The sequence below is a fragment of the Cucumis melo genome, chromosome 4, assembly GCF_025177605.1.
Source record: "Cucumis melo cultivar AY chromosome 4, USDA_Cmelo_AY_1.0, whole genome shotgun sequence".
In the NCBI taxonomy this organism is placed as follows: Eukaryota; Viridiplantae; Streptophyta; class Magnoliopsida; order Cucurbitales; family Cucurbitaceae; genus Cucumis; species Cucumis melo.
In genome coordinates this window covers 21,608,367-21,680,455 of record NC_066860.1, presented here as the reverse complement: position 1 = coordinate 21,680,455, position 72,089 = coordinate 21,608,367, and the positions used below count along the sequence as shown (strand labels likewise).

General features: G+C 33.8%; 3 protein-coding genes and 1 non-coding gene across 4 annotated transcripts; 2 read left to right on the top strand and 2 right to left on the bottom strand.

Moving 5' to 3' along the window:
• Positions 1 to 6,701: 6,701 nt before the first annotated feature.
• On the bottom strand, positions 6,702 to 7,517 carry LOC127148964 (uncharacterized). Its single transcript, XM_051083403.1, has one exon. It carries the CDS (start codon positions 7,515 to 7,517, stop codon positions 6,702 to 6,704), a length of 816 nt encoding a protein of 271 aa, XP_050939360.1.
• A 24,629-nt stretch (positions 7,518 to 32,146) lies between these two features.
• On the top strand, positions 32,147 to 36,640 carry LOC103502796 (phosphoribulokinase, chloroplastic-like). Its single transcript, XM_008466886.3, has 5 exons — positions 32,147 to 33,371; positions 33,814 to 33,898; positions 34,476 to 34,560; positions 34,646 to 34,890; positions 36,160 to 36,640. Exons 1-5 carry the CDS (start codon positions 32,782 to 32,784, stop codon positions 36,409 to 36,411), a joined length of 1,257 nt encoding a protein of 418 aa, XP_008465108.1. The 5' UTR covers positions 32,147 to 32,781; the 3' UTR covers positions 36,412 to 36,640.
• Positions 36,641 to 54,292: 17,652 nt separating this feature from the next.
• Positions 54,293 to 54,365, top strand: TRNAA-AGC (transfer RNA alanine (anticodon AGC)). Its single transcript has one exon. It is a non-coding gene; the product is annotated as a tRNA-Ala (tRNA).
• A 1,053-nt stretch (positions 54,366 to 55,418) lies between these two features.
• Positions 55,419 to 59,815, bottom strand: LOC103502797 (plastidal glycolate/glycerate translocator 1, chloroplastic). Its single transcript, XM_008466887.3, has 8 exons — positions 59,318 to 59,815; positions 58,905 to 59,220; positions 58,143 to 58,404; positions 57,873 to 57,988; positions 57,170 to 57,279; positions 56,491 to 56,668; positions 56,132 to 56,261; positions 55,419 to 55,767 (listed from the first exon to the last, which is right to left on the bottom strand). The coding sequence occupies exons 1-8, from the start codon at positions 59,624 to 59,626 to the stop codon at positions 55,617 to 55,619; spliced, it is 1,572 nt and encodes a 523-aa protein (XP_008465109.1). The 5' UTR covers positions 59,627 to 59,815; the 3' UTR covers positions 55,419 to 55,616.
• Between the last annotated feature and the right edge of the window lie 12,274 nt (positions 59,816 to 72,089).

Here is a 72,089-nt window from a genome sequence, read left to right as displayed (position 1 = left end):
GGGCTCCAACACCATAACAGATCAAGGATTGAAGCGAGCAAGTCATCGACACCCTCCAGTTATGGATAGCCATATGTTTGTGGTCTTGGGATTAACCAAACCTATAGGAGAGCTATTTTTGAAGTTGATGCATCCTTGACACAGATCAATCTACCGATGTATTCTAAGAACGCGATAATTTTACTTTCTAATGTGCCTTTAAATTATGTAATTAACTATGTTGCCTATAGTGCTTGATCCTTGACCCATGATAATGGGAAACCAATTCTCGTTTGTGAGCACTACAAGAAACACCAACATACCAAGGATCAGTGTTGGAACTCCACGGTCGGCCCCCAAGAGGTAACAAATGCTCCTCCAACGAGCAACAGAACTTGGGGCGTACCAATGCTAGGGAGACTGCCAGCACCTCTCAGCCAACTGGCCCTACTGCAAGCCAAACCAGCTCTTCTACTATAAGCGTCATTGCTCAGTCAGGTATGTCGCAGCCCCTTGGCCTTATTAGTGTTGATGGAAAGAATCCTTGTATTTTGGACTCGGGGGCCACAGATCACTTGATAGGTTTCTTAGAGCACTTTGTCTCTTATACCCCATGTGCCGGTAATGACAAAATTTGGACAGTCGATGGCTCTTTAACTCCGATTGCTGGAAAAGGACAAATAGTCCTCTTTAACGGTTTCTCCCTCCAAAATGTTTTGCATGTGCCTAAGCTTTGTCCTCTTTGATGGTTTCTCCCTCCAAACGGTTTCGTCTCACTAACATAACTATTTAATTCATCTGTAAACTAGGAAACTCTGGTGATCAAGTTCCAGTTGATAAAGAACAATATCATCGCCTTGTGGGTAAATAAATTTACTTATCCCATACTCGTCCTAATATTTTCTTTGTTGTGAGTGTTGTTAGCCAATTTATGCAGGCTCCTTATGAGGAACACATGTAAGCTGTCAAAAGAATTCTGATATACTTAAAAAGACACCTAGTAAATGGTTGATGTAATGTCAAAAGAATTCTAAGGTCATTACTTACTACTAAGACACGACATCCAACATAAAAACTCAATAAAGACCCTGTTCAAAATTCATTAAAACTTCAAAATGTAATAAAATCATCTTCGGGCCCTATTTCAAATCATTTTCAAAAGTTTCAAAACCTAGTCTATGCAATTTCCAACAAAACAAACAAACAAATGTTCTAACCAAAACTTAAATTTAAAATCCTCAAAACAAAAAAAAAAAAAAAAAAACAAAGACATTGAATGGAAGCATTAAAACTAGACATTCCCATATGGCCTTCACGCATCCCTCTTGCCCCCCACTGGTCTGCCTCGTACATTACCTTTACCTGAAAAAAGTTAAATATAAAAGAGTGAGTATAAAATATACCTAGTAAGGGACTCACTACCGATCCCGTTAGGGTAATAACAATTAGCTTCCTATTAAGGGGTACCCTGCATATAACAGTCTAGTGGTCCCGTAGGACGCACACATCAATCAGTCAAGTGATTTTGAAGGATACACATATCAGTCTAGTGATCCCGAAGGATACACAATATGTGGTGATCCCATAGGACACCATGCCTGTAAGGTACACTACCATATAGACAAAGCTAACTGTTACCCCTCAGTTCGGTCTAAACAGTCTACAACAGTCACAACACAATGAACTTTGATTCCTTAAGATGTTATTTCCTTTTATGAAAACAGATTTCTGCCTAAATAGTAATAAGATTTTTGATCGATCGATCAACTCTAAACTTGAATATCCTCATGGTTTTATTATGAATATCAAAAGAACTTGTTCTTATCTTGAAGGTTCACCACTCCTTTATCAAGATCTCCAGAACTTATTCTTTAAATTTCATGTTTCAAACCACTGAATAGACTAAGTCGAGGAGAGATACCCAATCTTATTACCCTTTAAACAAAATCAGAAGACATAAAAGAAAATGATTACCTTAAGAGATCTTAGAACACCATCCTTCCTCCTCCGGATTCAGAAGGGAGGCTACTCCATAGAGAGAAAGAAGAGAGAGAAGTAAAATGAGCAACTAGGCTCTGATACCATTTAAGGTCAGATGCCAACTGCTATTTATAGTGAAAGATAAATAATTAATAATTGCTACACAGCAATTATTAACCTTCACTATTGTCTTCACAGTGGTCCAACAATAATTGATAATACATGAGTTTTTTAGAATGGCCGACAGGACATGAGTTTTTTAGAATGGCCGACAGGACAGGACCCCTATCTTGCCCTTTTCTAAGAATCTTTTTTTCTTTTTGAAAATAAAAACTAGTGGGACAGGACCCCCACTATGGATAGAAATCAAATAAAGAAAGCGATAAAGAAAGCAATAAAGATATTTCTGATATGTCTGCTGCTTGTTCTTTTCTTCAAAACGAAACTTGTTGGGGAAGATAATGACGTCACCCGATTGTCTTCTGCCTGGCATGGAATATAATTCTTGATAGATTAATTTCTCTCTTTGTAGCGCACATGCTCCCAGTTTGGTCTTACTACGGCTTCCCGCCTGGCTGCCATGGAGCGCCCGTAGGCCCTGCTACAAAAATTAAAATTAATTTCTCAAGAATTCTCCCGGAAATAATCCCATCCAGAGTTATTCCTTTACGCCACCTGCGTTGCCTGAGGTTGGTGAATCCTCTGCAGAAGTGTATCATCTCCGTCATGGAGTCTTCTTTTTCAAATGTTCTTCTTAAAGAAAGTTGAGATCAGCAGACTGTTAAAGCAAGGATAAGGTTGGAATACAATAACCTTATCTAAATAAATGCGAAGAAATTTAAACAAATTAATTTACATGAATTTACAATAATATACATAAACACTTGAAATTCACTTGAACTGCCACATAATCGGACTAATAAGGTTGAGTGTCCAAAAATGGGTCGTTGATGTCGAGGCCTTCGTATGGGTCATAGTCAAGGTCATCGACATTATTGACGGAGGCTGGTGAAACGTCCTCTGGTAAATCATCGTTATCATCTGAGAGGTTTACAACGACGTTGTTGACAACAGAATTGAATTCCTGTTGAGTGCTTGCTCCGGCAAGGGTTGACATGACTGCGTTTTTGGTGAGGAGGAAGGCTTCGTCCTCTTGCCTAGTCATATCTTGGAGATGGATATTGGCTTTAAACCAATCCTTGATCTTGTTGACTTCAAGATGGGAGTAATTGAACTTTTCCCACCATTTGATCCTGAGGGATTTACTTAGGGCTTTGAAATTTCCTGAAGGTCCTAGTTGGAAATTCCAGCAAAAGATCCAGGGAATTTGGAAATACAAAGCAAACCTAAACGTCTTTGAAAGAGGTGACGAATAGATACTTTGTTGGAAAAGGTGGTACGAACGTTGAACTTCTACCGGAAATATTTCTTCGGAGAGTCCAAAATACATCCACCAGTTTTGAAACCAGTTTGGGAAGTGCATTTTGTAAGCTTGCTTGCAAAATGTCACAAACCAAGAATGGTTGTAAGCTTGGAGCCAAAATACAATGTACCATGCCTTTGTATAGTCACGGTAATTGTATGAGGGTGGTTTGAAAGGGTGAGAGAATTTTCTTCCCACAAACATCCCCTGTTTCCAGTAAGATGGAGTGAGAACACGAAAAATTCTCAACTTTGAATAAATGATCTTGGAGGGATCATTTTTATCTGGGACATGAGTAATTTCAGCTGATTTGGAGTCAACTAAAATGTACTCGTAGAAAGTCCTGGTTTTTGAAAGATCCTCGGGCAAGAAATTGAACCCATGAGGAAATATTTGACTACAGACTTCTTGGACAGAAGGTCCATGGAATTCTAGTTCTATAGTTAAATCAACCATTGTAGTTTTGGTGAAATAACCATTAATTGGAGGTCTTGGCTGGAAAATCTTGGGCCTGACGATTTGAGAATACGAGGAGGGATTCCTCGGTATTGCAAACCTTGAGGAAGAAGCGGCCGGGGAAGCGGCACGCTTACTTGGAGTTGTTGGTCCAGAGGGACGCAACAATGCGGTTGAAGGAATAGGGGGAAGACTCGAAGAGTCTGATTGAATAGTCAATGTTCTTTGAGCAGAACCTTGACGTCGCCTGGATACTTGTTCAAATTGCAAATCCATGGCGTAGTTTTCTGCACTCATAGGTGTTGGTGCAGATGATTGAGCTGGGGATTTTTTCTTAGAAAGAGTAGTTTCTGAGGAGGAAGCTACTGATTGAGGTAGTCTCTGTGGACTACTGTTTTGACTGTTTTGCGGTGGTTGCCGCTGGTTCGGTGGCCGTTGCCGGCCCGGAGGCGGTTCCATTTGGCTGAGGATTCAATGCTGAGGAGGTGGTTTTCAAGAGATGTTCTCTTGAGAGGTAATCAGCAAGTGAATTCTCACTCCCTTTTATAGGCTCAATTTTGAAATCGAAGCAAGATAAGATTGCTTGCCATCTTGCAAAGATTTGCTTGGAGATAAGATTCTTGACATCTTTTTCAAAGATGAATTTGCTTGCCTTTGAATCAGTACGAACAAGAAATTCTTTATTGATAAGATCTCCTTGAAATTTTTGGACGGAAAGTACTATTGCCAGAACTTCCTTCTTGACGGTGGAATAGTTCTTTTGTGCACTATTCCATATTCCTGAATGATAGCGAACAACAGAGATTTTTCCGTTAAGTTCCTGTTTGAGGATGCCTCCGTAGCCGATATCGGATGCATCTGTATCAATAATGAGTTTGGCCTGTTCATCCACCAAGGATAAGCATGGGATGCTTTTGGCCAAAGATTTGATTGATTGGACTGCTCGGGTGTGCTCGTCCGTCCACGGCTTTGGATTCTTTTTTAGTCTGTCGTATAATGGCAGACAAATTGAGCGGAGATCGCGGATGAAATCACCGATGTAATTTACGCAACCAAGAAATCGCTGTAGCTGCGTTTTGTCATGTATTTCATCTGGAAATTTGTCCACAAACTCCAGAGACCGTTGGATTGGCTTGATGATTCCTTGATTAATTTCATAACCTAAGAATCTGATTTTTGTTTGAAACAATTTAATCTTCGGTTGGGAGACCACAAGACCGTTGGATTTGATTACATTGAGAAATACGCATAGATGCTTGAAATGCTGGTCTACCGTATTGGAAAATACCAAGACATCATCAATATAGACTATTGTGAACTCTTGATATTGGTTGAAGATATCGTTCATTATTTTCTGGAATTCGGATGGAGCGTTCTTCAATCCGAATGGCATGACATTCCATTGAAACTGTCCGAATGGAACATTGAAGGCCGTCTTGTACCGGTCAGATGGGTGGATCTGGATTTGCCAAAATCCAGATTTCATGTCGAACTTTGAGAAGACCTTTGCTAAAGTAATTCTCTTTAGCAAGTCTTGGCGATTAGGAATTGGGTACCTAATCCATTTGAGAACCTTGTTGAGAGGCTTGTAATTGATGACAAGCCTTGGGACGCCACGTTCCTTTTCGGCCTGGTTGTTGACGTAAAAGGCCGAACACGACCATGGGCTTTTTGATGGGCTTATTAGGCCTTTATTGAGAAGATCCGTGATTTCGTCCTTACAGACTTTGACCAGATCTTTATTCATCTGAATAGGCCGGGCCTTTGTAGGGATTTGGGCCTCTTTGAATCCGTCCTCATATGGCAATGTTACCATATGCTTCTTTCGATCCCAAAAGGCATTTGGGAGAGTTGAACAAACTTCCTTTTCGAGCTGCTTTTGGAAGTTTTGGATCTTCAATTGAACGAATGGCTTCTGGATTTCAATAGCCACTTTACCTGCTTTGATGTCGTCTTGAAGGAATTCAATATGCTTTTCTTTCCTGGCGATCCTGTTGATGAATTGACGAACTTCTTCCTCAATATTTGAAATGTACTTAGGAGTTACTGGATGAGTGAACTCAAAAGTAATTTCTTTGTCAAACTTTTTTGAGACTATACCCTTATCAGTAACATGAAACGGATATAATTGGGTTAGGAATGGAGTTCCTAGGATGATTCCTTCATTAAGGTTCTTCACCAAAATGAATGTGTTGACTAGACACACATCTCCTTTGCAGATGTGTACCTTTGACAATTTGAATTGAATGTTGAGGGGATTCCCGCCAGCTCCGGATAGGGACTCCTTTGTTTTTTCGAAATACCTAGAAGGGACAAGTCCTTCTTGTATAACGTTTTGATCGGCTCCTGAATCAATGAGAGCTAGAGCTTCAAGCTGGAAGTCTTTGACTTTAAAGACTATCTTCGACATCCACTTTTGATTTTGGATTCTGCTAATACTGTTGATTGTGCCTATTTCTTCAATCAATAGTGCTTTTCCCGCGCTTTTTCTTTTAAAGTCGCTTGTTGATTCTTCTTTCAAAGCTTGAGATTCTTGAAAGGCTTGAAATGCAGTTTCAAGGTAGATGAGTCGTTGTTTGTTTTCAGCAACTTCCTTTTTGAGAATCTTTACTTCATGATGAAGATCTTCAACTTGAATAGGCACTTTAGCTTCGCCTTTTACCCGATTCAGTATGTCTTGATACGAATACATAATCGGATTTTGAATCGTCTTCTGAGGTACTTGTTCCTCTAGACTCTGTTTTAATTTGAGAAGACAGGTTCTCTTTGCTCCTTCATCTGGGATCTGCTCGATGAGATCAAAAAGAGTTTCCTGATCCTTTGTGATGACGTTGATGTGGCCAGAACACTTGCCAGCACATCGTCATGTGCAAGGTATTGCTCCTTCGTCATCGCTTGAGTTGCTTTGAGAGTAGAATTCTTCTTCAAAAGAGGATTCTTCTTCTTGTAGAATGTTGATGCAGTCTTCTTCCGATGAAGATTCCGTTTGAGAAGAGGTCTCGTCATCCGTTCTTATGGCATAAAGAAGGGATTGCTTTGTCTCTTCATCCACTGTCAGGGCATTGATTTTATCCTTTAGGGGACAACGATTTGCATAGTGACCTTTCTGATTGCACTTGAAGCATATCGTGTTGGTCTTTGAGGAGTATTTTTTCTTGCCCTTGCCCTTGTAGTAATGACGTCTTCTTCTTGGAGGAGACTCTTGGTCTTTGTTTTTCCTAAAGAATTTTCTGGAAGAGTACCTTTTCTTTTTCTTCTTCTTCTCTTCCTTTGGCCCTTGAGACAGGCCATACTGCTTGCAGAAGGTGCCTAACTCTTTTCTGTAGTCAGAATCCTTGATCACCTTCGTTGTGTGTTTATTCTCCGTGCAGAGATTAACACATATCATTTGGATGGTAGATGAGATATCTCCATAGGTGAGATTCGCCCAGTCTATCTGTTGATTGACAGAGTTTGCTGTCATGGTTTGATAGAACTTTTGAGAGATGTAGTGCGGTAGTCCTTCGACGAACTTTTGCTTCCAGATATCCGCTCCACATGTCGTCAAGGTATAGAGACGTGCCATGAACGTGTCTTTATACCACTTGTATCGGCTCATCTTGTGACACTTTAGGCCGAGGAGAGCTTCGGTTGTCAAATTCAAATGAATTTGTGTACTCCCGATGAAGTGTTTGGTCATCGTTTAGAGTAATTGATTCACCATATCCGGTTCTTCAGCTTGGATAGGGGTAGAGGTGTTCTCCGTTTTGACAACTGTCCTCGTAGCAGTCAAGATCCGTTGTCTATCCTGCTCCGTCAGCAAATTGTGCCACCAGCTCCTTAGGTTTCCGTTGAAACCTAATATGAGAATTTGAGCTGTTTCGTACGTTGATTTTTTGGTGCTGTAGGCTGTGGCGGCTAGCAGCATCTCTTGAAACGTATTCATCATTTGGGCTTCAGAATATCCGTCGATATTCCAAGTGATGAGAGATTGACCATCATAAGTTCGTTTCTCATGATGTAGGTCATCCCATCCTAGGTCAGGAGGAGATGGTTGAGGATAATGATTCTTCATGTCTATCCACTGAGCTACAGGAAGAATCTTTGAATCAGATGCTTGAGGCAAGGAATCTTTCTTGATCATGTTGATTACTTTTGATTCTTGCCCTTCCACCGCTGCTTTCGATCCTTTGTTGAGGGAAATAGCAGCAAGGCGTCTGTTGATTTCAGCAAGGTAATCTGAAACATCTTCTTTGAGGCTGCCGATATTAAAGCTGTTTGGCTGAAAGATCGGTTGATTTGGGTTGATTTGAGGAATTTCGGGATTCTTACCCTTTAAAGGAGGTCCCGAATTCTCCATCCGTTCTACTGCCTTGGAGACTGTAGAAAGGGTCTTGTTTGCGAAGTTGAGCTGATGTTGGATGTTCTTGATTTCACGAACTTCAACTTTTTGGACCTTATCCTCGTTGATCGTTTTGTAAGGAGATGAAACCATCTTGATGGCAGGAATAGTGGGATGAGAGAAATAAGCTTCTTCTTCAGGCGGATAGTTAGAAGCTACTTCTTTTCCACTGGCTGTGACCCAGACAGTCGATCCCTTGATCATGGCAACTTGGCCATCTGCTTGTAGTTTCTTGACAAGAGCTTCATTCTTTGCTCTTTCCACCTTTAACATGCCTTCAACGAAGTCAGGCATAGTTAGAAATGGCTTTCTTGTCTCAGCGGGAGCCTTGATCCACTGGTCGATATACACACTGTAATGTTCTCTGAATCGTTCCTTATCGTCAGAGATAACATTAATTTGATTGTAGACGGGTTCCGATCTCCTTTCCATGTCGGATTGGGTAGGAGAGAGAGATCCGTCTTCCTTCTCGTAATGGACATCTGGGATTGTGTGCGAGAAATCTACTGATGCCCTGATTGATTCAGATCTTCTTAAAGTTTCTCTGTAAGAAGCTTCCGATTTGATTGAAGACGTGCTTGGACGACTGCTCATTATCTCACTTATCCTGGGATAAGAGAGTCCTGAATTAAATTGAACTTCGACATTTCCATCAGGAAATTCGGTAATTGAGGCTTCTGTACTGCTTCTTGTGACAGGAGCCGTTTCTCCTTGTAGCTTCCAAATGGGATTCTTCGTTAATTCGTCTCATTTTAAGTTCCTTGGAATAGTCATAGATGACTTTTCCACGTTGACTTCCATGAGCATGGTGTATCCTTTGGGCGAGATACCCAGTGCTTTTGGGGAGAGATTTGTATGCATCAGTTTGAAGTAGATGCGGTATGAGACAGCAAAAGGTAGCGATCCATAGTTTGTGTGGATATGCTCTAAATGATTGCTTACCATAGTCAACAAGATCGTTTATCATGGTCAACACGACGTTTAGATTTGAAGTCATTTTTACATCGTTTAAAAAGAATTACACGATCGTGTGAATATGATCTAAACGACCGCTTACCATAGTTAACACAATTGTTTAACATGGTCAACACGATCGTTTCAAATTGAAGTTTTTTTCATCATTAAAAAGAATTACACAATTTTGTATCATGACCTAAACGATTGTAGGCGACCATTCGTTTACACTATAATAGACAATCGTTTAAAAGAAGATTACTCATGCGCATGTGTGGCTGATTAATTGCGTATTGACTAGGGTATTTTTGGTATTTTCCATTGTGGACTTGTGGATTTTTTCCATTATCGAAATTATTCTATAGAGTGTAAAAATTTTATCGATTTGTTATATTTTTTTAGAAAACCCCCATAATATTCTTTAAAAAACACATTCTCATTCTTTAATTTTTTTTCTATCTTTTTTTGGAGCCTCTTTTACCCATATTATTAGTGACATTGGCAAAACAAGTTATAATAATTAACCTCAAAGCTCACACATTTATTGTTTGCAAAAAATGGCAAAACAAAGTCTAGTCCACATATAAAAGATGTAAAATGTCATAAATGCCCTTGTTTACTAATATACATCTAATACACTTAATACTTCTTTATACATTTGGTACATTTGATACTTCTTGATACCCTTTGGGTCTTGATACACTTAATATACTTGGTACTCTTTGATACATTTGATACCCTTTGATACACCTCAAACACATTGATACACCTAATACTCCTTGTTACACTTGATTTTTCTTAATACACTTGATAACCCTTGGGCCTTGATACACTTGCTACTACTTGATACACCTAATACCCTTGAAATGTAACATGTGTACTTTTACTCCAAAATAATTTATTAATTAGTACATTTACTCCAAAATAATTTATTAATTAAATGCTAAATGTAATAAGTTGTAAGATATCGTTGATGCATTTGAAATGTTGATCATTGTTATATATAATTGTTGATACTTTCATATATTGTTAATGTAATTGAAATATTACTTCAAGTATTTACTAATAAATGTCTGATACATTTAAGTATTTTAAAATGTTTACATTCAAGTATATGTTAAAAGGAGGAGGAGAGGAAGAAGGTGAAGATGGAGATGAAGAAGATTGAGAAGAAGAAGAAGATAATGGAGAAGAAGAAGAAGAAGATGATGAAGAAGAAGATGCAGAGGAGATGATGAAGAAGAAGATGTAGAGGAGAAGATGAAGAAGAAGGATGGAGACAAAGATGAAGAAGATGAAGAAGATGAAAAAAAAAAGAAGATAAGAAGAAGAAGATGATGAAGAATAAGAAGATGATGAAGAAGATGAAGTATATTGTTAACATGGTGGAAAATGTAAATATATATGGCATACAACATTGTTTATGTTTTAATTTAATAATAATATTATCACTTTTTCCGTTGGTCAATTTAGCCAGAAGATTTATTAAGTTTTAAAACTTGAAGATTAAAATGTTGAAAAAAGTTGAGTTGCCAAATAAAATTAAATTTCAAACTTTATGATTACTTTTATTCTTCAAATGTAGTTTGATAAAATTTTTCATAATTGAATTTAAGATTGAAATATTAATTTATTTCAATTTCAAGTTTGTAAATTTTTTTAAATTAATTAAATTGATGAAAGTCTCACATTTTATTTCAAAACCTAATAATATTAAAATATCAAATTAATAAACAATAAATCAAATAAAATGATAATTATAGTCAAATATCTATTTTAAAATTAAAAAATGCACAAATATTCTTAGAAAATTTTTAGTTTATTTTAAATGTAACTGCATTAAAATTAGAGAAATTTTCATAAATATAACAAACCGGTAAAATATTTACGGTCTGTATAACAAAACCCGAAGTTAACTATTTTTTAAATATTATAGGTTTGTCCTCCCCTTTTATCGTTTTCCTTCTACTCTTCGTCTACGATTTGATTTTTTTTCTTTCTATCGTCTTTCTTCCTGTCCTCTTCTTTTTTTTTTCCAAACTGTTATTTGGTTAAAGATCGTGTATCAAGTATAAAAGATCTATTTTTTTTCAAACTTTTATTTAGTTGTTCAAGATCGTGTACTAAATGTAAAAGACTGGAACAAAACGTCGTTTAGATTTGGGTATCCAAATCTACCCAAATCTAAACGATTGTGTAAAAAAAAATAACTAAATCTAAATGATCGTGGACAAAGAATCCTAAAAAATAGTTTAGATTGGGGTAGCCAAATATAAACAATCGTGTACAAAAAAAATAAAAAAAAATCATTTACCAAAAGAATCTTAAAAAATCGTTTAGTCAAATTTAAATGATTGTGTACCAAATCTTGAAAAAAAATCGTGATCAAATTTAAATGATGGTGTAATTAAATATAAACGATTGTATAATTAAATATAAACGATTGCGTAACCAAATTAAACGATTGGATAACCAAATTAATTTAAAAAAATAAATCGATTTGGCTACCCAAATCTAAACAATCTTGTAGCTAAAAATCCAAAGGATTGTGTAACCAAATTAAACGATCGTGTACTAAGAATTTAAAAAATAAATTGTTTACACTTGACTATTCAAATCTAAACAATCAAATCTAAACAATCGTGTACCAAAAAATAGCCAAATCTAAACAATCGTGTATCAAATATATTACACGCTATTGACGGTGTGGTTGATGGGACATTTTTTGTATTTTCTATTGGGTGCCTTTGGGTTTTTTCTGTTTTCGAAATTGTTCTATACAGTGTAAATATTTTGCCACTTTGTTATGAAAAGTTTTTTTTAAAATTATTTAGATGAGACAAATTTAAACTAATTTAAAATCTAATCAACGATTAAATAAAAAAAATATTTCGCAAACTCTTGATTTAAAAATCTATACTAAATCCCAAATTGAATTTCCTAAGACTGCAGACTTTCTTAAATCCAGGCAACCTAAACCTACACTCCTAACACAATTTAATTTTCACATTTCCAAGCTACCTAAACCTCTGACTAATTGTTAAGCTTAACATTTCCTTTTAAACCTGCACAACATTCCTTTAAGCTTAATGCTCGTTTGGATTGACTTAAGAAGAAGAACGTTTTTAAAAAAATTCATTTTTATTTAAGTTATAATTTTTTGATGAAAAATTATTTAAAATTCACTTTAAAAGTTATTTTGAGTAGTTGTCAAACAACTTTTTCTAAAATGACTTATTTTTTTTTAAATTAGACAATTTGAAAATGTATTCCAAACCCATCTTTAGTGCGACGATGTCATAGTTCTAATTAATTTTTTTTTCTATTCACTAGTTTGAGAGTTGAATAAAGGTGTGAGTAGTTAAAAAGTTTTAAGAGAATGCATCTCTATATTGGAGTTTAGACCGAGAAAATTATTTTATGGTTTTTTTTTTCGGTGAAGTTCTTTCCATGTTTAGTTTTATTGTTTTCTTTTACTTAATCGGTTATTTTTCCATTTATTTTTCTTCAATAGAAGTGATAGATACTTTTTTTTTCCAACACTAATAACATCTATATAACTTTATAGTTCAATTAAATTAGAAAAACTAAAGGAAGTTTTAGGTTAATAGTAATTAACGTGCCCTCCTTATGAATTTAACTTTTTTTGGATATTTTAAATTGTTATTCAATTTTGGCCATAAACGACCCATTGATTTGACACATAGACATGTGGACCAAATAAATAGAGAACCTTCTCATTGAAGACTCATGCAGCTGATTGTAGATATGATGTTATTTTAATTTAATGTCATATCATAAAGAAAGAAAATAAAAATAATTAAGATTAAAATCAATAAAAAAAGGAAAATATTTAGGAGACGTTTGGGAAAAGGGTTGGGTTATGGAAGGGTTAGTGTTATGAAAACCTAGTTTTATCATAACTCTTGTTTCGGGAAAGAATTTCGAAATGTAGTTTTATGATAAAAGGTATTTGGGAAAGGGTTATGATAGTGTTATTGAATAAGATGTGTTTGGGTGAAGGATTATGGGTAGGATTATGAATAATTTTTTTAATTCACATTGTACATATATCAAATAAATTATTATTGCATATTTTTTATTACAAAAGCGTCGAATCCTCTTATTGCATTTTTTTTCTATATCTAATGTTATTAAATTAATAAATACAGTTGAGCAATTTTGAAATAATTTGTTAAGAAATTATACTAATTTTATTCTATGTCATTTTTTACAAATACAAACTAGTTATTACGTATTTGTAATTAGCGATAGTGTCGTACATTTGTTTTTAACATATTTAATTACGTGGTCTTATGCATACGTCCATATTTATATTCATTAATTAAATTACTTATTATGTAGCACTTGAACGTCATATTGTTCGAATTGTTGCTATTTTCTTTAATTTGAACGAAACATTTTAAATCGAATTGAAGGGATGTAGAAGGGATAAAAAGAAAACATATGCCTAAACAGTTTACAAATCATACAGGGATCCAAATATAGTAGATGCAAAAAAAAAAGTTTGCTAAAATAGAAATACAAAGAACCGTAAAAAACATTAGTCAAAGTGAAGTAAGAAAAAAACAAGCAAGCCAGCCAAGGAAGGACATAAACTATCTGAAGATGTCTCGTAGGAAGACTCTGCAAAAGTTCTTCCTCTCATCGTCAGTCATCTCTATGAAACTCCGCATGTCGTCCATACGAGACATCAACTCCCTTTGGCACAATGCCCTATCCAAATTGCTTAGGTCGGGAATCTCACGCAATAAGCCTATGAATTCCTGGTGAACATGAGTGTCATTGGCAAGGGGCATGCAGGCCACTCGGCAATCGTTCTGAGTTGGTTATTCGTACACTCGAGGATCATATGTATGACTTCAAGCTCACCCTCCCGCTGGCTTTCCCTTTTTCTCTTCGATCCGGTCCTACTATCTGATGCGTGAGTAGGTCGTGATGTGCGTACATCCTTCTAGGACATGTCAATCCCCTAGCTGTACATGGATAGGAACTCCTCGTTCCCATCCAGCATGTTAAACCCCCATACTTGGTAGGCTCGTTAAACCTGACGTCGACAAATATCTCAGCGAAGCGACCCGTCGTCCTATCGCGCTCGAACACATATGCATGTTCGTCGTAATAAGGAAAGGGTTTGTTAAGGAGCCCCTTTGCTGTAGGATGCGACTACATAAAAAATAGAACCACTTAGAACTATTGATACGAAGATTGTTAACTAAATGTATAATGCCCAAGTGGTGTGACGTTTAGATTATTTTTCTTATCCTAACCCAGTTATTGAAGACTTCCTTCTCTGCAATTATGCATTTTGCGTCATTGTTCCAGCCGAACCCACTGTACGCTGGCCCCCGCATTTTTGCGATAGCCTGGAAGGTCCACTTAAGTGTCTTTATTATGCAGTCGATTACAATAGTTACGCGGACATGACATCCATGCAATTTTTCGACCATCATGCATACTAGTTGGACCAGGTAACTTGACTGAAATGTCACATTGTGGGACTTCCATCCCCCGGTGGACACCAACTCAACTAAACACTCTACAAGAGTGTCCTCCTTTTCCTTCGTCCATACATATTTGAGGGCACGGGACAAGGTTGCCATACTGAAAATCACAAATAACAAGAAATACATGAAAGGCGTTAGCAATTTCATATTTTCACATTTACGAGGCAAAAACGACTGGCAAACAATATTATGACATATAATTTATAATTCCTAGTTGATGTAAATCATGCACGTATACATTAGATATGAAAAATACATAGTATCTAAGACCACTCCTTTGTGGTCTCAATGCACTGAATGTCTTCTACAACGGTGGTAGTGGCGTACGTGAAGTCCCCTTCGTCAACGTCGTCAAAGTCTTCCCAATTGGTCATTTCTATGTTTATCAAATTGTGTAGCGGCAACATGCTAGGATGGTGCAATACTACACTTGGAGGGGTAGTACGAATTTCCACGAAGTATTGCCCAACAACCCTTCAGAACACCGAATGTGCGCTCAATCACATTCTTTACCAAAGAGTGCTTTATGTTAAAGTACTCATTTACAGTGGTTGGGACATTTCCAACGCCACGCCACTCTTGCAAGTGGTACCTCTGGCTTCTATATGGGGCGAGAAATCCCTTAGCGTTTAGATAACCCACATCGCACAGATTATATCCTGTTACGAAAACCAATGGTTTATGCACGTTGAATATGTAATTTCAAAACAATGTGGTTGGATGAAAAATTGTAAATACCCTTTGGCACTTGTAGTTTGTTTTATTGTGCAAGGGCATCCCGAAGAATCCACAGTTTGCTGCGGATCCTTCCCAACCGGTGAGGACGTAAACGAAATCCCTTTTCGTGTCGTAGACGCTAAGTACATTAGTCGCAATTTCCCCCTAATGCTGAATGTAAGAAGATCTGCTGCGGGCACGTTTACCTTTATGTACATCTCGTCCAATGCCCCAAATAAATTCTGTAGGTTTGAAGAAACACACATACATTAGTGGCACGTACTAATATGTGACATACAAACGACTTCTACTACATGCACCTCGAAACACTTCCAACTTTGATCAGTGCAGCTGTTTGTTACTGACACAGGTTTCTTTATCAACTCATCGTGAAATTGTAGCACAACTAATAAGACGAGGTTGAAATTAATGTTACGATACTGTCTTACTTGACCATACAAATTTCTGTTGAATTACGCTATTCTTCACGTCATGGGCAAGGACGTGCAAGAACATCACAACCATTTCCTCGACATCGACAATCTCTATCGACGAAAGACCAACTACAGTCCTAAGTAAATGGCATAAAATAGCAAATTTTCACCTGTCCATGGGCATGCTTTTGTCGACACACAAGATCAGACTCGTGTATCATGCGAAAGTATGCAAGCTGCCTAATTTTATGCCTAGTATCGAATGGTGTTTGTGGGAGACGCTTATTGTCATTCATCAGTGCCTCCAACGTTAAGAGCATCTGACGTTGAGTCAGTGTAAACACAGTTAGGACTCCAAGAAGGGTTTGTTAATCCATATAAAAGTACCTAATATTTTCTAAAAAAATATTTACTAAGTTTGTTATTACACTATCCATATACATTGTCAAAAGATCCCTATTCAAGAAAAAAAATCCCTATTGCACATAAAGACAAAATTTAAAATAATGTAGTTTTATGTTACATGTCATGTTTCAAATATAAACATAATTTGTTTTTTTTTTTTGTAAAAAATTGTTAACTTTTATTGAAAAATTATCAAAAATAAAAATTGTAGAAACATATGAAAATTGTTTGCTTGTACTTAGTCATTTATTTTAACATAAGATAAATAATTTCTTTGAAACCTTGTTTTAAAAGGGTGTAGCAGTTAAATTTTTTAAAAATGTAACTATAGTTCTATGTGTCATAGTGAATGAACTATTTTAAAAATAGAATGTGCTAGAATTACTACTTCACTATGTTTTTAATAGCCGAAGTTTGATTTTCGTCAAAACTTATGACAATTAGTTAAGCAGGTTTTAGAATGTGGTGAAATGTGTAGTAAATTAGTATGACTCTACACATCAATATAAGAATATAAGAAAGGTTTTACCCTTTGTAATTCCAACACAAGGTACCAATTCCAGCTGTAGTTAAAAGGAGAAAGTCGAATGTAATTCAACCAATTATTAGTTCATAATATATCTCAACATATCACCCTCAAAATATAACTTTGAAGTCATTTAAACTATTGAAGTCTTTTTTGTGTGTTAAACTACACAATAATCTGAAATATAAATACCAGAGAAATTTTCAGATTTCTTTGTCTCAAAGTACAACTTCTTTACATCATACTACTGTTCAGACCAACTTGCACTACAGGACAACCACTACATCATACTACATTTGATTGTCAAGGTAACTCATAGAACATTAAATCCCATATAGAAGTTTAACATGGCTTGAACTCATCTTCCCTTAAGCCCATTATTATTTACTTGGCCCTTATTGATCACTAGTGGTCATGTTATTCACTGTCTAATACTGCTTTTCCATTGAAGTATGCATGAGTGGTCGGTGAAATTATCAAACTCAAATCCAAAAGAAAAAAAAGATGGAGCTCCGTAATATTTATAGTAAGAGTTAGTGTTGTTGGAGGATGTTAGAATTAGTAGGGCTTTGCCCTTAGAGTATTCTTGGAAAGAATAATATAGAAGATTTTATTTCTTAAATCTTTTCTAAATCTTTTCCTTTCATACTTCTATTGTACTCTATTTATTCTCTCCCTTTGTACCTATTGTATTCATTCATAAGAGAAATAATAAAAACTAAAGTATCGTGTTTTTCTCCCGGTTCTCAGGTTTCCACGTAAGCCTCAGGTTGTTGTTAATTGCTTTCAATATGGTATCAGAGCAAAGTAATAACGAAATCCTAGAAAATAACCTAGGAGAAACCCAGATTGAAGCTGAACCTGTCACTGCCGCCGTCGGGATCGCCGCCGCTGCCATGGAGAAACTGCTCCAAAACCTACAGAAACCGTCGATCTACCTAACGGGAGTGGTTTCGTAGCCGTACGCACCATCGTCTGACCAGAAGATGCCTCACATATCGCTCCTGTTCGGCGGGTGAGCCCACGCACCGTCGTCTTTTCATTTCACTGCCTAGCCCATTCCCTTCTACGCGCCGTCGGATGTCCAACCGTCAAACCCTTCCAACCATCCACATCCTTACGCGCCGCCTATGAGCTCCGAACAGTAACCCTCAACTGTAAATCTGTCAAATCTGTACAGTAAGCATTCGTTGTATGTTGAATCTTTACAACAACCGTTGTTTTCTGGTAACAGGATTGATTAACCCCAGAACAGATCAGACATTGAAGCGGGCGAGTATTCGACGTATTCCAAACCAACCGAGTTGTCGATGTATTTAAAGAACCTGGTAACTTCATTCCCTAATTTACCATCAAATTATATAACTGGCTCTTTGGATTCGTCTATAGGAAATTTTTTAGGTGAAAAATTAAATGGGCAAAATTATTTCTCTTGGTCCCAATCAATAAAGATGTTCCTTGAAGGTCTCCACCAATTCGACTTCTTAAGTGGAGAGACTGTATGTCCTTTACCAGGAGACACATTGGAACAACTCTAGAAAAGGGACGACTCAGTTATTCGGTCTATGCTGATTAATAGTATGGAACCACAAATCGACAAGTCTCTACTATATGCAGCCACAACAAAAAATTTGTGGGATACAACTCAGACTCTTTACTTGAAATGACAGAATGCCTCTCGGTTGTATACATTGCGAAAACAGGTCCATAATTGTAAACAAGGGACCCTAGACGTGACTACCTATTTTAAGAAGCTCTCTCTCCTCTGGCAAGAGATGGATTTGTGTAGAGAGACAGTTTGGGACACACCAAATGACGGTACACAATATACTAAACTTAAAGAGGCTGATCGTGTTTATAACTTCCTTGCAGGACTTAATCCCAAATTTGATACTGTTTGTGGTCGTATACTCAGACAAAGAACTCTTCCCTCCCTAATGGAAGTTTGTTTTGAAATCCACCTAGAAGAGGATCGCACTAATGCCATCGGTGTACTGACTACTCCTACCATTGATTCCACTACCTTTAGCGCTCGATCCTCAAATCATGATAGTGACAAGAATAATGGGAAGTCAATCCCTATGTGTGAGCACTGCAAGAAATAATGGCACACCAAGGATCAGTGTTGGAAACTCTATGATCGTCCCCCAAGAGGTAAGAAACGGTCCTCCAACGAGAAACAGAACTCAGGACGTGCCTACATTAGTGAGACTACCCTTGCCAGCACTTCTCAACCAACTAGTTCTACTGCGAGCTAGACTAAGACTCTGACTCTGGGTGCCATTGCTCAGTCAGGTATGCCTCAGTCCCTTGGGCTTATTAGTGTTGATGGAAAGAATCCCTGGATCTTAGACTCGTGGACTACAGAGCACTTGACAGGTTCTTCAGAACACTTTATCTTGTATGCCCCGTGTGCCGATAATGAAAAAATCTGAATAGCCGATGGCTCTCTAGCTCCAATAGCTGGCAAAAGACAAATAGTTTCCTTTGACATTTTTGCTCTCTAGAATGTTTTGCATGTCCTTAAACTATCTTACAATTTGTTATCTATAAGCAAGTTCACTCGTGAGTTGCATTGTAAAGCTATCTCATGAGCTCGGGGAGGACGATTGACACTGTCCGGCATAGCAGGGGACTTTACATCCTTGATGATGATACCTTCTGTAGTAGTTTGTCTAGAGTTAGTTTACTGTCATCCTACTTTAGCACTTCTGAACAAGATGTATGTTGTGGCATTTTCGACTGGGCCACCCAAATTTTACATATATGCAATATTTATTTCCCCACCTTTTTTCTAAACTTGATATCTCTTCTCTATCTTGTGATGTATGTATCCGGGTTAAACAACATCAGGTTGCTTTTCCCTCACAACCAATATAAACCTATACAATTGTTTACCCTCATCCATAATGATGTTTGGGGTCCTTCCAAGGTCACCACCTCATTGGAAAAACGGTGGTTTGTAACTTTCATTGATGACCATACCCGTCTTACTTGGGTCTACCTTATCACAGATAAATTCGAGGTTTCATCCATTTTCCAAAACTTCTATCATACTATTGAAACACAATTCTATACAAAAATTGCAATTCTTCGAAGTCATAATGGTCGAGAATTCCAAAACCATAACCTTAGTGAATTTCTAGCCTCCAAGGGGATTGTTCATCAAACCTCGTGTGCCTACACTCATCAACAAAATGGAGTGACTGAATGAAAAAACCGTCACATTGTGGAAGTAGCCCATTCCATTATACTTTCCACTTCCCTTCCATCATACCTGTGGGGAGATGCTATTCTTACAGCCGCTCACTTAATTAATAGAATGTCTTCTCGTATTCTCCACCTTCAGATTCCCTTATATTGTCTTAAGGAGTCTTACCCCTCTACTCGCCTTATTTTTTAGGTTCCTCTTCGTGTGTTTGAGTGTACCGCTTATGTCCATAATTTTGGCCCTAATCAGACCAAATTTTCCCCTCGGGCTCAGACTTGTGTGTTTGTTGGATATCCCCTTTAACAGCGCGATTATAAATATTTTCACCCGCCGTCTAGGAAATACTTTGTCACTATGGATGTTACTTTCTGTGAGAATCGACCCAACTTTCCCGTTAGCCATCTTTAGGGGTAGAGTGTGAGTGAAAAGTCTAACGGCACCTTTGAATTTATTGAACTTACTCCTAGTACCGTATTTGACGCTGATCCTCATCCCATAATCTTACCTACAAACAAAGTTCCCTGGAAAACATATTACAGGAGGAATCTTAGAAAGGAAGTTGGGTCCCCTACTAGTCAACCGCCAGCTCCAGTCCAAGACTTCGAACCTCCTCGAGACTAAGGTATGGAAAACCCTACAGAACCTTGTACTAATAATACGATGAGTGAGAATGACAGGTCTGATGTTGCTGTTCTTGACAATATGGAAGAAAAGAACTGTGGTGATGAGACTGAGGTTAGAATAGAAACCAGTAACAATGAAGCTGAACAAGGTCATACAAGGAAACTTGATGAGTATGGTCCCTCTCTTGACATTCCCATTGCTTTGAGAAAAGGTACCAAATCGTGCACTAAACATCCCATTTGCGACTACGTTTCCTATGATAATCTCTCTCCACAAGGCAAGGTTAGTTGTAAAGGAATTTACTTAGACCTATGGTATTGACTATTCAGAAACCTTTTCTACAGTTGCTAAGTTGAATACTGTTAGAGTCTTGCTATCTGTTGCTCTGAACAAATATTGGCCTCTATACCAGCTGGATGTTAAGAATGCTTTTTTAAATGGAGACCTTGTGGAGGAAGTCTACATGAGCCCCTCACCAGGATTTGAAGCCCAATTTGGTCAGCAGATGTGTAAACTCCAGAAATCCCTATATGGTCTGAAACAGTCTCCGAGAGCATGGTTTGACAGATTCACTACCTTTGTCAAGTCCCAAGGGTACAGTCAAGGGCACTCTAACTATACTTTATTTACAAAGGTTTCTAAGACAGGGGAAAATTGCTATTCTAATAGTTTATGTGGATGACATTGTTTTGACTAAAGATGATCAAACATAAATCACTCAACTAAAGCAGAGAATGGGCGATGAATTTGAAATCAAGGATTTGGGAAATCTGAAATATTTCCTTGAAATGGAGGTGGTCATATCAAAAGAAGGTATCTCCGTGTCTCAGAGAAAATACACCCTTGATTTGCTAACCAAGACAGGTATGTTGGGATGTCGTCCTGCTGATACTCCTATTGAATTCAACTGTAAACTATGAAACTTTGATGATCAAGTTCCATATGATAAAGAACAATATCAGCGCCTTGTAGGTAAATTAATTTACTTATTCTATACTCGTCCTGATATTTCCTTTGCTGTGAGTGTTGTTAGCCAATTTATGCTGGCTCCCTATGAGAAACATATGGAAGCTGTTAACAGAATTCTAAGATACTTGAAAAATACATCTGGTAAAGGGTTGATGTTTAGAAAAACAAATAGAAAGACCATTGAGGCATATACTGACTCGGATTGGACAGGATCTATTGTTGATAGAAAGTCTACCTCTGGTTATTGTACCTTTGTTTGGGGCAATCTTGTAACTTGGAGGAGTAAGAAGCAAAGTGTTGTGGCAGGAGCAGTGCTGAGGCTGAATACAGAGCTATGAGTTTAAGAATATGTGAGGAAATTTGGCTCTAGAAAGTCTTGTCAGATCTTCATCAGGAATGTGAGACACCATTGAAGCTTTTTTATGATAATAAAGCCACTATTAGTATTGCTAACAACCCAGTTCAACATGATAGAACTAAACATGTTGAGATTGATCGGCATTTCATCAAAGAAAGACTTGACAGTGGAAGCATATGCATTCCGTACATTCCTTCAAGCCAATAGGTTGCTGATGTTCTCACCAAGGGGATTCTCAGACCACACTTCGACCTTTGTGTTAGCAAGTTGGGGCTCATTGATATTTACGTCCCAACTTGAGGGGGAGTGTTAGAATTAGTAGGGCTTTGCCCTTAGAGTATTCTTGAAAAGAATAATATATAAGATTTTATTTCTTAAATCTTTTCCTTTCATACTCCTATTGTACTTTATTTATTCTCTCCTTTTGTACCTATTGTATTCATTCATAAGAGAAATAATAAAAACTAAAGTATCGTGGTTTTTCTCTCGGTTCTCGGGTTTCCGCGTAAGCCTCAGATTGTTATTAATTGCTTTCAATAGAGGAAATAAACACTTCCAAGTTTCAGCTCAAACTAAAATAATGATTTTTACAAAGTTATGGAATAGAGAACAAGTAAGCAATTCTTTTAAGTTAAATTGTTTAATGAACCTTCCTAACTAATCATCATTGATAAAATAAAACAAAATAACAAATACCGTATGAACATAAGTCCAATGCTCACAAGCAAGCTCATAGCCATTAGGATCATCACCAGGAGGGTGAAGGATTGAAATACAAACGCGCCCATCAAGATAAACTACAATTCAAGAAACAACTTAAATCTCAAATACTTCAACGAGAAAAAAAAAACAAAATACCAAATAACAAATAACAAGAGCAACAAACCATTAGGATGCCAAATCTCAAAAGTAAACTCCACAGAAGGAGGACTATTTGGATAATTTGATGGAAAACTCATTATCACATTTAATAAAAAAAACAAAATACAAAACGAAGGAAACCCTTTGAACCCAACTTAATTCAATTCAACAACAACTAAAAACAAATAGTAAAAACCCGAAAGTTAAAAGAAACAATGGAATCTACAAATTGAAAAAGTGTACACATACTAAAGTGTATCAGGAGGACCAATAATTTTAATGCTCCATTCAAATATATTGCTCTCATCCACTAGACCAGCGGAGAATCCATCAACGGGATTCTTATAGAGATCTGAAAGGAGAAAACAAAATAGGAGTGGTTAAAAGAGCAAGAAGAAGATGAAAAACAAAACCCTACGAATCGATGATGATTAAAGAGAATCATCAGAAGAAAACAAACATACCAAAACGGTATGAAAAACAAATATAAAAGATTCTTCATTTCTCGGACAGAGATGGATTCTAAAAGAATATCAAATGCTACCATTTTTCTTATCCTAAATCTTGTTTTTTTGCCACGCCTAACCTGACGAAATGTCGCCGATGGCAGGCGAGTAGTTCCAGAGATGAACGATGGACGACGATTGCCCGTGATGGACGACATTTAAAGATGGTTGGCAGCATTTGCAGATGAGGTTGAGGGTGGAGTTCGTCAATCTGATGGTGGAAGGACAGACGACAGTGTGAGGTTGCAGACGAGGTCGAGGCGTGAGGTTCTTTTGCGTGATGGTTAAGGTGTTTTATTAAAAGATATCTTTAATAAATTTGAATAAAATTTATTTGAATAAATTATTTAATGAATTTACCTTTTATGACAACAAATAACTGTCATGGATAAGTGCAATCCAAAAACAACATTTTTCCTGTCAAAAACGCGAATTTTGACATTTTATAACAGTTTATTCTTCTCTCCTTTCAATTTGGGATGTATACAACTGTCATAATACGCCATTTTCTTGTAGTGAAATTACGTCTTTAAATGTACTTAATTTAATTACTTGGAAAACTTATGGGCATATTTTAAAAACAACAATTTCAAACTTTGTTAACTTAAAAAAAAAGTGAAGTTCTCATTTCTATTACGTTTCAATAATGAATGAAATTCACGTTTTAGGCTGTGATTTTTATGATAAGGTAGTAGGAAAGTTATTTTAAAAAAAGTTAGTAGTCAAATAATTGGTTACACTAAAATGAGTTATACTAGTGAAAATGTAGACATTGGGATGATAATTTTCGAAAGAAAATGTATTCCACGTGGATGCAAAAAAAAACACAAATTTCAAATTTTGTAAGCATAGAATAAAACAAAATAATAAGAAATTTATTAAATAGATGAAATGCCCACGAAAAAAATGAATTACAAAATCGATAATTTATATGCTACAAATAGAAATAAATTAAATAATTTTAATTGTAATGAAAAAAATAAAACAATACAATATGAACTTTGAATATACAAATGGCTAATCAGTAATACCTTTTACAAGGGTGAGATGACCGCAAACGTTTTTCATAAAAAATTAAATAAGTTATGATACGACAAATGCCGAAAATAGGACAAGTTTTTTAAATGTAGCAGAATTGAAGAAGAATAAAGCAGAAAATGAAGGATTACATACCTTGTACATAGAAGCAAGGGCCCGAAATTAAGATGCAAACATGTACGTTAAAAAAATAACATTCAAACGTAAATAAACATTTTTGAAAATAGATGTTAAGTAGCCTCAGAGTTTAGAAATTGGTTCAATAAGTTGAACCAGATTTCATTGTTGTGGAAACATCAATTAGGAGGGATGAAAAACAAAGAACAAAACATATGAACTGCCAAATGAAAAGGTACAGAATGCACGCAAGGCATGAAATAAAATGAATAACAATAAGTAAAGTTATCTAACAACATTAAGAGGAGATCCATAGTGGTCGAAACATCACTGCAAATGTTTCAAAATAAGTAACGTACAATAATATGTAACTAAACATACATTAGAAGTGAAGGGAAAAAAAAAAGTACAAAACACAGAAGCAAATAGGTAAGGTACATTTATATAGAAAGAAACATATATTAGAAGAGAAGGAAAGAAAAAAAAGTAGATAAGAGAGAATAACAGCTGGTAAGGTACACTAATATGGAAAGAAACATACATTAAAAGAGAAGGAAAGAAAATAATTTACGTAAGACAAGAATCGTATAAGGAAACATGTAAATATGGAATGAACTTAAAAAAGAAGGCAGAAACATACGTGAGTACCAAAAAGGAAATATGGAATGTAGGTGAGAAAACAAGACATAAATATACGTGAGAAAAAAAGGCAGAAACATAAATTACAGACAAAAGTATGGAAAGGTTAGAAGCATTTACCTACAAAACACAAATTTCCAAAACAAAGGAAGAAGGCAACCAATGAGAAATGGAAGTGGTAAATGATAAGAGGAGATAAGGTTTATATAGAGGGAGACGAGGAGTAAATATTAACATAAATGACCACACCAACAAAAGGCAGAGGGAATCTTTGCAACATCAAGCTAAAGGATAAGTCCAAGCATAGTCAAATGGTAGATACTGGAAGCTACACAAAAAAAGTACACCAAGAAAAGATAAGACAATATGTTGAAGGTACAAAACAATCTACAACAGAAATGGTTTTTTTCCCAAAGATATCAGTGAGAAAAATACACTTTTAAAAAAATATTTTCATCATAGTGAAGAAGGCAGGAGAATTCATAATTTTCAGACCAAATAAAGGATATGTACAAGGGACTGAATCACTCAAACGAAAAAATACAAAAAGTGAGTTTGTAAAATGCATAAAAGAATACATGAATCATAACAATATAAACCAAAATCAGTACACGAGAATAGCCCATATGAATCAGTCAATGGAAATGTACGGAAATTAGTACACAAAAGTAGAAACAAAATTAGTGAATGGAATACATCAGAATCAATAGAAATAAATCGAGTAATCGAAAAGTAACGAAATCAGTGAATGGAAATCAACCACAAAATGTATGAGATGTAACATGGATTTAGATGTATGTGCATATAGGTAAAGATGTACTTATTATTGGCTTGTGTTTGAAAAAAATAGGATTCAAACAAAAAAGTACCTCCCTACTATGCTCGATTTAGACCCATTGCCAGCCAAGACCAAGAAGCACCTGTTCTACATCACTGAACGGCAAGCTGAAACAACAAGTTTAACATCGAGTGGCAAGAAAACATTCAACGGGAAAAACACACATGCATATTCACATTCGTTTTTGCGTAGTGAGAGAGATGGATGAGAGAGATGTAGATCGCGTTAGGATCACTTTAGGAAACCCATTTTTGATGGAAACATGGAAATGGATTTTTCGATGAAAAAATCTACAACGGTTGAACTTCTGTTCAAGGAATCGACGCAAAACGAAAGTGGAAGAGAATAGGGAGAAGAATAAACCACATAAATTGAAAGTGGAAGAAGAAGAAACATGGGTTGAGGGGAAACAAATGGGAGGGGTTTTCGGCAATAATCCACAGAAATTTCAAGGAATCGACGAAAAACGAAAATGAAAGAGAATAGGGAGAAGAAGAAATTGAAATTGGAACTAAAAGAAAAAGAGAATCGAAGAGAACAAAAGACAAATTGAGGGTAGAGTAAACACAGGTTGAAGGGAAAGAAATGAAGCATTTTCGGCAGACTGATTTTCAAAGGGCTATGGATAAAACGGGGATTATAGAAACCCTTGGGCCAAACAGGAGTTAGGGTTGGAATAAATTTAAACCCATAGTGATAACCCTAATCCCAAACAGATCCTTAGTCTCAAGTTCATTCATATCGTTCTATTGCGTTTGAAGTTGTTTTTCTTGTACAACGATGGCTTGAATAGAGAATTCAACCTTTCAATTTAAAGAAATTGAGTGCATTGCAATTTTCGTTAAACGAAATTCGTTTTATCATGTTTGTTTATTTACTTTATCATAGTTGGATAATTAGTTGTGATTTTATTTTGGCATTCGATTACTAATATTTTGCTCATGAAGTATTAAGTATGTATATGTAATTTGTCCACTTTAATTAGGGATAAATTTATAAGAAGTCGTGAAAGTACATGTTTTGTAATAGGATTAAGGTATCTTAAAGTACATTTTGTAATTGATTAAGATTAAGAGTAGTTTCTTTGATTTATTATATCTCGAATTGGTTTGTTTGATTAGTTATGATATCATTGATCTAATTTCTAATTTTCTATAAAATAAAAAAATTATCTCCTTTTTGTCTTTTAAGCTTCATTATTCAAAAATATAAATAAATATAAATGTTACTCATTTTAATAGAAAGTAGTTCTAGTTTGAGCCCAATTATTTTGGCATCTCTTCTTTGAGATTTGTCAAGGGGCGAATTGGCCTCTATTCTTTGGCAAACACATATTTTAAATCTTTCTTCTTTTCTTTCTTTTTTTTTTTTTTTTCTTTTTATGATGTTATACCACGTATGTTTGTTTTATCATTTTCTTATTCTAAGTTTTAACTTATATTTTTTTGTTGTTCATTTTTCTTATTTTAATATTGGATCATATTTCTTATAAGTGTACTTGATCATTATATAATAATGCTTATTGTTATACTTGTACATATTTTGTTAAATAATAAACACAAGATAAAGCTAAGGCAATCACTATCATTGATGTTGACGAAAGTCATGAAACTATAATTTGTGTCTCCAGTGATAAGTTGATAATTCCTATATACGTTGACTATGTTAGACATTGTTAGACATTGAACCCTTCCTCCCACACATCTTTTTTCATTCAACTATATTTTGTCACTTACTCTTGTGTTATTGTTCGCTCATTGTTTATAAGTTCTTCGTATCGTTTGGACTTATCACCACCGCTATGTGAGTTATGTACACCCATCTGTTTGTATGACCTTGCATTATAGCTCATGGGCAATTTGTTGCTAAATTGTTGAGTACACTAACAAATTTGTATGACATACGAGTTTGTGTGACTTGAGAGTCTTAACACATAAGCTCATGTTTTGCTTCTTGTGTGAGAACCATACACATTTGATGGTATGTATAATACAATTATTTATGATGACCTTATTAGAGCTAAAATATTCATCCTTTCTATTTTTCATTTCCTTAAATAAAGGCAAGGGTGTGCGACGGTTGATAGGTGCATTGTGACAGTTGTCTAGTTATTTTGGCTTATTGAACTATTTGCAAGCATGAGGGCTAGCCTTGTGATGTGTCAAGGTTTAGTTTTGAATTTCTATTTCGATTTAAAATAATGTTTAAGGATTTGAGTAAACTATAATATTTTGTTTTATAAAACATTTGTAAATTATTTGGTTGTTTTTTAAACTCTGGTTAAGTTTTGTGTTTTTCAAATCTTCTATGCATAGTAAAGTTTTCAGTCAATCTTAAAAAAGAAAGGCCAGATTGTTATAAAATGTTTAGAGATCAATAAATATTTGACAAAACACATTTTGACATGGAAAACTTTCATGAATGTAACAAAACACCAAACTATTTACGGCACGTGTAATAAAGTCCATAAAGTTGGCAATATTTTTAATATTCCAGGTTTGTCCTTCCATTTTTCTTCTCTTCTTCGCGATTTCTTTCATCATCTTCCTCCTGCGATTTTTTTCATCGTCTTTCTTCTTTTCCTTTTTTTTTCTGCTGCGATTTCTTTCCATCGTCTTTCTTTTTTTTTCTTTTTTTTGCTACAATTTCTTTCCATCGTATTTCTTATTTTCCTCTTCTTTTTTCTGTTTCGATTTCTTTCCATCGTCTTTCTTCTCATTACAAGAGAAGGGGAGACTCCTGACGCACAAAGACATTGGAAGAAGCTAAAAAAACGTCGTGATACCTTTTTTCGACGTCCTTCACTGTGTCGAGACGCACGTCGGAAGAAACGCATCCGGAGACGAATTCCTGACGCATGACCAACACGGCGTCGGGAATACCTCTCCGAACGTCTCTTATGCTGACACTTTATATTGCATCGGGAATACCCTCTCCCGACATCTTGTATGCCGACGCTTGCAATTGCGTTGGGAATTCCTTCTCCCGACATTTTCTTATCTAACGTCGGACAAGTGTTGGGAGAACTTTCACGACGTGTCATTCATCCTATTTTCAATGTTACGTTGCGTCGGGAATACCTTTTTATATGTATTTTTTTAATATATAATTTAAAATTTGTTTCTAAATTTTTTTTGCTTAAACAAGTTCTCTATTTGTATGAAATAATGACACTTGTTTTGGATTAAATTAAAGCAAATGCAATATAAATTAATAAATTATGAAATATTCATAATCCAGAAAACATAATAGCGTAATAATTAAAAAAAAATCTAGTATTCATAATACAAAAAAGCGTAAACAAAGTCATACGTCTCCTAACGAAGCTAGTACGCACCATTTTAAATCGCAGGTTCTACAATGATACAAAAGTAACTAAGTTTAATACATATATCCCATATCATAACTTACATACTATCGTTGCAAAAACTTAAGAATAATGGGAACATACATACGTACCACAAAGCTAAGGATCATGTGGTAGTCCTTGTTGTGCCCGAGTCATGTCCTGTATCAGCTTTTGCATTTGTTCCATTTCTGAAGTTAACGCTTGGAAATTTCTATCTTGCAATTCAATCCGTTCCAAAGCTTGATCAAGTTTAGCTTGTATTTGAATTTCTCTTTCTGTGGCCGACTGAGAACATGACGTCGTGGAACTGCTCGCACTCGTCGTCTTGCAAGCATTCGATTTGGGTCCCCAACCAAGGCCTTTTGAGTAGCCCGGTCTTCTACCCAACACCTGATCGCATATCTCATCCCCAGAGAGTGGCTGCCTACCCTCTAGGGTAGGCTAGGACTGGAGTTCCCGCATTTGATTCCATAAAATTAACCATTTTTTAAATATTTCAGGTTTGCCCTTCCATCTTTCTTCTCCTTTCTAGTGTGATTTCTTTCATCGTCTTTCTTCTTTTCCTTCTTTTTTATTTCTGTTGCGATTTCTTTTCATCGTATTTCTTATTTTTCCTCTTCTTTTTTTTCTGCTGTGATTTCTTTCCATCCTCTTTCTTCTTTTTTGATTTTTTTTACGTCGTTTAATCTTTCCATCGTATTTCTTCCTTTCGTTTTTTTTTTCCATAGTGATTTATTTCCATCGTCTTTCTTCTTTTCGTTTTTCCTACGTCGTTTAAATTTGGGTAACCAAATCTAAACGACCGTATACAAAAAATAGAAAAATCTGTGAATAAAGAATTTTGAAAAAAAATCATTTAGATTGAAGTAGCTAAATGTAAACAATCGTGTTAAAAAAGTAAACGATTGTGTAAAAAAAAAAAGATCATGTATAATTTTGAAAAGAATCATTTAGATTTGAGTAGCCAAATGTAAACGATCGTGTAAAAAAAGTAAATGATCGTGTAAAAAAAATAAAATATCGTGTTTAAAGAATCTTGAAAAAAATTATTTAGATTAGAATAGCCAAATATAAACGATGGTGTAGAAAAAATAAAAAGTTGTGTATAAAGAATTTTGAAAAAAAAATGATTTAGATTGGAGTAGCCAAAAGTAAATGATCGAGTAAAAAAAATAAATTATTAGAAATCTATACAATCGTGTACCAAAAGAATTAAAAAAATTGTGTACCAAATTTTGAAAAAAAAACCATTTAGATTTGGGGACCCAAATCTAAATGATCATGTAACCAAATTTAAGCGTAACCAAATTAAACGATCTTGTAACAAAATTAAATGATAAATTGTAGCCAAATCTAAATGATCGCAAATATATTACGCGCGTGTTGTTGACGGTAGTTGATGAGACATTTTTGGTATTTTACACGGTAAGTCTCTGATTTTTTCCGTTTTCGAAATTTTTCTATAAGTATAAATACTTTGGGACTTTGCTATATTTTTTAAAAGACCCCTTTTTACATTTATAGATTAATTCATTTAAGGAGCTTACTCTATCTTTTATTTTAGTTGTCATATTTCATTGCCAATTTAAGTATAGTACACTTGTTTAAAGCTGAGGTGTGGTTTGTTTGAATTTCCTCATCCAACTCATTAAACTGAAACAAAAAAAAGCACTTTTAATTTCAGTGCAAAATGGACATTAAATAAACGAATAGGACTCCCAACTGACCCAAGGGGTATTAGGTAACAACAACTCGCATCGTATTTTTAGGTTCAAGTCATAGGTTGGACACTTAATAATTTAAAATTATTATTGCATGAGATCAACTCTCAATTGCTCTACTCATAAATAAATAATAATAATAATAATATAAAAAAAAAAACCCAACAAAGTACACATTTAATATACAAAGTCAAATCCTCACTTATTAAATTACAAATTTGATCCCTCTAATATTATTTGGAAAAAGTTAGAGTTTAATTTTAAAAGTTAAGATTTAATCTCTACAATTTGATAAAACTTCGTAATCTCTGTATTTGGATAAAATCTTCTTAATAGTCTCCATCGTGATTCAAAGAAAAGATTTAATGAAGTATAAAAAAAGAAAAAAAAAGATATAACTCAAATATTGAATAAAAAATCATTTCATCATGGTATGTATTTTTTTTCTCTAATAACATTTTTCCTTAATAATAGGAACTTATCAAACTATTTGTATGACACAAAAAAACTAAACTACAATGAAATTAAACTACAATATAAAGTGTATCATGTTCGACTCAAAACATGAATAAAAGACCAATGGTAATATGAACGAATCACTAAGGTTAGCACCGATCGACTAACATAAGGAGGTATTAGTGATTAAAAAGTTTATAGTTTAAATTTCTTTTAACTCCTTATAATATTAAAAAAAAGATTGAACAATCCTTAATCCTCTCTATCTATTTATGTTGGTTATGGAAAGAACACAATTATTTCAACCAAGATTATTAAGAAATAGAATGTGTATATTTCAAAGCAAATATTGCAATGCATGTTTGGTTTTATTTTTTTTAATTATAAAAAAAAAAAAAAAAAAAAAAAAAAAAGAAAGAAAGAAAGAAAGAAAATGAAGTGTAGTATGAGTTTTAAGACTGAAGTAAATGAAAGTTGGGGTATAGTATAGAGAGTCCAAAGGATTGAAAGGAATTGAATTGGATGGGGAAAGCAATGGCTTTCTCTCCATCTCTCCTCCATTCCTCACCTCCCACACCCAATCCTGAACCAACCATACTCCTTCTCCCACGTGTCACTCATATATCCAAAATGCCAAACAAATCCCCACCTTGTTATTTCTATTTTCTTCCATCCCTCTCTTCTTCACACACCATCACACCTTCCTCATCAACAATTCCACTCCTCCCCTTTCTCTTCTCATATGCAAACTAAACTACCCCTCATTTTTTCCCCTTAACTAATTAACAGTATAAAATAAAATAAACGAATCATACTTGTCTACATACGGATCCATACCTCTCCTACCAACCATTCTAATATGATTACATTTTCATTGGTCTATGAAGATTGCATTAAGCAGATAAACTAAACTTTTAAGCCACTAGAAATACACCATATCAGAAAGACAGTCAGTAAGTAAGACTTCTTACTTTCTCACAAGCACACAACTCAACTTTCTTTGCTTCCAAACAGATCATAATTTGTGGCTCTTTTTAAATTTCCCTTCTCAACCTCCTATTTCAGTTGTGTTCCTAATTTAGTCTTAGAAAAACATATAAGAAAAGGACACAAACAAACCAAACCCAAAATCCACACCCTCATTTCATTTCTCCTCCATACACAAGAAGATAAGGAGAAAAAGAAAGGAAGCCCCCCAGCCCACCAAAAAAAACAATACCCAAATAAACCTTCATCTTCTTCTTCTTCTTCTTCTTCACTCCCTCAACTGCTGAGAGAGAGAAGAAAAATAGAAAAAAGAAAAAAAGAAAAATGGCAGTTTGTACAGTGTACACAACTCAATCCCTAAACTCAACCTTCTCATCATCAACAAAATCCCACTTGGGATTCCACCAAAAGAACCAACAACTAGTTTTCTTCAGTAGCAATGGGAAGAAATGGGGGAGCGGCAATAAAAGAGATGGTCACAACACTGTGACTAACAACAATCCTTATCTTATAACTTGCTCTGCAGCTGACCAACAGACAATCGTGATTGGTTTAGCAGCAGATTCAGGGTGTGGGAAAAGCACTTTCATGAGAAGATTAACAAGTGTTTTTGGAGGAGCAGCAGAGCCACCAAAGGGTGGTAACCCAGACTCAAACACACTCATAAGTGATACTACTACTGTCATTTGTTTAGATGATTATCATTCATTAGACAGAACAGGGAGAAAAGAGAAAGGAGTCACAGCACTTGACCCAAGAGCCAATGATTTTGATCTCATGTACGAACAAGTTAAAGCAATTAAAAGTGGTGTCTCTGTTGATAAGCCTATTTACAATCATGTCACTGGTCTTCTTGACCCCCCTGAGCTCATTAAACCCCCTAAAATCCTTGTCATTGAAGGTTTACACCCCATGTAAGTTGTTTCTTATTCTCTCTTTTCTCTTTATCTGTTAGATGATATAATAATATTAAATTTATCTGAAATGAAAAAGGATTATAAGATCATATTTAAATGTTTCTCCATTAAACATTTGAGTTCTGAATGAACCATGTTAATTGTATAATGTTTGTGCATTTGGTGTATTTTAAGAAGAGAAGAATTCTTGATTTGGTATCTGCAATGGTTTATAATTTTATTGTTGTGACACTTCAATAAACAAATATACCAATGCCACTTTACAAAATAAATAAAGAAAGAAAGAAAGAAAGAATGGTGGCATGTGACCTTATTCATTTGTGGCAGACTTAAGAAGCAGGGGGTATAATTGGGAAGCTAATCGTAGTTAACTGAACTTCTTTTTTCCTGTTTGAATAATGCCTAGCTTAACTGAGCATTTCCCTTTTTCCCTAAATAGGTATGATTCAAGAGTAAGAGATCTGTTGGACTTCAGTATCTACTTGGACATCAGCAATGAAGTTAAATTTGCATGGAAAATTCAGGTTCCTCTAAATAACTACCTTTTCCTTTTGTCAATTCTACTTTTTGTAGTTTAGGAGCTGTTTGTGTGTAATAGAATTGTTATGCAGTGTTATCTGATCATCTTGTTTTAAATCAAAAAGTTATGAACTTGAAAATACTTATGAAAAGAAAGGAAACAAATTACTATTTTTGCAAACCATTTAGCTTCAAAAAATTAATCTGATCGTTGGTCTTAATGTTTAGCTATCCACTTTTAGTGGTGTTTTCAAAATCCAAGCTAAGATTTTAAAACGTGTTTGTATTTTCAAAAAAAAAAAAAAAAAAGAAAGAAATGGTGATCAAATGAAGTCTTAGTTTTGAAATTGTTTCTATAACTAAGTTCAAATAAGTTATTCTAAAATGATACTACGTTGGTAAAAATGCAATATTCCCACCTTTTTAAGTGTAATGTAATCATAATCTTTTTAAAAATAGGATATATTTGGAAGTCAAGATTTTATTTCAGAAAGCACAAACCAATTTAAACTCAACTCAAAAGCACACTTTTGCCCCCACATTTTTCTACAACCTAACTGTATCAAACACCATTTACTACAGAGGGACATGGCTGAGAGAGGACACAGTCTTGAAAGCATCAAAGCGAGTATTGAAGCTCGAAAACCCGACTTTGATGCCTATATCGGTAAGAGAGACAGAGAGAGAGAGAGAGAGGTTGTATGGTTATGATGAGATATAACTAATGTGTTTTAAAAAATATGAAATTGCAGACCCACAGAAGCAATACGCAGATGCAGTGATTGAAGTGTTGCCAACAAAACTGATTCCAGATGATAATGAAGGAAAAGTTTTGAGAGTTAGGCTGATAATGAAGGAAGGGGTTGAGTTTTTTAACCCAGTTTATTTGTTTGATCAAGGCTCTACAATTTCATGGATACCATGTGGAAGAAAGCTCACTTGCTCTTACCCTGGCATCAAATTCTCCTATGGCCCTGAAACTTACTATGGCCACGAGGTAACCTAACTACCACTCACTCATTAATATTCAATCTAATCCAACTATTTCATACACTATCCAAACATGCATTTAGTTTATGTATAGAATTACAAGTAAAACAGTGATTTGTCTTGAAAAATATTAGTCAAATACTATAAAACAATTTTTGTACTTCTCATTTTCAAGAATATTTCTCGTTTGTTCTTATCATTTCTTTTTCCTAATATTTAACAAACTTTTAGAAATCTTTTTCAAATTATGATCACGTTACAAGATCTAAGAAGTCAAAGTATGTTTTTTTTTTATAAAAAAATATTATTTATCCACTGAATACCAATATCTATTATTTTTGGCATGTAAGTTGTACTTATCATGTGAAAATTCTAATATTAAACCATACGAATTAGTTCTCATAATTTAGGCATTTTTTCAATTTGATTTCTATGAATTAAAATTTAGAGAATTATAAAAAATAGCAAATTTTACAAATTATTTACGAAATATAACAAAATTCCATAATAATAAATATTAATAGACATTGATATGCTTCTATTAATGACATTAAAAGACAATGATAGAAGTTTATCAATTTCTATTATTAATAGAATCCAAAATTTTAATATATATTGTAAATGTTTTAGTTTATTTTGCTATATTTGAAGATGCCTCTTAAAATTTCTCATTATATTCGACATGGTTCGTGGTTTCAATGTTACAATTTGATCCTATATATGGTTTAGTTCTATTCACCATTTGACCCACACACTTTATAACTTCGGTATAATTTGAAATCTATTTAAGTACTAATTTTCCTTTTGGTTCATTTTGGACTCTCTACGTACATTTTTATACATGTAGGTTTAAGATGTTAGTTTTACTTTCGTTTTGAACTTCTAAAACATGGTTATTATCTAAATAGTCATTTTAAGACTACAAAACCAAAATAAATATTAAATGGATATCGTAAAAAGATTAGGCCCAAAATGAACCAAATCCAAAACTATAAAAATCAAAGTAGTATTTAAAACATTTTAGAAATTTTAACATGATCACATGATTTACTTAAAAATTATTAGTTACGTTTAATAAAATACTCATGAGTAGTCTCCATAAATCATAGGAGAATATTCAGCTAACTATAAATCTAAATTCATAGAAACAAATTTACAACTTACAACGTAATTGTTTAAATTTGCATATTCCCAAACGAAATAATAAAAAGAGAAGAGAAGGGAAGAGGAGAGGACTCACAAGTGTTTGATGAAATGTGTGAATGGAAAATTTCAGGTATCGGTGCTTGAAATGGACGGGCAATTTGACAGACTGGACGAGCTGATCTATGTGGAAAGCCATCTAAGCAACCTGTCGACAAAATTCTATGGTGAAGTGACTCAACAAATGTTGAAGCATTCGGACTTCCCTGGAAGCAACAATGGCACAGGCTTCTTCCAAACCATAGTCGGATTGAAGATCAGAGATCTGTATGAGCAGATTACAGCTAGTAGGGTCAAGGCGCCGGTTGAGGCTGCAAAGGCCTGAACTTAGTGCCTCCAACGAGAGGATTTTCTCAGTCGTCCGTGGCCGATTTCATCTGGATTTGGCTTTCAATTTAAGCTTTGTGTTTATTAGGCTGCTTTACAATGAATTTGTTGTTATGAATGAATTTACTGATCGGTGGAGATTTGTGATGTAAAAAAAAAAAAAAAAAACCACCAAAAAAGGAATCGAAAGTAGAAATGAAATGCAAATTGTACCAGTTTTGATTTCACTGTTTCTTGTTCATCCTACATCAACTCATCGTTATTATGGACTAGAGTGGCTATGGTTACTTTTAAACTTTAGAAAAAGTTCCAAATACCATACCATCCCATTAGTTTGGGATGATAATCCTTAATTGTTTGTTTCAAAAACGCTTTCTATATTTAAAATTAAGAAGGAAAAAAAAAGTAATCTTTAATTTGTGGAAACCCTAATGTTAATTCTCTTTTAAAATTTTGTTTGAACTTTTAAAAATTACATTGAAACTCTTGACCATAAAAAACTGTTTAGAAATTCTTTAAAAAACACTCATTTGTTTTTAAGTCGTGTCTTTTGATATATTTACGTACATATAACAACCTAATTTAGAGAAGTCTAATTTATATACATTTTGGTCACATTGTAGATGGTCTAAAAAGGTTACTATTTCTTTCTACTTTAATGTGAATAAGAAAGGAGGGGATGCAACTCAGATGGTAGAGCGCGAGCTTAACATGTGAGAGGCACGGAAATTGATACCTTGCATCTTCACTTTTACAAATTCTTAAATTTATAATTGTTTGAATGATTAAGCTCTAAATATATCATTTTATTTAAATTGATAAACAAATAAACTATACAAAATTGTAAATAAAGATTCTCGCAGCCCTAAAGAAAGTGATTTTAGAAAAAAAAAATTAAAGAAAATGATTTTAGAAAAATAAGAAATTGCTCAAAATTGATTTTTGAAGCATCACCTCTTTAATGATCGTAGAAAAATGATTAACTGAGAATCATCACCTCTTTAGTGATTATAGAAAAACGATTAACCGAGAATTTTTAGTAATTTGATAGTTTTAAAATCATTTTTTGTATGAAAACATAAGGATTAATTTTAAATACATGCAATCAATTTCAAGAGTGTGTTACCAAACATAAATTTGATTGGTTAAAAATCAATTTTACAAAATCAGTTGTGCTAAATCTTTAAAATCACTACTCCAACTATCACTCTCAAACACACTATTTTAAGGATCAAAATAGGATTTAATTAATTTATTTTTTTGATAGTTTATCACAACTATATCTATCTATATATATATTAACCTTTATTATTATTATTTTAACAAATAAGTTAATTTAGTATAGTGGTAATTACTTTTGTTTGTCATTGGATTTTAGGTTAATTGCAAATGTAACACCATCGCTTTATGATTTAGCTTTATATGCTCAATGTTTTGTGCATTCACTTGTGTGGCATGAAAATCATCTTCCATGGGCAAATTTTGTCATTCATTTTGACCTACTTTGTTTTTAAGCTTTTTTTTTTGTACAAAGAAAATGCCCTTGCTTGTCATGTGGGTAACCCGAGACTCAATCTTCGGAGATGTCGCTTGTTGTTGTTGAATAAGAAATTTTGGAACCAATCACAAATTGCCACATCATTTACTAAAATAATTATATTTTAGATTAACTAAAAATTGGCATGTGTCCCAAATTAAATTTAAAGACAAATTAGACAATTTTAATGATGTCACGTGTCTTTATTATGGCAATTGGGTCAAATTAATTATTTTGGTTCAATTGAATATTATTTAGTTGGGCTAAAATTCAATTGAGCCCAAAAATAAGCTTAATTTAACCCAAAATTAAAAATGACCAAAATCCATGTGATTAAGTCCATGGGTATGGTCCATGGACCAGGCTAACCCAAGTCCATAAAAACCCACCAGGGAACTCTATAAATAGAGGAGTTCTCTTCATTTGCACGGGTTGGAAATTTTTTACTCCAGAAGGTCTAGAGAGAATTCTTCCAAGAGATAGAAGTCTCCTCAACTCCAGAAGTCGACCACCCTCGAAGATTGAAGTTTCTTTGAAAATACAAGCTTTCTTCAAAGACTCCAATTTCAAGAACACCTTCAAAGATTGAAGCTCCTTTGAAGATCTAAGTTTTCTTCCAAGTCTTCAACCTCAAGAACACCCTCGAAGATTGAAGCTTCCTCGAAGATTGAAGCTTCTTCGAAGATACAAGCTTTCTTCCAAGACTCCAACTTTAAGAACATCACGTGCTTCGCTTCCTCAAATCAAGCGTAAGCATCCAGCCGAGAGAGAATCAAAGGATCAAATTCTAGAGATCGAACCACATCGCATCGAATCAATATAAATACAACATCAACACAAGTTCAACTCCACGAATCAAATTTCTCCGGAAATCTCGTGTGAACAGTTGTATTGTATAATTATATACTAGTTAGAGGATATACAAAAAATGTGGAATATAATTTAAAATATTTTATGACTTGATTATGGAGTGACAAATTGGCTAATTGCTTTAAGAAGTGTTACACTCACCAGCATAAGTAAGTTGAGTTAGTAAAAATAGGTAACTTGCTTGCACCAACAGTTAAAACGTTCACCCCAACTATCAATCTCTCTAATGTTTTCAATGACTCTACTTGTTGGCACCCTAACAAATACTATTGCTACACTCTACCTACGCATTGCCAACACTAATGATCAATTCTAGTCTCTTGCACATGTCACGGTCACTTCTTGTCATTCGCCAGCTTTCCTTTACCTCTACCTTTGCTTGAAAAATTAAAAATTAAAGAGTGAGTATAAATTATACTCAGTAAGGGACTTATTACTAGTTCCACTAAGTGTTTGTTAACTTTCTATTAGAGTCCTGTAAAGTGATACCCCTAAACTGGCACTTCCTGAACATCTCTGGTTTTCGGTGAATCCAAAGGAACACCTAGGACAAAACTGGTCTTCGGTGAACAAAAAGGAACACCTAAAACAAACTGGTCTTTAGTGAACTCGAAAGAAACACTAAGACAATCGAGCTGTAAGTGACCCCGTCGAGTCACTCATATACATATCATCTCATATTGGACTAGTGATCCCGTTGGACTACACAGTCATAAAAAGGTGGTGATCCCGAAAAACACCCATGTGGGTACTACACAGTCTAATAGATAAAGTTGACAGAACACCCTATCCATAGCATGTAGCATAACACAACATCATAAGCATAACATGAATATTAATCATAACGTTCTAAATCATGAGATTAATATTTCATGCATTAACATCATCGATCATCATCATTAAAATAATTCAGTCATAACTATCAGTCATCATCATCAACATAAACTCAGTCATAACTATCAGTCATAATCTTCAACATAAACTTAGTCATAACTATCAGTCATCATCGTCAATATAAACTCAGTCATAACTATCAGTTATCATAAACATAAACTTAGTCATGACTATCAGTCATCATAAACATAAACTCAGTCATGACTATCAATCATCATAACTTAAACACATTGTGCATATTAACTACATCAATGCATAATGGAAAATTACATGCAAACTCTTACTTCAATTTGAAGGTCTAGTAAGAGAATATCTTAAAGAAGGAAACATGACTTCAAGTCAAGAAAAGGCGAAAGCCATGATTTTCCTTCGACATCATCTTCATGAGGGACTAAAGATTGAATATCTTACGGTAAAAGATCCAGATGAACTATGGCAAAGTTTAAAAGAAAGGTATGATCATAAAAAAACTGTGATTCTTCCTAAAGCTCGATATGATTGGATGCACTTAATGTTGCAAGATTTTAAATTAGTAAATGATTATAATTCCGCGTTATTTAAAATTTGTTCAAAATTATTGTTATGCGAAGAAAAAGTTACTGATGAAGATATGTTAGATAAACATTTTCAATATTTCATGTCTTGAATATGCTCCTACAGTAGCAATATCGAGAAAGAGGTTTTAAAAAGTATTCTGAACTCATATCATGTCTTCTTATGGCTGAACAAAATAATGAGTTATTAATAAAAAACCATGAATCTCGACCAACTGGAGCAACACCATTCCCTAAAGCAAATGTTGTATTTTTAAATAATATTAATAGTCGAGGTCGAGGTCGAGGTCGTGGTCGTAATCGTGGTCGAGGTCGTGACCGTGGTAGAGAAAGAAGTAATTATACTTTACGTGGTAATAATCATTTAGATTTCAAGAAAACCACAAATGATGATCATAGAAGGAAGACTCCACAAAATAAGAAAATTAAAAGTGGTGAAAATCAATGCTTCCGTTGTGGTATGAATGGTCATTGGACTCGTACTTGTCATACATCCAAGCACTTAGTCGACCTCTATCAAACCTCATTGAAGGAAAAAAGGAAGAATGTAGAAGTAAACTTTGCCTATCAAGATGATGTATTTGACCCTTCCAACATGACCCATTTGGATGTGGCAGACTTCTTGGAGTCTCTTGAAGAGAAAAATGATGTTAATGAAGGAGTAGCAAATACTTCCTTTAATTATGATAATGTACAAAACTAATATTTGCATTATGTTTTCTCTATTTAACATTTACCAGTTTATTTACATTTCAAGGTTAGTTTTTTTTTTTTTTTATCAAGAGACTTATTGTAATCATTTTCTTTTTAATGAAGAGTTATGGACATTCCTCATATTTTGGCTGACTCAAAGATGAATAATGAAGACTTATATTTGGCAGATAGTGCAACTAGCACACAATACTTAAAGGGAAATTGTATTGAGTGGCACAATAAAAATCCAATTTAGCAATATTAGCACTAACATTTTCAATTTTGCAAATATAGCAACTTTTTAATTTTGGTTGATATTTCTTATTTTATTCTTTTTATTATTCCAAAATTGCCCTTCTTTGGTGTTTTCTCTTCCTCTTTCGTTTTTCTTTATTGTTCTCCTTCATTTTTCGTTTTCTTCTTCTCTTCTCTATCGTTCTTCTTCACCATTTCTCCTATTCACCTACTTCTCTTCTCCTCGTCTTCTTCTACCTCTTCTCCACTGTTCTTCTCCACCGTCCTTCTCTTCTCTCTTCAATTTCGTTCTTTTAGATTTCTCCCTCTTCGTCGGCTTCTCTCTTTTTTTTTTATCATCTTCTCCTCGTCTTCTTCTCCTATTCTCCTCGTTTTTTCTTCAGAGAAAACAAGAATTATGTATGTATTTCTTCTCCTTTTTTTGAAGCCCTAATATTATTTCTGTAAATTGCTCATATATTATTCATTAAAATTAGGGCTACGATTAATTCTTCCCCATCTCTTTTATTTGTTCATAATATCTTTATCGAAAGGAACATTGTAGATTAGTTTGGTTTTATTTAGTTACGTTCGGTTCTGTTTTTTTTTTAATTTGTATCAATTTTTTATATCAACGGTATGATATACTTATATTATATGTATTAGTTGACTGATATACTTGCTACGTATTTTTTATTTTTCCAAAATTATTGCAGTTCATTGTAGTTATGGTTAAATTGGCAGTAATTGTTTTTTCAAAGTGGTCAATGGGATGAGCAACATTACTACGTGGATTACAAAACAAATTGTGTTGTGGTTGATGGAGCGATATCATCATTTGATTCTTTTGTGAACTTAATTCATACTGAAATTCAGATTGAGTTATGTATTTAACTTTCAGTTTTAATTTGTTGACTATAGGCGATAATGATGTTCAACATGTTATTAAGATTGTAAAAATACCATAACAACTGTATCGACAATACATAAAGTGTATCATGCTTAGTGCATCAGGTGTATTTAATTAATTGAGTGTATCAACAGTGTGTATCAACAACATATCAAGTGTTTCAAACTAATAATATGTATCAATGAAGTTTTGCAAGTGATTAAGTGTATTACATCTATCAAATGTATTAGCAAACAAACAAGTGTATCAACAATATATAAAGTGTATCATTCTTAGCGCATCAAGTGTATTTAATTGATTAAGTGTATCAATAGTTGAGCAAGTGTATCAACAACATATCAAATGTTTCAAACTAATAATATGTATCAACAAAGTTTAGCAAGTGATTGAGTGTATTAAATCTATTAAGTGTATCAGCAAACAATAACAAGTGTATCAACGATATATAACATGTATCAATGATATATAAAGTGTATCATTCTTAGTGCATCAAAGTGTATTTAATTGATTGAGTATATCAACAGTTGAGCAACTGTATCAACAACATATCAAGTGTATCAAACTAATAATATGTATCAATAAAGTTTAGCAAGTGATTAAGTGTATTAAATCTATCGAGTGTATCAAGAAACAATAACAAGTGTATCAACGATATATAAAGTGTATCATTCTTAGTGCTTCAAGTGTATTTAATTGATTGAGTGTATCAACAACATATCAAGTTTTTTAAACTAATAATATGTATCAGTGAAATATTAGAGAGCAAAAAAAAGTGTACAAGCAGTACATCAAATCAGGTGTATTGACGGTATATATTGGTGTATCAACGGTATATATTGGTGTATCAGCCGTATATATTGGTGTATCAACCGTATATATTGGTGTATCAACCGTATATATTGGTGTATCAGTAATGACTGAAGGGTAACTTCGTAATTTCGTGATTTTAAAATGCGGGCTGGGCTTCAATTTTGCTATTTTTGCAAATGTAAAAATGATGTGCTATGGGCCTAATTTATGATACTATAATTGTCATATTTGCAAGAGCCTCATACTTAAAAGTAAAAAATATTTTTCTACATTCACAATGCTTGAAGCAATTGTCAATACAATATCAGGTTCTACAAACTTGATTGAAGGTTTTGGTATAGCAAACCTTATTTTGCCTAGGGGAACAAAATTTACAATTAGTAATGTTTTGTTCTCTAATAAGTCAAAAAGAAACTTATTGAGTTTCAAAGATATACGTCAAAATGGTTATGATGTTGAAACTAACAATAAAAATAATATATAATATCTTTATATTACATTTATTGTTTCACATGAAAAGCGTATATTGGAAACATTGTCTGCCTTTTCTTCTGGATTATATTATACTCATATACGAGTATTTGAAATAATATAGAATATCTTTATATACTAAAAATAATATAGAATATCTTTATATTACATTTATTGTTTCACATAAAAAGCGTATATTGGAAACATTGTCTGCCTTTATTTCTGGATTATATTATACTGATATACGAGTAATTGAAACATATGTCACCATGAACTCGAAGTTCATGATTTTAAATATGTTTACTGTTTGGTATGGTCGATTGGGTCATCTCGGGTCAATAATGATGAGAAGATTATTGAAAATTCTCATGGACATCCACTAAAGAACTAGAAGATTCTTCAATCTAATGAATTATCATGTATTGCTTGCTTTCAAGGAAAATTAATTATTAGGTCATCACTAGCCAAAGTGGGAGTTGAGTCACCTACATTTTTAGAACGGATTCATGGTGACATATGTGGACTAATCAATCCATAAGTGGACCATTTAGATACTTCATGGTTTTAATTGACGCATCAAGTAGATGGTCACATGTGTGTTTATTATCAAGTTGAAACATTGCATTTGCAAGATTACTTGCTCAAATAATCAAATTAAGAGCACGGTTTCCTGATTATACAATAAAAAATATTCAACTTGATAATACTAGTGAATTTACATCCCAAGCATTTAATAATTATTGCATGTTAACTGAGATAAATATTGAACATCCTGTAGCTCATGTTCATACACAAAATGGTTTGGCAGAATCATTTATCAAGCGTTTACAATTGATTTCCAGATCATTACTTATGAGAGCAAAACTTCCATTATCTATATGGGGTCATGCTATTTTGCATGCAGCGTCACTTATATACGTAAGACTGACATCTTATCATAAGTATTCCCCAACATAATTACCTTATGGTTAGGAACCAAATATTTCTCATTTGCGAATTTTTTGTTGTGCAGTATATGTTCCAATTCCACCACAACGTGCTAAAATGGGACCTCAAAGAAGGTTAGGAATATATGTTGGATTTGAATCCCCATCAATTATTAGATATCTTAAACTCTTGACGAGGGATGTATTTACTGCACGATTCGCTGATTGTCATTTTAATGAGACAAATTTTTCAACATTAAGGAGAGAATTAAGAAGTTGGAAAATGACATTGCCTAGAATGTATCGTTATTGTCTCATTTAGATCCTCGTACAAAGCAATGTGAACTAGAAGTTTAAAAGATAATTCATTTACAAAGTGTAGCAAACCAAATGCCAGATGCATGTGTAGATACTAAGAAAGTGGCCAAGTCATATATTCCAGCTGCAAATGCTCCATCTAGAATTGAAATCCCAACTCAGCAAGTTGATACAATTAATGAATCAGCACTGCGCCAAAAGCGTGGTAGACTGATGGGTTCAAAGGATAAAAATCTTTGAAAAAGAAAAGTGACCAATAGAAATGACTTAATTGACAATAGAAACATTCAAGAAAAAGTCATGGACACGACTAATGGTAAAAATGTTGAAGAGACTCAAGTATATGAAGATAACAATGAGATTTCAATAAATTATACCATAATAGGGAAAACTTGGAATAGAACTAATGTAGTTGTGGACAACATTTTTGCGTATAATGTTACACATAATATCATTCATGAAAATAAGCATTATGAACCTAAATCTGTTGACGAATATCATAATAGAAAAGATTGGCCTAAGTGGAAAGAAGTCATCCAAGCAGAACTAAACTCACTCACGCAATGTGAAGTTTTTGGACTTATAGTTCATACACCTAAAGTAGTAAAACCTGTGGAATTTAAATAGGTATTTGTGTGTGAACGAAATGAAAATAATGAGGTCACTAGATATAAAGCACGACTTGTTGCATAAGAATTTTCTCAAAGACCAGACTTTGATTTTAAGGAAACATATTCTCATGTGGTGGATGCTATTACATTAAGATATTTAATTAGTCTGACTGTATACGAAAATCTTGATATACATTTTATGGATGTAATTACAGCATACTTGTATGGATCTTTGGAAAATGAAATCTACATGAAAATTCCAGAAGGATTTAAGATACCTGAATCATATAATTCAAACTCTAGAGAATTATGTACAATCAAATTATAAAGATCATTATCTGGATTGAAACAATCAGGACGAATGTGGTACAATCGCTTAAGTGAATATTTATTGAAAGAAGGTTATCAAAATAATTCAATTTGTCCATGTGTTTTTATTAAGAAATCACAGGATTTGCGATTATAGTTGTATATGTTGATGATTTAAATATAATTGGAACTCCTGAAGAGCTTTCAAAGGCAATAGAATATCTCAAAAAGGAATTTGAAATGAAAGATCTTGATAAGACAAAATTTTGCCTTGGCTTACAAATCGAGCATTTAGCCGATGGAATTTTTATTCATCAATTGACATATACAGAAAAGATTTTGAAAAGATTCTATATGGACAAAGCACACCCATTGAACATTCCAATGGTGGTTTGATTACTAGATGTAAAAAATGATATCTTTCGACCTCTAGAAGATAATGAAGAATTACTTGGTTCTGAAGTATCGTACCTTAGTGCAATAAGTGCATTAATGTATCTTGCTAATAACATAAGACCAGATATAATATTTTCAGTAAATCTATTACACTAGAAGAAATTTGGTCTTTAATGTCGGGTGGAAAAAATGAAAAATGGGCTTTAATGTCGTTTTTCAACAGGCGGATGTTTAATGTCGGTTTTAAACCGACATTAAAGATAGAGCTTTAATGTCGGTTTAAAACCGACATTAAACACCCTGTTTTTTTAGAACTGACATTAAAGCCCATTTTTATTTTATTTTTATTTTTTAATTTTGTAAAATTCAACTTTCTCTTTCTTACTTTACTCTTTTCTCAAACCCTCCCACACATTTCTCAAATTTCTTTCACCCTTCTCAATCTCATCACTTTCTTTCCTCTCTTCTTCGACAGCTGCCGCCACCACCACCAGCATACATCAGTTTCTTCCATCCCTGTCGTCGTTTGTGTCCTGTCGTTGTGCTCATCGTCGCCACCACTGTGCCCAGCCGTTGCATTTGTAAAATATTTATCGTTTGCTCCTCTCGAGCGTTTAACATTTTGGAAATCTTAGCGAACAAACATAGATAGTCAAGCCTCCTTTTCGAAGATCAACTTCCATCTCCATCTTCATCACCGACTTTCGAGAAGGTTAGACCCATTTTCCTAATGTTGACCCAATGGCACTTTTTTTATTGGAACGTCTCCTAGCATTTGATCCCAAATGTCGTCTAACAGCTGCAGAGGTGAGTCAAATCTACCAACTTGTTTTATTAACCTAATAACATGCCTTTATAATATATTCATTCAATTTCAGGCCCTTGCTGATCCTTACTTCAACGGCATGGCGAAACAAGAACTTGAACCTTCTATTCAACCAATTTCAAAACTTGAGTTTGAGTTCGAAAGGAGGAAGTTATCAAAAGATGATGTTAGAGAGTTGATTTATGCAGAGGTAATATAACGTAGCAACTCGAATCTTGATGTCCAAGTTTTGGAGATGAAGGTTCCCTTCCAAAATTATGGTTGGTTAAACTTAATGAAAGAATATAATATATTTAATGTATGAAGTCTACAGATTTTAGAGTATCATCCCCAGATGCGTCAGGGTTGTCTACGTGGTGGGGATCATCCAACTACCTTCATGTATCCAAGGTAGAGACTTTGCTTCATAATTAAATATTAACATCATTTACAGTTAGTTCCAAAAGAAAAAGAAAACATTTATAGAGAGGGAATAATCCATTACTTCCTCTTGCTTATGCTTAGTGGCGTCAATCGATTTAAGCTTCAATTTGCACATCTGGAAGAGCACCATGGTAAAGGTGAAAGAAGAAGTCCACTTCAAAGGCAGAACATTTCTTTACCTCGGTAATAATTTGAATTGAAGTTTGAAATGAAACATGTCTTGGAATTAAAGTTGTTTTTTTTGTGTAACTGGGGAAGAAACAAATAAACATCTTTCCAATTTCCAAAATTCTTTCTGTACTCATTCAAAGTTTATTCTCTGTTTGTAATTGAGTCTGTTTTTTTTTTTCTTTTTTTTTTCTTTTCTCCAGGACTTTTGGCACCAAAAGATTTTCAAGGTTGGACTCGGAGATTAAAGCTGCGGTAGAGACCAATGAGTAAGCTTCCTTAATTAAATGCAGTCTCTGAAACAGTAATTTAATCTTAATTACATCTAAACCATGTTTTGTTTGTTATTAGTTTTTCTTAAGTCATTGCTGCGGCCGGAGAAGCTGAAACACACAAGAGAGGGTCCATTGGAAATGCATCAATAATAAGTTGATTTTGGTTGTTCCATATGGAAAAATTCTGTTCTTTGAATTACGATCCCAGTAGATTTACAATGTCATGGAAGTGGGCAATAGTCGATATATTTTCAAGTTACTTTCATAGAATTATTTGTTAAGTTGCTTTACAAGGTTCCTTCTATTTTAGTTTAATAGTGTAATACGTCAATAAAATGAAATTTCATTTCATTATATTTATAGCTTAGTCCACTGTTTCAGGGAGCTGCAGGAGTTGCTGTTCAATATCTCGGTTACACTCCTGGACTTTTTATTGTGGGGCTCTTTGCTATTCTAGTCTTGTGGATGTATGCTAACTTTTGGATTACAGGGACGTTGTTTATAGTTGGAGGTACAAACTTCTTTCCATAAATTGGGCTCTTTGTAATTACCAGTTTAGTCTCATAAATTCATTTAGATTAGGGTCTGTTCTTGTTGATAGGGTTGAGACTCCATTTCTTTTCCCTCCCTATGATACATGTTTCTTTTCACACTTCTCGTTCTCGATTTCCTACACAGACACATATTAATAATTAAAACTGTGGTACAGAGTTGACTACTAGATCTTTTCCATGGTTGTGGTTTGTGTGTCTTCATAGTAGCCGATAACCATAGTTTACTTCTATTTTTTTGTGATTGAAGGTTCAATGTTCCAATCTGTGGTATGGCTTTCCACAATGCCATAACTTTTTCTGTAATCAGCGGGGTAAAAAGGAAAAAATAAAAGCATCTTCCACATGTATTTCATAAATAAGTCTATTGGAGATAGTGGGGGAAGGGGAAGTATGGCAAAATTTTCACCATATTAGATGTTATGTTGACTGAACAAGTGCTATTTTGCATACAAATGTCGTCTGTGCATCTTCCAAGATTGATATCCCATCTGTGAATTGTCACGAAGGTGTTACAAAGAGTATCAACTAATTTCTCCTTTTGTATGAAGTTACATGTACGAATAAAATGTCCATAATACTGGGAGGGAAGATGTTTATGGGCATATTATCTCTAATATAATTATTTTAAATTTAGAAATGACAAGTAGAGAAGATAGATGTTTCTAATATTTTCCAAATTTACTGCACACTGCTTGTGGTGGTTGCAATGAAGATCTATATGAACTTTTTATACTTCTACACACGACTATTCACCCTTATGCCCACTTTAATATCCGTTTCCCATAAGAGTAAATTTTCTTAATGAATCTGTACTCCACTTAAAGTAAAATGATGTCAGAGGCTAATGAAATTCCTTTCCATTTGCTTTTGATGCCAACATTCTAGTATTTAGTCACTCCTAGAATCTCTTGAGGAAAAATTGTACTAATGTTTGTCTTTTCTTTTAGGCTGTGCTTGTGCATCCTGATAAAAATATGGGAAGCCCATTGGCGAGTGAGTCATTTAAGAAGCTTCAATGTGCATATGAGGTAATTTTCATTTTTTGTCTTAGCTTTCTGTTTCTTCAATCATATCTGCCGGAGAGTTGAGTGGCTCTTCATCACAATTCTCAGAGGATATGATGTATGTATATCTAAAAGGTAGGCGTAGGAAATATTTTTCATGTAACAATCAACAGGATACCATATTTATTATTTATTCACAAAGTTCATTGTTGTTTCTAGTTTGTTGCCATATTTTTTATATGTGGTTTGCTTGCTTTGAACGACCTTTTTTTCTCTTAAATAAGTTGGTTTCTGTTTTTTACATTTTTGTTTTGTTTGTGATATGGATACTTAGTTACGTAGGTTTCGGTTGCGAGACTTGCAATTATAACTAGGTCATAAAATTGTTACTTATCAATTCAACCATCTTGATGTCTCTTACAGGGAGATATCACTAAACAAATGACTGCAATAGAAGAAATGGTTGCAAGTGAGTACAATTAGCCAGACCCTTATCTTTGTGACAAGATCTTGAAGATGGTCATTTGTGAAGCGTTCTAGTTTGCTATTAGTTGCAATTTTAGTTATTACTCTCTCAATATATTCTTTTTCTTTCTTTCTTTCTTTTTTTCCAAAGGATGATCAGTGTATAATAATTAAGCTTCATAATTTCTTTGTATTTGGAGCCAAGTTGTATATAAATGTACACATTATTAAGATTTCATTTTGTATATGTACAAGTAAAAGATTTCATTTTTAACTATTTGGTGTCATACAAAATGGACAATAATGCAAGGATTTAATAAAAATAAATTTGAAAAAACGACATTAAAGACAGCTTTAATGTCGGTTAAAAAAAAAATTAAAGACATCTTTAATGTCGGTTATCCACCGACATTAAAGATAAACCGACATTAAAGGCCTTCAATAACACCTTCAAAGATGTCGGTTTATAACCGACATTGAAGGCCTTTAATGTCGGTTTATAACCGACATTAAAGATGTCTTTAATGTCGGTTATAAACCGACATTGAAGCCCAACCGACATTAAAGCCTTTTAATAACGCTCGCAAAGATGTCGGTCGCCAAGTGACATTAAAGGCCTTTAATGTCGGTTTTAAACCGACATTAAAGGCCAAATTTCTTGTAGTGTTAGCAAGATATAGTTCTTCTTCAATAAAAAGATATTGGACTGGAGTTAAGCATGTACTTTGTTATCTTTGAGGGACAATTGATATGGGTTTGTTTTATTCAAATAAATCAAACTTTGATCTAGTTGGTTATGCGGATGCTGAATATTTATCTGACCCACACAAAGTAAGATCTCAAACATGTTATTTGTTTACATGTGGAGGAATTGCTATATTTTGGCGGTCTGTAAAGCAAACCATGACGGCCACTTCATCGAATCATGCAGAAATTCTTGCAATTCATGAAGCTAGTAGAGAATGTGTATGGTTGAGGTCAATGACTCATCATATTCGAGAAATATGTGGTTTGTCTTTCAGTAAAAATTTACCAACAATATTATTTGAAGATAATACCGCATGTATAGCACAAATCAAAGGAGGTTATATAAAAGGAGATAAAACAAAGCATATCTCACCAAAGCTCTTCTATACACATGACCTTGAAGAAAATGGTGACATCAGTGTTCAACAAATTTCTTCAAAAGACAATTTGGCGGACTTATTCACAAAAGCATTACCCACATCAACATTTGAAAAGTTGGTACACAACATTGGAATACGACGACTCAGAGAACTCAGGTGATGTATTCATAAGGGGGAGTAGAAATATTGCCCTCAAGGAATAGGAATACTACACTCCTTTTCCCTTGACTATGATTTTTCTCATTAGGTTTTCCTAGCAAGGTTTTTAATAAGGCAGTTATTAATGTATAAAAATAATGTACTCTTTTTCCTTCACTAGGATTTTTTCCTAGTAAGGTTTTATCGAGGCATTTATTTTTATATAATATGGATATTTAGGGGGAGTATTGTAAATATAATGATATATTATAAATATAGATATCCATAACCTACATAGGTTAAAAATTTCATATAACTCTTTCATTCAATTCCATATTGTAACATTCATCCCATTGAATATAATGTAACCTATACAATGGTATGTCCTATAAATAGAGGAGTGTGATGCCTTTGTAAGACACACCACAATTGAGTTTAATTGTCTTTCTCTTCTCTATTCTTCTTTTGTGTACTTATTTAGTTTTTGGTTCTTTATTTCATAACAATAATTACTATTATTTTCCTTTCTTTTTCCTAGCTATTCTTTTCAAAACTACATAAATCTTCTCTTTCTTCATTTAAAACACACGAAATCTTCTTTTTAAACTTAAATACTCTCTCTCTCTCTCCAATCACATCACTTTATCTTTCCTAAATAATATATATCCCTTCATAATATAATTATTTTAACTTCAAATTCAATTAATTATATAATCAAATATATAATTAATCATAATTCTCTCAAATACAATCCACTTAAAACAAACAATTTCAATCATATGTTCCAAATTTTAAATAATTAATTGGAAAATATCTAATTAATTCTAATTCCTGCAAAATTAATAATTTCAACAATTAAATCAAATAACACTTAAAATATTTTCAACATAGTTTAAAATTAAACTTAAGATAATTAAGATGTCTAGATAGATAGTCTTTGAAGGTCTCTTCATGATCCAATATGTTTAGATGTTGGAGATTGAGGTGGTTGTGTTGTTGCTCGAGAATTAAAAAGGCTTCTAAGATATAGAGATTAACTAATTTTTCTCTCAATAAGTCTTCCCCATTGCGCAGTGCTTTGAGAGTTCTCTATATATCTCTTCTCATTATAAAGTTGTCGTGATCAGGGAAAATGGGCATTTTTCAAACCATTCTCCTTTTCTTCTTCTAGATTCAACTCTAAGAATTTGTGCCCTTTTAAACCAATGACCAAATAGAATTCTTTCAACCAAAAATTGCTATATGTCTATTGAAGTTGAAAGCAAGAACATTTGACTTTTTTGTGCTTTTTTTAGTATTTCAAAAATTGTGTTGCTATTTTTGTCATTTTAATATTGAGGAAGTGGCCAAAAGGGCTATTCAAAACTCTAGAAAGAATTGTTTGGTATATTTTTTATTTGATTAAATTCAATGTTACTAAACTATAGTATACAATAATTCTAAGATTTTTGTACTCATATTCCATAATTATGTCATTTGGATGGTGTTTGACCAACAGAAAAAATATAATAAACAATATGTTATAAACCAAGAGCTTGTGCTAACAAATGCACAAATATAGATCACTATTCGGATTGATATTGACAAAGATAGAGCAATCATACAAAGATAGACAAAGATAGCAAATATAGACAATATAGATAGACATTGGATTTCATTGCTTTTTCATTCTATTTTGTTACCTTCACTTCTTTTTCGTTCTTCATTTATTTTTCTTTTGTCTTTCCTTTATATTTTATTGCTTTACTAGTTGAGGTTGTTTGTAGTTTGCTCACCATCTATTTATAGAGAAACAAAAAGGGTTAAGTTCCATATAATAAGAGTGATTATTAAATTAAATAAAACGAAGATAGATTCAGATCTCTTTGTACCAGAGATAAATGGAGATAGATAGAGATAGATTTGGTTGTGGAACCAAAATATTGAGCAACCAACGGAATATCGAAAAGAAATTTTGAAGAATTGATGGACAACAAAATGTGGAAGAATAAGAGGAAGATAGATTTTCAGAAGTTTGGTTGAAGAAGGTATGTGGAAATGAACGTTTGAAGAAGAAGATGTAAGATGAAAATGATGTGAAGAAGGCGAAGCAATGTGAAGAAGAGAAAAATTATGAAGAAGAGGGTTCGATTTTTAAATTGCATTGATTTGGATGATATTCTTGTAATTATGCGTGATTGGGATGGTATGTTGTATATATAAACGATCGTGCATAAATATCTAACGATCATTCAAGGTATTTTAAACGATCGTTTATATCTAAAGCTTTCTCGTCATTTTTTAATATAATCTACACAATCATGTATCATTACCTACACGATACACGATCGCATATCATGATCATTTAGAAGAAGATTACGTGTGTAACCGATTAATCATGTTTTGACTGGGGTATTTTTGATATTTTTCATTATGGAACTATAGGTTTTTTCCGTTTTTAAAATTGTTATATATAGCATAATTTTTTTATGTTCATATTTCAAATGTTTTAAGAATTTGGGAAAGTATATTGCTCGATGGTAGAAAAATTATATTAAGCAAAGAAACCAAACATTAAAAAAAAACAAGAACAAAAACAAAAAGTAAAAGTCACAAACACAAAAACGGATACCAATGACAACAAAGTCCATAAAAGTGCATGTCACAAAAAATGCAACGAATATTCAAAACTCAACCATGTATTCAAATTAAACATGGACACTTTGAACTAATTCAACATCTCAAATACATATTAAAACATCGTCATTTTGGTCATTGTACTTCAATGATTGTTCTATTTTAATTCATGTACTTTAAAATATTCAATTTTACCTGTCGTTTGAATAAAACTTGAAAATAGTCCTACATGTTAAATTGAAATAAATAAATATTTTTACTTATAAATTCCTCTGATCTCCTCTCCCTCGCATACTCTGTTTCTTTTTCATCGTTATCTTCTCCATCAAACTTTCTCTGTTTCTTCTAATTTCTTAAATATCATTAGAAGTAGAAACCCATAAAACTAGATTTCTTTCAATGCAGTTATTTCATAAATTACCTTGAAAAGTTGCCTAAATTTGAGGTATAGGCTATATATATATATATATATATATATATATATATATATATATATATATATATATATATATATATATCCAAACCCACATTCCCCTTTCAAAGTCTCTATCTTTCTTCAACATTCTTCTTCCGTTCTCTTCCATTTCGTTTATCCTTTCAAAAACCCCATTCTCGACTCTCTTTAGTTTTTATTTCCCTTTCGTTATTATTTTCTAATTTGTTGGTTTTGTAGATAATTGAAATAAAGTATAATTTTTTAAAAACATGTTTTATGTTTTTATTGTAATAATTATACATTACATAACGAATGGGGATGTAGCTCAGATGGTAGAGCGCTCGCTTAGCATGCGAGAGGTACGGGGATCGATACCCCGCATCTCCAATCCTTTTTTTTTTCATTTTTATTTTTACCACTCTTTCCATAGTTTATTAAAACTAATATATAAGCTTTATGTACATATTGTTACTGTATAGTGGTAAGTACAACTATATATACGGTTTCACCTTTCCCTCTCTTTTAAAATATATTGGGTCAAACATGTTTTCTTCCAGAAGTTTACAGGTTGGGCCTGGGAACGTGCTAGGCCCAAGGCTTTTTTATCTTTTTCTTTTCTCTTTTTCTTCTTGAAAATAACTTCTTTTATTATTAATATTTTATAAACTTCTTTATCCATTGAACAAGAAATTTTGGCCAATAAAATCGCGTCAGATCATCACGCAGCAAAATTATGATTCAAATTTGATTGAATTTGCATAGTCAAGTTTTCTCATATCCAACCTAATTAAGCCCCTCATGAAAAATTGAGCCAAAGAAATCATGGACTCAAGCCCACCAAACAAGTAAGGCCCGAGCGCAAGCCTAGCAAGAAAATGAACCCTACCCCAAGTCCAACAGACAGATGGTCCCAAACCCAATCCCAGGGAGCAAATAGGCCAAAGTCGACCTAAACTCATAGAAATTCTCTATAAATAAAAGACATTTTCATTTATTTGAGAATCTTTGGTTGAAGGAAGAATTGAAGCTCAAAAATCTCTCAAGACGTACAAGTTCTTATCAACATCGAGATCATTATCTTCCGAAAGATTGAAGACTTGGAATATCAAAATTTTCTTGAATTACAGAAGATTGAAACTCAAATAGACTTGCAACCATAACTTTACGAGAATCGAATATCAAAAAGTCATAAACCTTAATTTGTATTTGAAAGAAAGAATTAAATCTCATATTGTATCCACAACACTACATCAAGTTCAATTCCACGAATTACATTTTTTAAGAAATCTTCTGTGAACATCAACTAATAATAATAAATAAATAAAATCCCTACTCTGATATTTGTATTGAAGTGCGAAAACTAAATATATGGACAGGACAAGCTTCATATTTTATCCTTAATAAATAATTTTTTTTTAATACATGGGCAAAAGGATGAACTGCAGAAAAGAAAAATTAAAATAAATTGCTTTTTAAATAACGAATTTGAATTTTCAGATGAAAAAATAAAAATAAAATAAAATAAATAAACTAGAAGATCAACAACTTCTCTGTACAAAGTTCATGCTTCCCTCATTTTCCTTCCTTTTACCAAACTGATTAGAAATGAGATAGAGAGCAAGAGATTTTGGCTTTATATCAACCAGCAATGGCAATCAAGCTTTGCCTAACTAATGGAAGTGAGCAAAGCAAAGAGCCAAATATTCCATTCAAAGCGTAGGCAATGGCGCAAAATGGGAGAGCCTCTGGTTCCTTGGCCGATAATGCTGCTGTTCCAAGCCCGTGTGCACTGAAATATGCAAACGACTTGGTAAACACATTAACATGCTCAGCTCACAGATAGACTTACTGTGTTCTTGACAACAATGCCTAACGTAATGATGAATACCAATGACTTTGAAGTTTCTAATGACAAATCTAAGATTACTGGAAGGGAGGCTGTAACGAATTAGTAGCCAAAGTCGGGAAATTAAGTTATATAATCATAAAAAATCCCACTGCAACTCCCCAATTGCGGAAAAAGAAATAAGGAAATGGGATCGAGGAGAATCTGAACTGATACAGTTCCATGAAATTGCATGCTGTATAATACATGACATGGATTTGATAAAATCAAATTGCCTTCATTGATTCAATGGCAGCATAGCACTTACCTAGAAGCAGTTGCAATTCCCCGGGCGATAGGATCACGAAACTTCAGATTATCAAGGGTTGCTTGGACAAAATTTGCCCCAACCAAACCAGTGACGACAACCACAGCAGCCGTGACAGATGCATTGGTGCCTACAATCAAGAAAGCACGGAAACTGTCAGAAAGTTATGCTATGAACTGAAGTAGTTGAGTATCATACAGAAATAACAGCTTCAGATAACAGTTAAGAGCGTAGAAACATATAACAGCTACATATTTTATTACTATTATTTTTTGTATAAATCACAGTCTCGACACATGTAAAAGAGTAAATAGACCTAAAACTACAAGAGTATTGTAATTATACGGTTGTACTTGTACCTTCAAAAAATGTCACAATGCTGAGTGCCAATGCCACAGTTATACATCTTGGTAGGATTGAAACAGTCAAGTTCGGTTCTAATCCAATAAAACGTCCAATAAGAGCAGTTGAGTACAATGAAAATATAGTTGAGATAATGACAGAGGTAAAAATCTCAGCCGCATGCCTTTTAACGAGCTGCAAAATACAAGACACAATTTTAAGTATAGGAAAACGTCCAATAGCAGTAAAAAGAAGAAAATTTTGAGTGTTTGTTGTTCCTATTTCGGTTGACATTGCTTGTTGGAAAATGGGATTGCTATGGACAGAGAGTATTGCACAAGGTTATATTTCTAACAGAATACTTCCTTCACCAAAAGTAATCTGATGGTTCCTCATCTCTAATTTTATTAGCGCTTTCGCCTTTCAGTGTTCTTAAATCTTAATAAAAGTTCAAATGAGAAAGGGAACTTTTGGGACTTAGAAAATTGTTGTGGATAAAAACTCATTCGCGTGGTCCATGTACATCATTCTAGTTGTGTGTTCCTGAAGCCACAATAGCATTGACATTAGCAGCCTAAAGAAAAGTGCACTACTCGATTTGATTGAAGAGTTTTAAGTTTTCTAAGATTCAGATCATGTTGAGCATAAAAAGGAAGTTCAGCTCATTGAATGCGATCAATAAGAAAAAAAAAATACCTTTCTTTGTTTGAACATTGAGAAAGCAAAGGAGAGGATAACAGATCCCAAAAATCCCATTAGAATATCACCAGCTCCAGGGTTAGATGATGTTTTTGTCAAATATGAAGCTGAAATTATGTAAAGACCACCAGTCATACAAACAGACTAGGAAGACATACTTGTAAAATAGTAAGATGTGACTGATAAAAAAAAATTGGTGTACGAGCAAGTAAACCATCTAAGACACAAAACATAGCACCGTTAATCTAAATATAGTTTGATATAAAAACTATAACTTTTCTCTTATCCATGCACTAATTACACTAGGGAGACACTATTAAATGCAGTATAACTTTTTTCTTATTCATGCGTCTCCCTACTAATGTAGTTGTTAGGATTAGTGGACTTGGCACTTAGAGTATTTTTGAAAAGAATATAGAGCTATTTTCTAAATCTTTTCATTTTCTACTCCTTATTGTATTCTATTTATTCTCTCTTATTTGTACCTATTGTATTATTCATCATAAAAATAATAAAACTAAAAACATAGTGGTTTTTCTCCCGGTTCTCGGGTTTCCATAAGCCTTGGTTTCGTGTTTATTGCTTTTAATAGTAGTATCTTGCAACAATACACGTTTTGACATCTTAACATCTTTTTGGTTTTCCTCATAACTAAAGAAAGATCAAAACGTGAAACAAATATCTTGACTGTAGATTATACCTAGAATTGGATCAAGCCCAGAGCGAGAAAGGTATCCAAAAGCCAGAGCAGCGAGATCGGCAGAGACTGCACAACAGATGATTGGGTGGAAAACTGTCTTCACGCTGCCTGGTAAACTGGCAATCATATACCAAAAATCTATAAGATACAAAATATAAAAAGTAGAATCCATATTTTAAGAATAGTTTTAATCAACTGAATTTCCCAAAAGAGTGAAGAGGCCATTTTATCCTCTTTAGCTATATAAAGTTAAGTATAATAGAGCTTTACTTAGCACCAACAATATAGCCTAAAACAGTTGATGCAAGGAGGAACGGAAGGAATGTTCGCGCACTTGTCCCTAGTGCTGTTGGATAAAACAAAGCTGCAACAAATGACACCAGAAAAATTCCAGTCCAACTCCACATTTCAACTGAAGAAAAGGGAGGTGGTTTTTTCATAGGCTCAGCATCAGTCATTTCTGTTTTTACAATATTTCTAACAGCTATAGCCATGTATCCTGCAACACACAGAGTAGCTAGCCAACCTACAACTGCAAAGGACCAAGGAATAGAAGAGGGTAAGCCATTCAACTGAAACTCAAAAATCCATATAGTGAGAGAAACCGAAAGTCGCTATACATATTAGGAGTGACAACGTGGTTTTTTGGTTTTCAGTTTTAGAAAATTAAGCTTATAAAAAACTGCTTTCACTAGTGAGTTTCGCTGTTTTGTTATCTATGAGTTTCTTTAGTCTACGATCTAACAAGGTTTCCAAAACCCATGCCAAATTTTGAAAACTAAAAGAATAGTAATTGTTTTTAGAATTTGGCTAAAAATTCAAACGATTCCCTTAACAAAGACAAAGTCTTTAGGAAATTTCAAAAACCATTGACAAAAACTCAATGATTACCAATCGAACCTAGGCCAAGTATATAGAAGCAACCAAATTAAACCACCAGCAAAGGATATGTAAGGCATGTTTAAGATTTGCTTAATCAAAATCTGATTCACACTTAGTAAAGATGCAATATATCATGACAAAATTATGTACCTATAATGAAGCAAATTTTGATCCCAGAAGCCGCAGGGATATCCTTCACAGACAAGGGTAAAATAACCAATGATGGAACATAAAACAAAGGAAGCCACCTCTGAATAAACAAGAGAGCCGGTTCAAAGAAGTTCATAACACCAGTAGCAGCAGCAGGAATAGTAGAATCAAGAACCAACAAAACAGAAAAGATACAAAACATCCCAAACAATGCACTAGGAAACTTAATCGCAGCAGCCACAAAAGCCCCTTTCAAAAGCTTATCAGTCGCAACAATAATTCCAAGAGAAACAATCAAATGAATTACCCCAAATACCTACACAACATTAAAAAAAAAAAAAAAAAAATCAGAAAACAAAACAAAAAGAGAACCATAATTCAAAAACCCCAATTCCATTTTCTACTTTGCTTACAGTTTGAGAGAGAGAGGAAGAAGTGGAAACACCACCATCTGAAGCAGCCGATTTCAGAAGAACGTCTCTGTAGGTAGATGAAGATTGTGAAGAATCCATAGGAAGAAACCTTCGATGGGAAGAGGGGAATCTGAAAAAGGGTTTGTTTGATTCTTTGGGAGAGTGGGATTTGTTAAAACATCGAGAGCTAGCACCGAAAGAAATGGATGAAATTTTGGAATGGGATGGAAGAGAGAGAGTTGGATGAAGGTAATTGGAGAAAGAGAGAGGTGAAAATGAAAGATGGGGTATGGTGAAGGAGGCCGCCATGGAAATTTGTGTAGTGGAGAGAGTGAGAGTCTGCACAGAAGTTTGTGTGGGAATTTGGAAGTTCGTTGAGTGGACGTTGATGAGTCTTAACTCTGAGGTGAGCAGATGCAGAGGATGAACTGAATTCGGTTCCTTACGATCTGCCACGTCTCTTCTTTCACTTGGAGGACTAAAAAGAAAGAAAATCAATTTTCAACCGCCAAAATGAACGACTCCGACTACTTTGGAAGTCAGAGTCTTTGGTTTTAACCGTATTTTTTAAAAAATATTTTCAAGTGATTTATTTTAAAATAATTTATTTAAAAGAAATTAACTATTTGACAATACTTTGCATAGTTTTTAAAACGTATTTTAAAAAAAAATTATAGAAGAAGTTTATGTTAATCTGAACTAGATCTTCTGCTTTGTATAAGAAAAGGATACCACTAATCAACCTTTAAAATAGATTGATTAAAGTTGACATTCATGAATATTTATGCCTTATAACAATAAGTTTAGAAAATTAAATTTAAATTAGTAAATAAATATTTTATTAATTTTAAACAAGATAACGTGTGTATATATATATATATATATTAATAAGATTCTAATTCAGGTTTCAAACACATGAAAGCATACAAATATTGAAAAATTAAAACTACAATTATATTGTACGTTTATATTGATAGACTTTTAGGAAAATTTTCGTAAATGTAACAAAATATCAAACTATTTACGTTTCGTGTAACAAAACTTATACAGTTAGCCATCTTTTAAATATTTCAGGTTTGCCTTTCCATCTTTCTTTTCTTCCTCACGATGAAATCATCTGCCATTTCTTTCATCCTCTTTCTTCTTTCCTCTACTTTTTTTTCTCTAATTTTTTTTCCATCATATTTCTTATTTTTCAATTCTTTATTTACATTGTCTAATCTATCTTCCTTATTTTCCTCTTCTTTTTTCTATTTCTTTCAATTGTTTTTCTACTTTTCCTCTTCTTTTTTTTTCACTGCAATTTTTTTCCATCGTCTTTTCTTTTTTTATGTTGTTTACCCTTGGTTAACCAAATCTAAATGACCGTGTAAAAAGAAATAGAAAAATCTAAAAGATAAGAATCTTGAAAAAAATCATTTAGATTGGAGTAGCAAAATGTAAACTATCATGTAAAAAAAATAAAAAATCGTGTATAAAGAATCTTGAAAAAAAAATCATTCAGATTGGAATAACATACACAAAATTATATGTAAATGATTGTGTATTATAAATATATTAAAAAAAACATGAAAATCAATCAAGCATACACAAGTCATTAATTTAAATATAACAAATTATATTTAACTAAGTAGTATCATGCATTATGCTTATCCAATTTTTTAAATTACTCATGAAATTCACAATCAAGCATTAATACCATATATTATAACATTTATAATATATAAAAATGCATGAACATACTTAACCTAAGGTGGGATTTATCTAAATGAAATTCATAAAACATTTAAATAACAATTGAACCTGTAAAATTGACCTCTAGGATATAATCAAGCAAAAATTACAATAATAAAGCTTTAATAATATCCTAAAAGTGCTTCGAAAGCTTCAAAATTGGTCCAAAAAGCTTCAAATCGAACCAAAAAACCCTAAACCAGTTAAAAATCGCTCCAAACTGGCCAAAAATTGCTTGAACCGACCCAAACCAAGTTGAACCGATGCCAAACCGTGCGCCAGATGCTGAACCGGAGCTAAACTGCCGCTAGATGCTGAACCGCACGAACTAGAGCCGACGACCTCGAGCCAAGCTGAATCACACGCCAACCATTTGAAGCCAAGCCGCATTTGAGCTGCCAGTCGCTAATTTGGTGTCTGCTGATGTCATGTTGACGTCATGATGACGTCAGCCCTTCTTCAACCTCCAGTCGTGCTGCGATTTTTTTACGTTTCGATTTTCGTGCAGTGTTGAAAAACAGATTGTTGAAGGGCTTTCGGTACTTCGATTTTGGGCAAATTTGGTATTGAAATTCTTAGAAAAACACCCCGAATCCAAAAATTGGACTCTAAAATACAAATTTACAACATAAAATGCCCAAAAACGCAAGGGCCTTTACAATTGATCATATCAAAAAGCTGTAAATCTATGGCTAAATTAAAACATTCAATTGCAATAACCACATTCATAATGCAGAGATCTCATCTAACCAATACAAAATTTTAAATTCCCAATTAAAGTTAACCTGACCCTAGTACAAATTGAAGGGATAAGAGCCCTTACACAGCGAAAGATTTAACAAACCATTATCCAATTAAATTGAGAACCTAAAAATCTTAATACATTGGCAAAAGAAAATACAAAACTAATTTCTATGGCTATGGCTAAGCATGCTGAATTGAAAAAAAATACAGAGAAAATAGAAGAAACTTACTCACATGAACGCCTCTATATCTACAAAACTCCAAATTGGGGTACCACCACTTGGAAATATTCCTATTCTCTGGGTTGAGATTTGGTTTGTGGGAATTGGGAGGGAATTTTAACAAAGAAAAATGTTCTTTTAGAGAGAATTGGAGCGTCTGCAAAATCACAAAACTCTTATGTAGTTTTGCTACACAGAAATTTCTCTCTTCTTCAAACAAAAGAAGTGGGAAGTTGAGAGAAAAAATGGGAACTTGGGAAAACCACCCACGTTCCCTATTAATTTAATAAATTAATATTAAATTAATATTAATATTAAGATAATTAATTAAGTTAATAATTAATTAAATCATATTTGATTAATATTTCATTTAAATCATATTTAATTAATATTTCATTTAAATCATATTTAAATGAATATCTCTCACACATCTTATAGTTTTAATTTAAATTTAATTAAATCAAATTAAACTAAACTATTAATTAATTCTCCAATTAATTAATTGCTAAATTAAATATCATATATTTAAATTCAATCCAAATTTGAATCATATTCAAATACAAATTTATCTGATAACCTATAGTTTTACTATGTATCATATACACATTAAATTTTAACCTATAGTTTTAATATGAATCTAATTCACATTAAATTAATATTTAAATTTATTCAAATATTTTATTCTCTCGTAAATTAATTTTGAATCATATCCAAAATTAAATTTATAAAATAAAGTTTAATTAAAATATAAACTTTATATTATAATGTATCACCATACATTATATTAATTCCCAAAGTAAATTTGAACATTTCAAATTACAACCAATACAATTAAATCTCATTACCCTTTACGAGGTAGGAAAGGGACCTAATGGACCTACAAATCTGAAGCTACAACGATATGAGATTAATTGGCTAAACTCATTAGCCACATTAATCAATATTCGTTAACTGTGTGTACACTCCACTAAAGACTCACAACTAAACTCTTCTCACTGTAGATCAATACTAGTAAGTAGTTCTTCACTGGTGTTCGTAATACCAGTTAGGTCAAATTATTGTTTTACCCCTGGATTACTTCTAGCCCTTAAATATCAGTGCTCTTCTAATGAACAACCACTACTACAACTTTGGGTTTCAACGACGCAAAATATGTGTCATAAAGAGTTTCAACGACACACTTTTCGCGTCATTGAAGCCACTGTCAAGAAAAGCTCTTTAACGACACTTTGGAAAATGTGTCGTTAAATATGATTCGATGACACTAAAATTGTGTCATTAATACCTTCACCTTGACGCAATAAATATGTCGCTGTCATCTATAAAACGACACCAATATAGTGTCATTAATACTCTTACATTGACGCAAATTATAAGTCACCGTTATCTATACCTTGACAAAAATATATTGTCATTAATACACTTACATTGACGCAAATCAGGTGTCGCCGTTATCTATACCTCGACACTAATATACTGTCATTAATACTCTTACATTGACGCTGTAATTGTGTCATCGTTATCTATACATTGACACAAATATATTGTCATTAATACACTTACATTGACGTAAATCAAGTGTCACCGTTATCTATATCTCGACACTAATATACTGTCATTAATACTCTTACATTGACGCTTTAATTGTGTCACCATTATCTATACCTCGACACGAATATATTGTCATTAATACCATTTTATTGACGCTTTAAATGTGTCATCGTTATCTATACCTCGACACGAATATATTGTCATTAATACCCTTATATTGACACTTCAAATGTGTCACCGTTATCTATACCTTGACCCGAATATATTATCATTAATACCTTTATAACGACACTAATATATTGTCATTGTAAATGTTTCGTTACACATAGTTCTTGCCAAGAAATGTGCTTTGACGACACTGTTGCTGTTTACTAAAGGCTTATATGTCGACACATGTTTGGTGTCGTTATTATTCTTTTTCGCAGCACGTATTTCCTGTCATATATTTCTTCTTTTAAAAAAATTAATTACTACAATTTAACATTATGCACATTTGTTTGGAAAGATATTTATATTGATAATAAAAAATGTAAATTACATTGTCGGTAAAGGTTTTCCAATAATCCAAAAGATAAATTAACTGTAATATATGTACGACCTAATCTAATCAAACTAATGTAGGAATGAACTTGATCGATACCATGATCCATCTATTCTTCAATTACCTACAAAGTTGAAGAAAATGAACCTTAGTCAACTTTCATTACGGAAAATGCATAAGTATAAGCATAAGCATAAGCATAAACATTAAGTACATTCCAAATAGGAACTTTTTAACATAAACGTCCAAAGTTCATACAACCAAGGTTCTTTATAAAAGACCCATAAAAAACACAAAAGATATAAGAAAAACACCGACTACATAAGCATAAGCATAAGCATAAACACAGAATCAAATAAATATGTTTCAATTCAATCTTTAAAGACCTAACAATATTCTGATTTAAATTTAAAACTTAAGCATACACGTATCCTTAGCCCCCCTTCAAAGTCATTTATAAACTTAAACATTAACTTAGCATCTCACTCACTCCTTCCAAGGTCATTATCAAAAATAAATGTATCACTCCCCTCCCACCCAAGTCATACAACCAAGTTTCTTAGTAAAAGATTCATAAGGGAAGCAAAAGAGAAAAAAAAACACCAACTTCATAAGCATAAGCATAATATATAAGCAATGCAATAATGCCTCCTCAATTCATTCTTTACAGACCCAACAATGTTTCAGTTTGCATCAAAGAACAACTTAAGCATAAACGTACCCCAAGTCCCAACCCCCCGCCCCCCAAGTAATTTCTAACCTTAGCAACTCACTCACTCCTTCCAAGGTCATTATCAAAAATAAATGTATCATTCCCCTCCCACCCAAGTCATACAACCAAGTTTCTTAGTAAAAGATTCATAAGGGAAGCAAAAGAGAAATAAAAACACCAACTTCATAAGCATAAGCATAATATATAAGCAATGCAATAATTTGTTTTGATTCATTCTTTACAGACCCAACAATGTTTCAGTTTGCATCAAAGAACAACTTAAGCATAAACGTACCCCTAGTCCCAACCCCCCGCCCCCCAAGTCATTTCTAACCTTAGCAACTCACTCCCTCCTTCCAAGGTCATTATTAAACATAAATGTATCTCCCCCCCCCCCCCCAATTTTCCACTCCCTCACCCCTTCTAAAGTCAAAGTTGAGCTTAAACATGAACTTAGCACTCCCACCGTCCCGCTCCCCACTTCCAAGGTCATTAATAGACCTAAACATAGACTTACCTCCTCCATTCCACAAACACCTATGCTACGAATAAAACTTTACAAGTAAACGAAGTGAACGAGAAATTAACAAAACAAAACAATGTGAACACGGTTCCTAAAACATGTGTAAGCAGAACCAACAAAATAGTTAGCTTATCAATGACTACCATAACTGCAGGATAGTCAACACAACTATGAACAGAGATCCAGACTACATGTCAACATGATTCCTCAAACATATGTCTAAAATTCAACAAAAGAGCATTTTAATGACTACCATAACTGCAGGATAGTCGACGCAACAACACGTGTTGTAATAAAATCCACACAAAAATTCATATAAAGTTGTCTCGTTTACAAATTTTACCTTTGAGATTGGGAACAGAAAATATATTTGTTAACGAATTCAGCCCAAATGCTAAGGATAACCAAACCAGAAGATGTTCGGGCTGCCAAGAAAAAGATTTTATAAAGTTAAAAAAACGTTAGAAGCTTACCGGGTAGTCGGAACCAAATGCTAAGGATGCTTTGCAACTTAAAAGTGATCTAAACCAGAAGATGTTCGGGCTGCCAAGAAAAAGATTAGATCATCAATAATCACATCTACTTTCATCAACTTTCATGTTTGTGTAACCTAATTCCAGTCACAAGAAAATTAAATAAATCAAGCAAAAGTATTTGAGTCATTCGGGCCAACTTCTCTTAAATCTAATTCTGGGAGTTGAAGATCTTTTTAAAATATGTATCTTCATATTACAATAGCATGCACATAATTAGAGATATGAGCCGAAAGAGGACATCAATGGCATATTTTAAAAACAATGTTAACAACATAACTTACAACATGAATGCATTGGAAAAGAAAAACCAACCATAAAAGCAATAGTTGAAAAAGAAAAAGAACAACAGATCAAGAAACTAATATTTAGGTACCAATAACCAAACAAGAGTTTTGTAAAGGAATGGTAGCAATATACGGGATTAGACCTGTGCAGTATTTAAGTTAAAAAAACGTTAGAAGCTTACCGGGTAGTCGGAACCAAATGCTAAGGATGCTTTGCAACTTAAAAGTGATCTAAACCAGAAGATGTTCGGGCTGCCAAGAAAAAGATTAGATCATCAATGATCACATCTACTTTCATCAACTTTCATGTTTGTGTAACCTAATTCCAGTCACAAGAAAATTAAATAAATCAAGCAAAAGTATTTGAGTCATTCGGGCCAACTTCTCTTAAATCTAATTCTGGGAGTTGAAGATCTTTTTAAAATATGTATCTTTACAATAGCATGCATAATTAGAGATATGAGCCGAAAGAGAACATCAATGGCATATTGAAAGAGAACAACATTGGCATCATAACATAACCTACTTGAACACCTTTAACTTATGCAGAACATAGTTATCAAAGAGCAGAAAAACCCAAATGAAAAAGAGGAAAAAACGAGATCTTAATTATCAATTACTCAGGCTAACTATTACTACTCAAGGTGGCAACATTCTTCTCTCTTATCTCTATCATTTACAAGTGCTAGGATAAAGAAGAAAGTCAATTTTCAATATTTAAAAGTAAACGTATATGATAAACATCGTGTAGTAATCATATATGAACTTAACTTTCAGCATAAAAAATGCCAATGGGAGAAAAGAGAATGATGGAAACGAACCAGCAAAAAGGAGCGTTCTAGGAATGAACTGATAACACGAGCAGAACCAATACACGGTAAAAGAAGGCTTCACTGAAGTAACCAAAAATTAATTTCGACGATGTTGCAAATATGCGGCGTTTCGACGACGGTTCCTAAAACACAAATCAACGGTGAATGGCTGAAAAAACAAGATCAAGTGTATGTTAGAAAAAAATGCATCCTCTCGTGCTCCACTAAAATAGACTTCAAAATTTAAATGGCTGAAAAAACAAGATCAAGTGTATGTTTGAAAAAAATGCCTCCTCTCGTGCTCCACTAAAATAGACTTCAAAATTTAAATGGCTGAAGAAACAAGATCTTCTCACTGGAAGCTATGACAAAACTGTTATTGTTTGGGATGTGAAGGCAGACGAATGGAAGCAACAGTTTGAATGTCATTCAGCTTGTAAATGTTTTGTTCAATTATACCCCACCACATCCATACAACAACAATTAAAGACCAGATATGTCACATACTTACAGCAACATCCATGGATAGAAAAAACAAAATGTAGCAAATAAAGAGGACCTGGGGGAATTTGTTTTTTCATTTGGACAAGCTGCTATTGGGGGAATTTGTTTGTCAGTTAGGCTTGAATGAATTAATATTGATGGGGGAATTTGTTTTTTTATCATTGTTTTTCCCCCTTTCAGTTAAGAACTTGTAATATTGATGAAGTTGTGATAGTTGTTACTTGTATTTTCCCCCATTTTTTTGATCATTTAGGCTTGAATGAATTAATGGGGGAATTTGTTTTTTCATTTGGACAAGCTGCTATTGCTAGTATAAACAAAACCATTTCCCTATGGGAGCTGGAAAAATCTGTTCTAAATACGGAAGAAGAAGGTGGTTAATAACAATTTTCAAATGGGACAATGAAGCTGTGTGAAATTGCAATTAGAGCAATTATGAATGAGCTATTAATGAAGGCAAAGACTACACAACAAAAACAACAAACAAGTCATTGTCTCACAAATCTAAATAGCCAATGATCTAGAGCATACAAATGAGTGAAGCCTCAAGCAACTGTGTCCTCCAAAGAACCTGATCAATGGATTTCAATTGGAACATTAGAAAATAGGAAGAGTATTGAATGAGTTGAATGGATATCAATCGGAAACATTAGAAAATAGGAATTTGCAGCACAAGATCGAAAAACCTGAATCATGATGCTTGAAGATGGAGAAATTTGAACCCATACAAATTCAAGAGGAGGTAATAGACTATTTTATTACACTAGTAAGGGAAAGAGAGCTTAGGGAAATCTTCAAAGTTTAGTCTCAAATACAAAAGGATCGAGTGTGGCTGGTGGATTATGGGCATGGTTCTAGAATTTGCAAAGGACGGACTAATACTAGGAATGCACAAGAAGGTCCACTATGGGAAGATGAAACAGATGCCATTCTACTGGCTGTGTGATTTAATCTGTTTGTCATTTTATATATTTGAATGAAGCACAATGGGATTTATTGTTTTTTCATCCTTGTGCTGATTCATAATGAGAAATTTTGTTTCTCATGCCTTTTAAGAAGAGGAAAATTAGAAGAAAAGAAGATTTTTCTGAGTGGAGGCCAAATAACATGATCTACGCCTCTATAAATAAAATCAAAACTAACATATCAAGCGTTAAAATCAGAACAAATATATTCAATTGTTAAGTCATAGTTTGATTGCCATTTAGTTTTAATATTTTTTTTTAAATCTAAGTCTATTCCTCTCGTTCTGTTGTTATCTAGTTTTATAGAATATTTTCAAAATTCAAACCAAGTTTTGATGGAAAAAAGAAAGTAGTTCCCAAATATTGTTTTTGTTCTTGGAATTCAGTTAAAAAAGATACTATTGGTATCATAACAGATACCAGCTCAAAAAACCTCTAGTTCAAGACTTGTGGGATGAGGCTAATCACCACCAAAGTCGCATTTCAAAAAAACAGAAAGTAGCACAGCTACAGGGAAATCGAAGAGAGGATGAACCTCATTATCATGTTTGTTTTCAGTCTCCTTAAAACCAAGATTCTGAGAGTTTGAAATTCCACTTCAAGTGCATTGTCAGTTAGCTATGTTTATTATATTGTGGTTTCGGGGAGAGGGAGGGAGGGAGAGAGGAAGGGAGGGAGGAAGGGAGGGAGAGGGAGGGAGAAGGAGGGAGTGAGAGGGAGGTAGGGAGAGAGAGGGAAAAAACCTATCTTCTTTTGGATTTATGAAAAAAGGTTTTGCATACCAAAGGTTCCTAGAAAGTACAAGGTGTTCCTTTAGTCTGCTTTCTTCAAAGGGTTTAATTCGATATGATTACGTTCAAGAAGTACCACCTCTTATTTGTATCCAACATAACCATTCTTTCCCAAAGTACACACCTTTTCTTGAACTCCCATATCTCTAAGGCTATAGGCAAAATTTACAAAAGTCTCGAACTTTAGTTTTGTTTGCCCTTATAATGTTATGGATTCTCTTCTTCCAATGTTGGTTGTTCAAAGATTAGGAGAACCTTACTTCATGCACCTTATATTCCAACTTTGAAAGACCAAGGAGAAAGCTTCCAGCCAAAGCACAAAGCCAAGGTTCGACACCTAGGGCCTCAATCGATGTGGCCATCCTTGCTACATTTTCAGACCAGCAAGATATAATAAGATTATTTCAACAAACAACTTTTCAATCTACAGAGTTATCTTCCTAAATGAGGTGAAAAGTTCCTACCTAAATTGTGCAACAAAGAGTTCAAACTTTTTTCTTACATCTGTGAATGTCCGAGCCAGCTTAGACGTATCTCAACCTCAAGGGACAACCCGCCCGATCCTATAACATTTTGGTGTCAAAGAAACTCATAGAAATTAATTCCTAGGCAGGTAGCCACCATGGATTGAACCTATGACCTTTTAGTTAGTTATTTAGATTGTGTCTCCTTTTTTACTACTAGACCAACCTATAATGGCCATGGTTATAATAAAGAGTTGATACTCATACATCTAAAACCAAAAGGCAGAGAGAATGCACTCTTAAAGTACCCAAAAAAAACATCAAAGTGAAGAGGCATTGGCACAAAAACTACAAAAGATCACAACACTGAGAATTATATCACTAGTTCATATGCTTTGTAATAAATAATCAACACTTAGGAGTTCAGACTTCGAAGAACGGAAGCAAGAGAGACAGTTTGTACAGCCAATGACAAGCATTTAACTCTTCAAGAATCAAGACCACAATTTTTTTCAACCAGAAAAAGTTAAAATTTTTGAAAAGGATACACAAGATGCAAAAGGTAGGGTTTAGAAGAGGAGCATAAGATTTTCGGTTATTGCTTTAAAAGGAAGCTTAAGATTCTTTGAATGACCTTATTCTCTAGACTTGATTTAGGTTAGAGACTCTTGCAGAACAATAAAAGCTATGAGGGAATGCTAGAAGTGAGACCAATATCAGAACTTGCATAGATTCTTCGTTCTAAATGCTAAGAAGCATGGACACTTAAGTTTGGCCGGTGTATCCACCTCATAAATGTATCAACATGCAGACACATTTTTTACACGTACTAAAAACTCAACATAGGACACTTATTAGTAAAATAGATGTGTTTAGTTGTACAAAGTCAACACAAGACCAACATTTGTTAGACATGCATCAAACACTCGTTACATATACCAAGTAGACACATATATGACAAAAGTAAACAATTTTGATAATGAAATACATTTAACTAATTTTTTAAGCATTTAAGTCCACAAACTCATTAACTTTGAATTTTCTTGTTGTTTACTAAGTTATGATGTGCCATAGAGCATGAAAGAAAAATGGTATGGATAGTCAGGAGATGTCAGGGAAAATAACTGCATACCAAAATTCAGAACAATCAGTTTGCAGATATCTCAGAGTGTCCGAGATCTCAATGTAGCATGACAAAAGTGCAGCTTAAATTCAAGTGAAAGCAGTAAACTCAATAAATATTGCTATCTTGCGATGCCTTGATATCTACATGGGATGAAACTTTGAATAAAAGATAAAGCATCGAAGTTAATTCTAAAAACGACAAAACAAGCAACTACACCAACCTTAGTTCCAAAGGGGCCAACAGGATGATTTATGTCAAGTATGTCTTTTCCCTGCAAACGTTAAACCAACTAAAATGAGACTTGCATCCAATACGAAAAACACATCCATCAGAAGCCAGCTTATAAAAAATATGAACATAAACCGCTCAGTTTTTGGATTGAGAGAGACGACGTCGGCGGCCGGAAATCAGATGCGAGCGGGGGATGATGGAGGGAGAAAACGGCAACGATCGATCGGGTGGTGGAGGGAGAAAACGGCGACGATGGTGGAAGGCTTATACGGCTGAGGTCGATCGGTTGGTGGAGGGAGAAAACAGCAACGATGGTGGATGGGAGGGAGAGAACGGCTGAGGTCGGACGGCTTTGAGAGGTGGGTGGCGGACGGAAACGACGGCTAAGGTATGCGAGTGGTGGAGGACGGAGGGAGACGACGGCGGAGATTGGATTGAGAGAGACGGCGTCGAAGGCAGGGAGGCGGCGCGAATGGTGAAGTTAGAGATTTTTTTTGACACTTGTAATTTGTGTCAAGAAATATTTTTTTTTTTACTAAAATTTGAATAACCTTTTAATGACACTTTAATTATGTCGTTAATTAGCGACGCAATATTTTTGTCAAGGAAAATTGTGTCAAGAATTAATAAAATTATTTTTTTATTTGAATAAGTTTTTAATGACACATAAATTTTGTCGTTAATTAGCGACGCAAATTTTTTGTCAAGAAACATTAAATAACAACGCAAAAAATGTGTCGTTAAAAAGTCTGCATTTGTTAGTTTTAACGACACATTTTTCTTCCACCCCACTCTTTTTACTTTTAACGACACAATAATTTGATTACTAGTGTCGTTGAAACTCAAATTTGTAGTAGTGAACTTGTTTATGGTCTAACTACTAAACAGAAACCCCTCTCGTGCCACAGAGAGGGTAGGTCCATTTGTTTAAGTCTTGGAGACGCCATTTAAGAGAACATTTTATCTACTTACCTAGTCGGGAAGGAGTGAATTCCATCTTGTGTGATTATGTTCCCAACTTTTCGCTCGGTCT

Coding starts and splice junctions, on each gene's coding strand:
- LOC127148964 (XM_051083403.1), bottom strand. CDS start 7,517: ATGACCAAACACTTCATCGGGAGTACACAAATTCATTTGAATTTGACA.
- LOC103502797 (XM_008466887.3), bottom strand. CDS start 59,626: ATGGCGGCCTCCTTCACCATACCCCATCTTTCATTTTCACCTCTCTCT. Junction 58,405..58,904: donor CAAAATTTGCTTCATTATAG/GTACATAATTTT, acceptor GGTCCTTTGCAG/TTGTAGGTTGGCTAGCTACT. Junction 57,989..58,142: donor GGCTATATTGTTGGTGCTAA/GTAAAGCTCTAT, acceptor TATGATTGCCAG/TTTACCAGGCAGCGTGAAGA.
- LOC103502796 (XM_008466886.3), top strand. CDS start 32,782: ATGGCAGTTTGTACAGTGTACACAACTCAATCCCTAAACTCAACCTTC. Junction 33,899..34,475: donor AATTTGCATGGAAAATTCAG/GTTCCTCTAAAT, acceptor CATTTACTACAG/AGGGACATGGCTGAGAGAGG. Junction 34,891..36,159: donor AAACTTACTATGGCCACGAG/GTAACCTAACTA, acceptor GGAAAATTTCAG/GTATCGGTGCTTGAAATGGA.